Source organism: Ambystoma mexicanum, chromosome 3p, assembly GCF_040938575.1.
Source record: "Ambystoma mexicanum isolate Mex_15411 chromosome 3p, UKY_AmexF1_1, whole genome shotgun sequence".
Taxonomy (NCBI): Eukaryota; Metazoa; Chordata; class Amphibia; order Caudata; family Ambystomatidae; genus Ambystoma; species Ambystoma mexicanum.
The window spans coordinates 41,903,185-41,975,273 of record NC_090925.1 but is presented as its reverse complement, the minus strand read 5'-3'; positions in this window follow the sequence as shown (position 1 = coordinate 41,975,273).

The following is a 72,089-nucleotide window of genomic DNA, read 5'->3' as shown; positions in this document are numbered from 1 at the left end:
TCTTGGTATCAATTCCCTTAAAGTCAGACAAGTGCTGTCTCAGCTCAGGAGAGCAGGCATCATAAATAGATTCCAACATAAACACATTTCTCATCCCTTCATAAGTGTTAACTCTGTAACCCTTAACCCATCCATCTAAGTTTTTCAAACATTCAGTCACCCAGGTAGCCCAAGGGGTATCATCATGCTTTTTGAGGGTTCTAAACCTCTTAGGACACTGAGAATAGGGTCTTCCCAAATCTAGCTATCAAAGCTAGCTTCACAGTTTCATACTCCTTTCTGTCTATATCCCCCAACTCTATTACCACATCAGTTGCAACAGGGGGTAGCCTAGAAAAAAGCCACGGAATCATTTGATTCCCTGTAATGTCTTCAATCCCATGGTTATATTTAAAAGCTGCCCACCAATCCAAAATATCAAGCTTAACCTCAAACATACTTACTGCATCTTTGGGCATGCGAGGCGTCTTAGGATTGGAAGACCTAGAGGACTCTGGCAGAGAACCAGTTTCAAGAGACAACTTTTTCATTTCAAGGGCATGATTCAACTCCATTTCTCTGAGCTTAATTTCTTGATGTTTGCATTTAGTTAGAGCTTGGATTCTTTTAAATTCGAACTCAAGTCTCATTCTTTCCAAAGAGACAAATTCAGGACTTAGTGCTGGATCTGATCGGGTCCCTGTGGTCAAAGGTTGAGGCCTGTGAGCAGGTAGAGGTAAGACAGGGCCTACATTTGGAGACTCTTCTGCCTCATCTAACTCATCCAAAACATTAGAGCTGGGCTCTGACATATTATCATCCTCATCAACATTTTCCACATTTGCTGCAGGTGTGGGGGTTTCAGACCCACTCCTCAGACTTTGGTATTCCAACGACTTTTCTATCAATTCAACCTTTTGCCTTTTACAGTGAGATTCCTAGCTTTACACATATCTCTGAATTGATCAACTGTTAAAGTGACTAGGGTCTCCTGTCTGTAGCTTTCCATATCAGTCATGATAAAACAATTGCTTCTCTAGTGTTGCTTAGCCTTGTGAGGGTTATTTGAAAAAAGGTAAGAGTAGCACTCTAAATGTAACAAGTATACTTTATCCTCGCCACTGTACACCAGTGTTAGGCAGAATCACCTGCAGTACCCTTTGGGGACACTACATGCAATTAAGACTACAAGTGTCAGTACAATTCCACCTTTGGCACAAGTCTGTGCTACACATTTATGTGGTAGCAGTGGCTGAGCAGCCAGACTTATCGCAAGAGTTGAGTGAGCAGTAGAACAAGTTACAGAAAGGACCAACAAATTCAGTGGTAACTCAAGGTTTAGTGGTAAAAGAATATACATTTATTTACACAGTCAGTTTGAAAACATTACACTAGCAAGAGCAGCTCAATATCATATACTAATTTAGTACAAGTACACAACCAATAAGTTACTGAACAAGTTCAGCTCCCCTGAAGTGGGAGCAAATGGCACTTCAGATACTTTGAAAAAGGGGTAAAAAGACAAGGTTATAAGAATCAACAGCACAAATACTTTCATAGGCAGGGCAAAGGGTTTCAGTTCACTACAACCAGAAATTCAATTCAATAGGCCTGGGCCAAAGTCAATGGTTCAGTGTCTTGTATAGGATAGCACAGTTCTGGAAGTAAATGGTTAAGTCTTTGCCACGTATCTGATGAGAATTTGGCTAGGTGAAATGTTTGATGAATGTTTAGGGAAGGACAAGCCTTCGAAGTTGGAGAAGTTTCACAAACTTTCTCCGTGGCCGAAAAGTATTCCGGACCGCGTTTGCACAGTACCTTTAAAGTGAAGAAGAGCTGTAGCTAAGGCAGTTGTTCCTGGCAGTCCGAGCAGATCTCGCTGTTCCTGAGCTTCAGTCGTGGGGACAAGAAGGAGGACGTCGGGAGGTTCCTGCACTGCCCAGGGATGAGGCCACAAACTTGGCAAAAAGTCGGTTTAAGGTGTGAGTGCCTTAAAGTCGACAAGCTGGTTTCCTTCCCCCTGGCTATCCGGTTTTCAACAGCACTCATTAGAAAATTCGACTAGGATGGGGACAATGTCCAGGTGGCTTGCGAGTTGGTTGTTCCCACCAAACTCAAGGGAAAAAGTTAACCTTGAAGGGCTTCTCTGTCGATGGAGTTTCAGGCAATTCGGACCTGCAGCAGTGCTTCACCGGTCGTCCAGGAGTTGCAGCAGTCCTCTTCCTTCCGCTCGTCTTCGGTTCTTTCGTTCCAGTGGTCGACTCTGCTTTCCAAGTCCCAGAGACCTGCTTTTAAACAGTTTTCCCAAATTGATTCCAGCCTGGCTGTCACTCACAAAGCAGGGTGGCTGTCCTTGCCGGACAGCCAGCCGGCCAATCACGCCAGAGTGCATTCTGGTCTCCTAGGAGACTAAGCACAGGGAGTTTCGGGCACCTCCCTCACATCCTATCCATCCCAGACACTCAGGCACCAGAGGAGGGCTTCAGCACTGAATCCCGCCAAAGGCCAACGAAGAAAGGGACCAAACCTAGTTTGACACGCAGAGACAAACACAAGAAGGACTTTTCCTAAAAGAAATGGCAGAAAAAGTTGACCGGAGTCTGTTTTTACAGATAGGTCTTGGGCGCCATATTGAAAAACATAGCTGACACGATTTTTAGCTACCGTTATTCGCGGTCGGGAAAAATCATGGTAGTTTGATCTAAACCACTGCCACCAGCCATTTAAAGTAGGAAAGGGTAACATTTGACTGTTGCATCAGTGTTTTGACTCAGGGGAAGCTAGTCAACCCCTCCAGCACTCTATAGGAAGATAGTGTGTGCTGGGTCTGTACATTTAAAGAGACTATTAAAGTCAATTTAACTTTAGATGCTCTGGGAGACAGTAGTCAGTCCCAGAGAAGTTATTTAAACCTTGGGAAGTCAAAAAAGACATCCCTGTGCCACTGCACTCATGGTGCTGTGTGACACACAGAAAAAGATGATGCCTATGGAGTTGGGTTACAACTCCATAACCAAAGAACACCAAAGTAAAACACACATCAAAATACATGGAAGAGTGGGAAAAAAAGGCTCACACTCTTCCCAGGTAAAAAATCAAATCCTAGAAATCCAGCAAAGTTGCCGGGGGTCTCAAAAGGTAAGGGAAATTAGCACATTCTTGAGAATTCTCCCTAACAGGCACTCTCCCTCTATCTCCCTCTATCTCCCTCTATCTCCTGTTTTGGTCTTATTCATGAGCTGAAATAGTTATTAACATCAAACTTCACAAACCGCACATTCATTTTACTTTCTATCAGCTCACCAATTTTGGATTTCTCAGATTTATCAGAGTGTCACAAGCCCATTTTCATTTATAACTCAAATCACACTCACTGCATATTGTTAATATTTACATATAACTGACAGTCTGCTGGTGATCTTCAATCTGAGTCCTGAATGAGCCCATCACGATGCATGGTTCCCCTATTATTAATGACAAGGTGTCCCATGTTATTTGAATGGCAAGACAATAATATAGAAGCCTTCAGTTTCACCTTCAGACCACCCCTTGGCCCTCTTCCTGCTCCCACCTGAAAGGCTAAAAACCTAGGGGTCATATTCGACTCCACACTCTCCTTCTCGTCTCACATCTCCGACATCTCTAAGAAGTCGCACTACCAGCTGCACCTCCTCAGAGGTATCCTTCCTTTCCTCTCTTTCCCCCAGAAGCTCACTGTCTCCAGAGCTCTGGTTCTCTCTAGGCTGGACTATTGCAACAGCCTCTTTCTAAATCTGCCTGCTTCTACTCTCCGCCCTTTGCAATTTATCCAGAACAGGACTGCAAGACTTGTCCTTGGCCTCAAGCCCAGGGATCATATCTCTCCAGGACTGAAATCTCTGCACTGGCTCCCAGTGGCTGCGAGGATTAAGTTCAAAACCCTCTGCATTGTCCACAAGGCCTTCTGGGGCCTGGGGCCTCAATGCCTTCAACTCTCTCTTCCTAAATACCTTCCTTCTCAAGCTCTTTGCTCATCTGCCTCCAACTCCCTCAGGGTCAGTCGCTTCTCCAAGCAACGAGTTAGGGGTAGATCTCTTTCCTCAGCTGGGGCCTCCCTCTGGAACAGCTTCCCTGCCTCCCTGAAACTTGAGGAGAATCATCTTCGGTTCCGGAAGCACCTAAAAACCTTTCTCTTTGCTTCTGCTTTTTCTCCTCCTCTCCCCTGCTGACTTCCTGGCTGACTCCTGATAATGCACTGGTTACCTGGCCACACTCTGATCTCGGGCCAAGGTCACCTCCCCTGCCAGTCGCACTCCTGCACTGCCTTCCTGGCAACCCCTGCAAATGGGGATTGTTTCTGTATCCCTACAGTCCCACTACCAGCACTTGACACCTGTTGTCTGCACTTACCCTTGCTATTGCAACCTGCTGGCCATACCTTTACCTATTGTTATTTATTCTTGTCCCATGTACTGCACTGACCTCTCCCCTTCCCCCGCACTTCTTCTCCTCCCGCCCCTTCCCATGCACTTGCATGATCTGAATGACACCTGGCCTAGTAGGATCATTGTCTGTCTTCCCTCTGTTCCCCCTCCCTTGCCTCGTCATGCCTTGAAACAGTTGTGTATAGGTGCGTTATAAATGCCATATCATATCAGTTCTGTTGGCTGCCTTATATGGGCCTTCCACAATTATGATCTAAAAACTGTTGTATTTCTTTGGATTGAACTGAAACAGACTAGTTTTCCTGGTGGGCCTCAGCCAAAGGTCTCTGAGTTCAGAAATCCAGATACACAGCGCGGCCGTGCAGTGGGGGAAGCTGCAGTTGCATCATTCAGAGAAAAATAGCATTCTTAAATCGAAAAAGAGCTGTTTTACATATAACATTTTATATTGCCTCTGGGCCCTCTGTCCATTTGTAATGTACTGTTTTAATATAATAGTTGAAAAGACACGAGTCCCTTCTGTATTGTACACACATAGGCAGCAGTTTAACATGGGAAACCGATGTCCATTTTAAAACTCAAAATAAGCCTAGTGTTTTTATTCGTGTCAACGGTATTTCACGTGGCTTCCCTTAGATTTCCAGATCAGAGTCTTGCATTGCATACATTCAATGTAACATGCTTCTATCTGTTTTTCTCAGCCAAATTGTGCCTTTTCCCAGTCTATGGAGTCCAGATTTGCAGCAACACATGTATATTGGAATGCATTGGGCTCATTCAGCAGTTTTCAGTTCAAAGGCACACTCTCCTTCAGCTGAGTGCCTTTCCATCTTGGTTTATTCACTAGACCTCATGTTGGAAAACAATGTTTAGAACTGTCCTGCGTGTTCCAATGGGTCTCACCCATCAGCCGGCTTTACTCTCACAATAGGGGCTTGGCATGGCCTTTTCATTTCTGTCAATCTGGGGTTGAATTTTCACCCCACAGATTTGGGGGCCGGGCGTTTCCTATTACAGCTGGTAAACTGTGGAACCTTCTGCCCCGTGACTTCGTGCCACTGAAAACCATCTTTTCCAGTTGCTTGTTGGATATTTCCTGCATAGTCGTCCTGCTCTGAACTCTTAGCACCAAAAAGCCTTTGGTGTACACTGTGCTGTAAAAGTCACTACATATTAGCGCTCCACCCATTTTAGGGTGCTTTCTATGATGCCCGACTGCCAGGTCAATCGATTTGGTCCATATAATCATCTCCAGCTCGGTCTTGGCGGTCGTTGCTTGGATTGGATAGGGTTCGTACCACCGGAAGGTGGTATGGTCGAGTGGCTGGGTACCGTTCGGGGTACGTGCTTATGTTTGGAGCGGTGGGCATTGTGCAACCTTGCATGGTCGATGGTCATTCTGCCGGGAGTGCGTCTTCCGGTTGGGGGCCCCATCGGGAGGGAAGGGACACTCAGATTTACCCTCTTCAGTCCTCCCTCTGGTCGACTTGTCGACCACAAAATTATTGCTACTTTTGTCATCTCTCAGTGGCCACACCTTTGTGATCCCAGCTAGATGTCCGTAGTGGTTTACATGATCTTCAAATGACCAGTACATATACACACATCCTCCTCCAGGTTTGCAGTAAACCCATTTTCCGACATAAATCTTGGGATTCCTTGGAGTCTCTAATTTCATTGATGGTGGATATATGTCTGACTCCATTAGCTGTTGGCGTAGTCTCTTTCGTCCCATACGTATGATGTCTGTATGTTGGTCATCCTCTGCAGGCAGGAGTAACTTCATTCTGATCATTTCATCTGCCTTCGTCTTAGATCTTGCCATGCATGCCTTCACCCCCAGTAGTGAGGCCAACCCCAGGATAAGGCTTCCTGCCAGTATTTTCAAGCCATCTGATAGCCAGAATGGCATCCAGGACCAGAGGTATGTAAACCAGCTTCTGTCTTTCTTTGTGCCTTTGAATTCTTCTTCTATTTTAGCGTGCATTTTTGCCAATTGTGATACTGCTTCTGATAAGGTCCCATTATCTTCGTTGTTAGCTGGTATGAACGTGAAACAGGAACTTCTTATCTTTGCGCATACTCTTCCTTCCATAGATGTGAGCAGATCCAGGACATACCTATTCTGTAAGGCCAGCAATCGTATAGCTTGTAGCTCTTCCTTTATTGTGCTGAATCCGTTCATTGTTGAGTTTATTGTCATCATTAGCTCCCATCTTGTTATTTGGAGCCATTTTGCATTTGTGTACGTTTGGAACCCGGGATGTATTATCGACGAGAAGAACATTGCAGTCCTGCTGAACAGCCGATGTGATGATGGTACTTCGTTAAGGGCAGTTTCTGATTTGCTCCATAGGTAATTTCCTTGTCGTTTCACATAGTTTGGAATCTTTGGTGGTGTTGGGACCCGGTGGTAATCCAGTTGGGGATAACGATCTCTTCCTTTGTTTGTTGCCTTCATCCATTTTCGTGAAATCGTATATTTTGACATGTTTCTTATGCAATACCAGCAAGGGTACGTTGATATGTGCCAGGGAGCAAATCCCTCCCCAGTTAGGTGGTAGGTTGTCAAATGTCTTTGACCCACAGGCCCAATAATGGTCCATCAGTACCGCTGTGCCTGATCCATTGTCCCTTATCTTCTCTATCGGCCTACATCCCTCGTTTGTCCCTACTTCAATAACCCTGTCGTGTTGGTAGCATAAAGTTGGTGTTGTTAGAGGGATGATTGTTAGTGGCCCATCTTCTTTATCCAGCCATGTCAGCAATCTTGCACTCCTGGCCCACTCTTTGAGGCATTTGTCATTTTCTTCCTGTACCTTGTTTACTGCAGCTTTTGTCAGCGTTAACGGCTTGCTTCCCACCACGCCATCCACCCATCCTTCTTTTGTGTATACTTTTCCGAACACCAACATCTGGGGACGTTCCCAGCAACTGGACTCTCCGCCTGTTTCCCTGGCGTTCCATTTGCACGGCAGGTAATTCAAGGTCACTTCCTTTGTTTCTCCTTTTTCTGCTCCGTCAGTTATATACCATAGTGCTTGGGTGTGCTGCCAGTAATTATCGAACATGGGCAATGTTTTACTGAAGCTGTCCTCGTACAGGTATGTGGCCTTTGATCTCCACCAGACGGTTGCTGTTTTCCTCTGGAATCTCCCTCATGTCTGAAACAATGCGAGATATAATAGACATTGGGCTGTCATTGCTGGAACTTTCATTGCTATGAAGGTCCTGGAGGCATTCATGGCATATGGGATCAATGAGCAGACATAGCAGCTATCCCGTGCTGTATCCTTACGACTTTTGACATATGTTTATACCACATGTTGTTTGTTATGTGTGCCGTACCAGTGAGATGTGTGTCAACCCCATTAACATCAGTACCATCACTACGCTTACCTTTCCTTACCTTTCTATCTGTACTGGTCGTACTACCTGACACATTGCTCCTTGCAGCTTGGGTAGGGGGAATGTTAGTATTTGGGGTTCCAGAAACAAGCAGGGCTGAATACAATTGCCAGATAACAGCGGCTAGTAGTCCGGTGGATAACATGAGCCACAAGGTTGTCAGAACCAGTTTTAACAAAGCCATTATTATATAAATATATATACATACACTTCTTACCACCTTTTCCAGTTGTTGATGAAATGATAAAGTTGCCCGTCTGAAAATTGCTATAAGAAGCGTTATTATTTTAGTATTTATAAGTATTTCAAGCCCGGTTTACTAAATAGTCATTTAATGCCCATGCAAATAATCCTTTTCAGATCTTGCATATGGATCTGTTTCTAAGTATGGGTAGGGCGTCATGGAGTTGTGGGTCCTTTTGAACTGTATAATCTAAAAAAGCATTATAGTACACACAGCGTGGTCTTTGGTCTGGAGTGTGCTGGTCTTCGTATCGCATGAATATATTGATAAGACAACGCTTCAGGGTGTTCAATGGGGGGAATCAACTTTTGAACTTACTCCTCACATTCATTCATACACATTTACTAGACGCAGAACCCTGCATGTGTGTATAAAATGATAATATGCTAAGACATTGTTAACACAGTGCATTCCTAATGAGTGTCTGGCATATCTAGATCATGACATCATCATCATCTTCTACGTGGGTATTTCCTGTAGAATTTTGTATTGTTTAATAGTGTTATTCAGTTTATTAATTCAGTTAAGAGGGCCAAGTGCTTGTGAGCATATAGTCATAGGGTGATTAACACATTCTTGATCACTTGTGTTTATGGAGTATCTACACTTGAAGTTATTGCTAGTGGGGTACTACTGTTATCTGGTGTGTCTGTCGTTGCTGTAGCGTTGGCCCTGTCTATGGCGTGCTGGGATGAGGTTGATGCTTTATAGGGCTTGATGTCATGGCGGTGATACCAAACCGTTTTATCTTCCAGCTTAATGGCCCTATCTACTAGTGCCTCAACTACATGTGACCCTGTAAATCTGGCTGATCTGAGTTCCATTTCCTCAGATATTTCCTCAGGAGCACTTGGTCTCCTTTTTTAATGGGTCGCTCTGGTGTGTGATCTTTAGTGCTGTCTGTTTCTTCTATATCGTTCTCCGACCTCCCCTGTGCACGTCGGATCTGTTGAGAGAAAAAAAAACGCTAGAAATAAGTGAATTGACATATTCATACATTTCATTACTGAGAACTGTGGCGGTCCCTTCGCAGTCTTGGATGGCCCTTGTGGGTGGAGCTTAAGGGGGTGCATTTGACACCAGTCACCACCTCGTGGGGTGTTAGGTGGTGATTCAACCCGGGTTTGTTCCATACCTCAAACAGAGCCAGGTGTAGGCAGTGAAGCCAATTTCTTTTGGTACTTTGCTGTGTTTTGGCTATGCACTCTTTGAGAAGTCCATTGAGGCGTTTACAGATGCCATTGACCTGGGGGTGGTATGCACACAAGAACTTGTGCTTGATCCCTAACAATGTGGTAATGTGTTGGAATAGTGTGTTTACAAAATGGAGACCGTTGTCAGATTGAAGGACCTGGCAGACGCGCCTTTTGGAAATATCTCCCTGACCAGGAATGTGGCCGCCCTTAGGGCATCCGTGTGTGAACATGGCCCCGCCTCTATCCACCTTGAGAAGGGAGAAACCACCACAATCATGTAGCGGTAACCTTGACATACGTTGATCATATCGACATAGTCTGGGTGGAGGTGTAGGAAGGGACCTTCGGGCCGGAGTATTAGTCCTTTGATCACCTTAAGTGTGTTGCCAGCAGTAAACTGTTGGCAGGAGAGGCAATTACTGATAAAATTTGACACATGGGCATTTCATTCAGGGCAGACCCATGATTCCCCAATGCGTGCTGTGATCACCTCTTTCCCTGTGTGTGCAGGATGGTATAGTTGTGTTAATGCTATTTCTAATAATGCAAGGGGTATAACTACCTTCCCTGTATTGTTTTGTCTCCATTGGGCATCTGTAGGGAAAATTGAGCACTCTCTTTTCACCCAACGTTCTTTTTCCATCATTAGGGCTGCTGTCTGCAGCTCCATTACCCGTGTCTGTGGTAGATGGCCATAACCTTCTTTAGCATTTGTCTTGCCCCTCCCCTCTGTATTTGTGTTTCTTTGGAGGTCCCATACTTCTCCAAAATACAAGGCGTCCTTTGCATAGAAGTCTGATGCTTTATTCCCTTTTGATATCGGGTCTTCCCCATTAGTATCTGCTTGGCACTTCACTAATGCGAGCTCTGTTGGATATGTTACGACCACTATTAGTTCCCCTAAGAGGAGAGCTTGCTGTACTGGTGTGCCATCTGTCTGTCTGAACCCTCTTCTCGACCATCTTGCTAGTCTAGAATGTACTGTGGATGTGACGTAGGCACTGTCTGAATAGATAGTAACTTGTTTCCCTTCACTCTCTCTGAGGGCTAATATCAGGGCCACTAGTTCTGCTGCTTGAGCCGAATATTGGGGAGGAAGTTTAACACACCTTACTGCTTCGCTTGTCCAATCATCCCTTAATCTTACCACTGCCACTCCTGTCCTTCTCACCCCATCACCTTGATCAATTGTGGAAGACCCGTCAATGTACAGTACCTCTCCCCCCTCAAGTGCATCTTCCTCTACTTTGCGTGTCTCTGAGTAGTATTCAATAGCTTTAGTACAATCATGGACGTATTCCCCTTCTTCAACTTCTTCTGCCAGGAAGTGAGCTGTGTTGACATTCTTGCATCTCACTATCTTTAGTTCAGGTCGTGAGAGGATCATTTTGTATCCTGTTGCTCTCTGTGTTGTCAGTGTGCTCTTTGGCTTGTGCAGAATCGCGAAAAGGGCATGCTCCACATAAAGTGTTGTGGAACATCCCATGGTTATTGATGATGCTTTTTCTACAGTGAAGGCTGCAGCAGCCAAATGTTGTTCACAAGGGAAATGCCCTGTCATTACTGGGTCTAAATGCCCGCTGTAGTATGCAATTGGTTTGTGGCCTATACTTGTCTTTTGTGTGAGCACTGCTTTCATTACCACTCCATCAGAGTGTGAGAAAATAAAACATTATTTTTTATAATCAGGGGTACCCAGGACTGGTGCGGTTGATATTGCTTCCGTCATTTCCTGTGTCCACCCCAACTTCCTCTCTCCCCTTTGGGCTTCATTGAGGGCTGTAAGCAGAGGTCCTGTGTAGGTGCTGCGGTCAAACACCCATGCTCTGCAATAGTTGCATAGACAGAGGAACTGATGTAATTCTCTTATAGTCTGTGTTTGTGGTGTGTTTAGTATTGTCTGTGACGTCTGTGGTGCTATGTGCCTGCCCTTTTGAGATATTAGTTGGCCTATGTGCCTGCCCTTTTGAGATATTAGTTGGCCTATGTACAGAACCTCCTCCTGGCAGTATTGCAATTTTGCCTTGTCTACCTTGTATCCTGTTTCTGCTAATACTGTGAGCATTTTAACCGAGTCCTTCCTGCACTCAGCTTCTGTGGTGCTGCAGATGAGGATATCATCCACATATTGCAAAATCGTACTCTCTCTCTCAACGTTGCATAGATCCATCTGGATTACTCTGTTAAAAATAGATGGTGACTCGCAGTACCCTTGCAGCAATCTGGTGTGTTTCCACTTTGTGTTGTGGTACATGAAACTTGTTAGGTCTTGCGAATCTGGCTGCAGTGGTATCAGGAAAAGGCGATTTTGAGGTCAATCACGGTGAACCGTGTAGCCTCAGCTGGAATGGCGCAGATTATTCTGGCCGGGTTAGCCACTACTGGGTATTCTGCTTCCACAATGTGGTTGAGGGGTCTCAAATCTTGTATGAAACGCCATGAACACCCGTTTGCCTTGTGGACGGTGTACACAGCATTGCAAGTGGATTCTGATGGGACCAGGATGCTTCTTTCAATGAGGCACTTATCGTCGCAAAAATGCCCTCATTTGCTTTTTTTGACAGTGGATATTGTCTAACTCTGGGCAGGATTGCTCCTTTCTTCAGTTTTATCTTCACTCCCCCTATGCTTTTAATGCACCCTACATCATAGGGGCTTGTTGTTGAGGTGGGTACTTTTCCTAAGTCTTCCTCACAGAAAAGGGGTGGTGCCGGGAGGGGTGCTTCCAATGCCATTGCCATCTTTTGAGCCACCACTCTGTATGTTAATCGTAGCCAGAAGTACAAACTCATACCCAACATCATCTCACTTGTTCCCTTTTCTTGTGAGAAGAGTTCCTCGTCTGATACTTGAGTCAATCAACACCCTTCTGATAGCACTATAACTGCCCTCCACGCCTTACCTTCGTCGTCTAAAGCGTGTACTGCAATCCAATCCTCCCTTGCCACTATTCCTTCTATGTCTATTGACACAAACGTTCCCTCTTGCTCATTTGGTGGTGTCTCTGGCCTAAAGAGGTACTCACCTGGTCTTCTCCACACTTTCCCTGCAATCTCTGGTAGCTATGCCAATACCATGTCTGTCCCGTACTGAATACAAGATCCCCCCTCTGTACACTTTTGCCCCAGTATGCCTGGAGTATTTGCCTTGCTGTGAGCATGTGTATGCCTGGTGTGGAGCATACTATACCTACGTCTGTGACGGAGATGGTCATGTTCAGTCCACTCATTATGTCATGTCCCAAAATGTTTACAGGCGCGTGCTTAGAGTACAGTAGGGGTAGTGATAAGTCATGATCTCCTATAGATAGGGAGATGTTATCAGTAAATGGAACCACTTCTCGAGCCCCGGAAAATCCTTGAGTGTTCATGGCATTGCCTGATAATGTTTATTTTACCTCCTGTATGCATGACCTAGTCGCCCCAGTGTGACCAGAATGGAAAAAGTTTTGTACCTTTATGCGAGGTTCCTCCGCAGGGTTTGGTGTTACCGATAGGATGGGACACAACACGGTAGTCTGTGGGCTGTCCTATTGTGGGTATAGGGAGTGCCCGTTCCCAGTGTAAGGGTTGTGCCCCATTATTGTAACCCCTCCCATTTTGATCACTGGCACCACCGCCGTTGTGTCCATTGGTTGCTGTAAGTCATCCTGTAGTTGTGTCAGTTGCTGTACCTTTTTGTACGTTCTGCTGTTGTTTTTGCTGTGTTTGCTGCTGTTATGGTTGGAATGTCCCTGATACTGTTTGAGTTTGTACCTGTGGCGGGGGTGTGCTTTATGGACCATTGGCTGTTGTCCCGCTTGTTGGTAGTACCCATTCTGGCCACCCTGATAGGTCTGTTGCCCTTGCTCACCCCACCCTTGTTGCTCTGTATTTGCACGTGCAAGAAATATGGCCTAACTGTCTGCACGTCCAGCACTGTGGTGGTTCTCGCGCCTGCCATGGGAATCCTCCTCCTCCCTCCCCTTGGCCTTGCAATCCCTGTTGTGGATAGCCCCGGAACCCCCCTCCAGGATGGTGTGCTTGTGGCCCAAAGCCCCACCCCCTTGTATATCCTCCCCTTCGTCTAAAATGTTGCTGGTACCCGTCCATACCCATGTATCCCCCCATCGGTGGTTGGTACTGCTGGGATGTGTTATATTGTGGCAGCTGCTGCTGGAGCGGTGGTTGGGACACTGCTATCTGGGTTGGCGGTGCAGGGCTGGATATTATTGCCCCCTCTAAAGCGTATTTTGACAATTTCTTCTGCACTAATTTAGCTTTGTCTGTTTTTCTATCCTCCACCTTTTGTTTCATCTTCTCCTGCCATAACCTAGAATGGTGCACTATTGTTAGCTGTATTTCTGACCATGTTTTTGCATCCATTGCCACTAATTTCTTCAGTTGTCTTTGCACTGGCTCTGGCAACCCTTGTATTAAGATGTGATAGATAATAGCTATTGTTTTGTCCCACGGCTCTCAAGTTTCAAGGCGCCAAAGCGCTTGAATCTCTTGAATGTAGCTAACGGGATCCTCATCGTCACGCATCTTGTGTGATGTAATTGCCCCTATGTCTGAAGTGTCAGGGTATTGTGTCCTTAGTGACTGCCATACCGCATGCCTGCAATTTGCAAATGGGAACCCGTCATGTGTTGTTTTTTGTGTCGTCACCCCTGGAAACCCCGCCCTCCTCCAGATGTCATCTGCTGCATCACCCAGTATTGATAGTAGCAACCCCTTGACGTCCCCCACTGCCAGCCTGTGCCGCACCATCAATCCACTTCCCTGCTCCTCCACTTAGGTATGGTAACCCGTACTTGTCCATAGGTTAGGGCATGTCATGGTCGGGTAGGTCGCCTGAGTGCTCCTGTCCGTCCATAGAGTTAATAGCATGTAGCGTCTGCAAGCCTATACACAAGCTCTTCTGGCATCTTGCGTTTCTGCGGTGCTGTAGCGGGCATATGTGGCAAAATAATAAATATGCAAACAGTATGTGTATGTCACTGTCCTCTAGCTCATAGAACTGTACGCATATGTTCTTCTAGTGGGTTGGTGTGTGAGTGTCCCGACTGTGCAGGTTGCATGTGTGCTTCCTGTCTAACGTAGCTATGTCGTCATGGCGTCTCTAACAACCTGCAGCATGGCTTGCGGGAACGTCAATCGATTTGGTCCATATAATCATCTCCAGCTCGGTCTTGGCAGTAGTTGCTTCGACTGGATAGGGTTCGTACCACCGCAGGGTGGTATGGCCAGGTGGCTGGGTACCGTGCATGGTGCGTGCTTATGTTTGGAGCGGTGGGACTTGGTGCAACCTTGCATGGTCGATGGTCATTCTGCCGGTGCTTCTTCCGGTTGGGGGCCCCTTTGGGAGGGAAGGGATACTGGGATTTTCCCTCTTCAAATTCATCATTACCACCACATCCACTGCTTATATTAACTTACTCTGCATTCAGAAAATATGTCCATTTCATACTCACCACTCCATGAAAACGTGAATGTCCGCCCTCATGCTAGCAAATATGACTACTGCTCTTATCCACTACTTAAATGTTAAGATGAGTATTGTGACTGTTAGGCAGAATCACATGCAGTACCCTTTGGCGACACTACACAGAATGAAGACTACAGGTGTAAGTATAATTTCACAATTTCACCATTGGTACAAGCCGGTACTACACAGTTATGTGGTAGCAGTGGCTGAGCAGCCAGACTTATCTCAAGAGGGAAGTGAGCAGTACAAGATGTTACACAAAGGACTTGCAATTACAGTGGTTCAAACTTACACTTACTCAAGGTTTCTTGGTAAAAGAATATACATTTATGTACAGTCAGTTGATAAACATTCCACTAGTAAGAAGCAGCTCAATATCACACAGTAATACACTACAATACTAAACCAATACGTTTCTGAACAAGTTAGGCTCCCCTGAAGTGGGAGCAAAATGGCACTTTAGTAACTTTCAAAAGGGGCAGAAAGACAGGGGTTATAAGAATCAAAGCACAATCTCTTTAATAGGCAGGGCAAATAGTTTCAGTTCACTACAACAGGCAATTCAATTCAAAAGGCCTGGGCCAAAGTCAATGGTTCAGTGTCTTGGATAGGATAGCACAGTTCGGGTAGTAAACAGTTAAGTCTGCCAGAATAAAAGGTATATGTCGGTTTAGGGGAGAACAAGCCTCCAAAGTTGGGAAAGTTTCACAAACTTTCACTGCGTCAGAGAGGATTTCTTTACCGCACATGCACTGTACCTTAGAATGAAGAAAAGCTTTAGCCGGCTCAGTTGTTCCTTGCAGTTCCTGCAGATCTCGCTGTTCCTGAGCTTCAGTCGTGGGGACAAGGAGGATGTCGGTAGGTTCCTGCACTGCCCAGGGAAGAGGCCACAAGCTTGGCAAAACGTCAGTTTAAGGTGTCAGTGCCTTAAAGTCCACGAACTGGTATCCTTCTCACTGGCTATCTGGTTTTCAACAGCACTCTGAAGAAAATTCGACCAGTATGGGGACAGTGTCCAGGTGGGTTGAGAGCTGGTTGTTCCCACCAGCTCAAGGAAAGAAGTCGTCCTTGAAGGGCTTCTCTGTCGAGGGAGTTTCAGGCAATTCGGACCTGCAGAAGGGCTTCACCGGTGGACTAGGAGTTGCAGCAGTCGTCTTCCTTCAGCTCGTCTTCGGTTCTTTTGTTCCAGTGGTCCAATCTACTTTCCAAGTCCCAGAGATCTGCTTTTAAACAGTTTTCGCCCATTCATTCCAGCATAGCTGTCACTCACCTAGCAGGGTGGCTGTCTTTGCCGGACAGCCAGCCAGCCAATCACACCAGAGTGCATTCAGGTCTCCTAGGAGACTAAGCACAGGGAGTTTCGAGCACCTCCCTCACATTCTGTCCATCCCAGACACTCAGGCGCCAGAAGAGGGCTTCAGCACTGAAGCCCGCCAAAGGCCAACGAACAAAGGGACCAAACCTGGTTTGGCATGCAGAGACAAACAGTAGAAGGACCTTTTCTAAAAGAAACGGTGAAAAAAGTTGACCGGAGTCTGTTTTTACACATAGGTCTTGGGCGCCATATTGGAAAACATGGCTGACCTGATTTTTAGCTACTGGTGTTCGCGGTCGGGAATAATCATGGTAGTTTGTTCTAAAACCACTGCCACCAGCCATTTCAAGAGGAAAGGGTAACATTTGACTGTTACATGAGTGTTTAGACATAGGGGATGCTAGGCAACCCCTCCAGAACTCTATAGGAAGATAGTGTGTGCTGGGTCTGTACATTTGAAAAGACTGGTAAAGTCAATTTAACTTTACATGCTCTGGAAGACAGTAGTCAGTCCCAGAGAAGGTATTTAAACCCGGGTCACTCCACTGAGGGTGCTGTGTGACACACAAGAAAAAGATGATGCCTATGGAGTTGTTTAAAACTCCATATCCAAAGAACACAAAAGTAAAACACACATCAAAATACATGAAAGAGTGGAAAAAAAGGCTCACACATCCTAGAAATCCAGCAAAGTTGCTGGGGGTCTCAAAAGGTAAGGCAAATTAGCACATTCTTGAGAATTCTCCCTAATAGTGAGAAATTAAATGAGCATCAAGTCCAGTCTGCATTGTGTGCTCAAAATAAATGCATACGTAAATCGCTATCACAGACTTATGTGTTAAATATAAAAATCTATGTCAATATTTATGTTCCCGAAATTCTGTTCGATTTTAAGCAAAGTTGCCAGATAAAGGCCTCACTACGAGTATGGTGCTAAGTGGTAAATGTGGCAGTAATTACGTTACAACCACTTTTACCATTCTGCAGTATTATGTGTTCCAGGAAATGGACACTAGTTCCAGCGGAATTAGCACCGTTGGAAATTACCAAATGGGTGGTAATTACGCTAAAAACACAGTGCAATTACCTGAACCTGGGTGGTGGTAAATGGATGCAGGTGATGGTAATCAAGCCAGAAGTGCCCCCGGCCCACTCAGGGGTGGTCCACACAGCTCACACCTGCCCCAAACACAATTTCCAATCACTTGCTGCCACTAGCAGTCACGAAGTGCGAGATGCACCCCCTCATGCTCCACATTGAGTTGCAGTGGCTGGAACAGAAGCACATGGTACATGGCAAAGAGGGGAGGAGGAGATGGCGTGCAAGGTGTGCACCCATTCCACGGATCAGGCCCTCACCCTGACCATTGATGGATGCCCAGCAAATTACACTGTACCGGCTGAACAGGGAGACAATAGCCGAGGTACTGGCCATGTTGCATGAAGACATACAGAGAAGGGTCAACATCAGGACTGCCCTGCCCCCTCTGCTGAAGCTAGTGTCCGTGATACATTTCCCGGCCAGTGGCACCTTTCAGCACACTGTGGGATGCTCCATGGCATGTCCCAGCCGACTTTCGGAGTTGTGCTTGGGCAGGTGCTGGAGGCTCTTCTGTACCGTGCATTTTGACACATCTCCCTGCCCACCACCAGGGCCCAGACCAATGCCACTAATGCACTTGACTGCACCCATGTGGCACTGGTTGCCCTCCAGGCATTGGAAGAGGCATTCTGCAACAGGAAGCACTTCCACCCCCTGAACGTGCAGGTTACTTGCAATGCTGACCTGACCATCACACACTGCTGCGCATGCTTCTCTGGATCCACGCATGACACCATGATCCTGTGCAATAGCACCCTGCCATCATACGTGACGAGGCAAAGAGGCCAACGCACATGGATTCTTACAAGTGCTGTTACACAATGCAATCTCGCAGCACAGGTTGAATGCATGGTCAGGATCATGCAGGCTGCATTGACTCTGCGAATGCTGATATGCCCTTGTCAGCTCTCTCGCCCTCTGCCCCACATCCGTCAGGGCAGCAGTTCACACAGATGATTGCCGTATCACACGGTCCAAGGGCCTTGCAATCCTCTGTGAGGCCCTCTGCACAGAGTCAGGGATTGCTTGCAGATGCTGCACTTGTGTATCCGCAACTGTCTGTAGGTTGATCTGCTGCTGCTCCATCATGTCCAGCCCCCTCCATATAGCACCAACAGAATGCTGTGCAATGGGCTGTGGGCTATGGGGAGGGCTGGGCCTGAAGCAGGGGTCTCAGAACCCCTGTTGTGTGGGCCACTAGCATCAGTGTCACCCTCCGATTCCGGGCCATGCTGTACATGTGCATGGTCATCTTGCTCAGGTGGCGAGGGGGTATGTGTCATAGGGCAGATGGGTGGGTGTGGCTGCAGATTGATGTACACGGGGTCCGCATCTGGGTCCTTGAACAAAAACACAGGGGCTGGCTGTGGAGTGGTTGTTGCAGCTGCTAGGGGTGCAGCACCTCCAGCTGCTTGTGTAGTGCTCTCATCAGGTGCACTGCCAGCAGTGGCATGTGTAATGCTGCTGGGTTGGAAACTTGGCTCACTGAAGCGGACTGTGGCAATGTCTCCACTTCTTGTGGATGGCATGGCGCTGCTGGGCCCTGGTGCCTCGCTCCTGCCCTTTTTCCTGTGTTTCCCATTGCTGGGCGGTGCAGGGGTAGAGGTTGTTGTGGTTGCACCGATGGCTCTGCCATGGGACATAGATGGGCCTGCATCCTCCTTCTGAGTTGACTGTGAACTTGTTGGGTAGACAATGACATGCTATAAGTCATCATGCATGGTCTAAGATCATCCTCCACACATGCGGTCTGATGTGCAGGGTTGAGTGCAGCCCAATCCAGATGACTAATGCAAGGTGGGGGAGGTGTCTGCTGAGGGTGCATAGGCTCTTTGCCTGTTGGGCTGGCAATGTGAGCTGTACATGTGGTTGTGCTGGGGGTTCACTTTGGCACTAGGGGTACTGTGCATGGTTGCATGGTCTCACATGCACATTTTAACTACAGTGCATGTGTATTTGCACAGTCGCCCATCTTCCCTTGCATACGCATGTGGCGGCATTGGCTTTGGATGCATTAGCATGTGGTTGCACATTCCCTTGTCCATTCGGCCCGTCTGTGCTGAGGAATACATGCATGGAATGGTCATGTGTCCAGTGCATTGTCATGGGAGGGGGACATTCATACTCACCAGCTTCACCTATGCTGCTGGCTCCTAACTCAGCACTCCCAACACTAGCCATTAGTCACCACGCACAAATGTCCCTCTACTTCTGTACCAGTGTACCTATCGCAGAAGCACAGAAAAGCGCAAACTGCAAGACCTACCAGCACTTCCAACATGCACCGTCTCCTCACCCCAATATTCAGGCATCAGAGATCAGTGGCATTAAGATTTCCAGTCCTTGCATCTAAGAACTGGAATGCTCTGTCTCTGAGAACCGAATAATCACATTGGACCTTCCCAACCACCTCAAGACTCTGCTTTTCTCACACAAGTTGAACAGAGGACCCTTGTTTCCTAAGATTGCATCACCATATCACTTGGGTCCGTTAACCACTGACCCATTAGATGACCAGGGGGTCTCTCCCCAGCTCCCGTCCTCCTGACACATACTCACTCAAGTCATTATTGCTAAATGTCATACCTACGTACCTATTTATTTGATGTATTTATTTATTTATTGGATATTTATAAAGTGCTTCATTATGAGTGTGCTAGTCCAGTAACAACAGTGCTGGTAAGCCTACCAACACCGTTGTTACCGGACCGGCACACTACGAGTCAGCGGGCGGGTGATGTTCCACCCGCAAGGGTCAGACCTGACGGACGGAAGGGCACTGCACTCGCCCGCAGAGTTCCACAGAAGCACCGGCAGCGTTATTAACGGTGCCGGTGCTTCAGTGGTCCCCAGTCCGACTCAAATGGGAATGGAGATTTACAATTACCGGCACCTGACTTCCCGGAACGCCGGCGTTGTAATGCCCCAGTGTTTCCAGCAAGCCAGGCACCGGTAAAACTTACAAGTCCGGCGGCAACCTGCTGGTTTTACCGACACGGTTACCGCTGGACTTATAATGCGGCCCAGTGTTTCAAAGCACTACAAGGCACAGGGAAGGGACCAAAGGAGCAAATAAACAATGGAAATAACAATTAATAAATAGAAAACAAACAGCGGTCCTACTAGGCCTTGTGACATTTGGAACGTGCAAGTGCAGTGAATAGAAAGGGAAAAAAGGGGATGGGGTGAGGGTAAATGCTATTAGCGTCCCCTAGGAGAGAACGTGGCACAGGTGCCCGTTGGGGAGACCACAGAAAAATGTATGGGCAGGGATTCCCCAGGCAAAGAGGGAGGTCTACTGCCAAACAGGCAAGTGTGGGTGGAGGCAAACCACCCAACACACGGGTGTGGGCCCGGTGGGGGTGAATGGGCAGAAGGCCAGGACCCTATTGTACTCTTGAAGGGACCAGGCTGCCAATCTCATTGACCGAGGGGATGGTTAGCATGGGAGGGGGAGAGGGAAGGAGAAGGAGAAGAGAAAAGGTCTTGAGTTGTTTGCAGAACTTGAGGTGGTCCAGTTCAAGATGGAGAGAGAGAGAGGGAGATTATTCCATAGGATGGAGCTAGCTGAGGAGAGAGATGTACCCCCATATCTCTGCTTGGAGTAGTGTTTGATCAGCAAAGAGTTGGAGCAAGAAGATCAGAGGGATCTGGAAGGAGAGTATTTAGTAAGAGAGAGTTGCAGGTAGTGTGGTCCCAGGCCCCAGACCTTACAGAGCCTTGTGGATGATGCAAAGCGTCTTGAATTTGATCCTTGCCGCAACCGGGAGCCAGTAGAGGGACTTTAGAGCTGGAGAGATACGGTCCCTGGGTTTGAGGCCAAGGATAAGTCATGCAGCCCTATTCTGGATTAGTTGAAGAGGATGGAGCAAAGACAGAGGCAGGTTGAGGAAGAGGCTGTTACAGTAATCTAGCCTGGAGAGGACCAGAGCTCTAGAGAAATTGAGCTTTCTGGGGTAATGGGAGGAAATGGAGAATGCCTCTAACAAGTTGAAGTTGAAAGTGGGCCTTCTTGGCAAGGTTCAAGATGTGAGAAATAAAGGAGAGAGAGAGAGGAGTCGAAGATTACAACAGATTCTTGTTTTAGATTTTTCTTTATATAAGCGAGAAATTATATAATTTGACCTCGAAGTACAGCTTTAAAACAATCCCAGTTATTAACAATGGACGTATCTTGAGTATTATTTTCAACAAAGAAATTGCTATGCGACTGAGTAATGAAGGGTGTACATAACTCATCCCCCAATAGAGCTGTTTTAAATCTCAATCTATTATATTTATGACTATCTTGTAAAAGTGTGAGTTGAATATGGACTGTAGCATGATCTGATAATGATATACAATCTACATGACCATTGAGGAGAAGATTTGACATGGATTCAGACAGGAGGAACATATCATCTATTTGAGAAAATAATTGTGGTGGTTAGAAAAGAAAGTGAACTCTAAATCCGACGTTATATGCCATGCATCAGTGATGTCTAATTCAGAAGGATCCGGGGAAGTGGGACCATAAACATTAAGGATGGTATATTCAACAGATTCCACCACAATTTTAACTAATACCCACCTTCCCAAATCATCAGAGTCTGTCCCAATAACGTTGCATTTGAGTGCTTTATTGATGAGAGTAATTACTCAAGACGTCTTGCCTTGTGCTGCTCTTGACTTGATCCACACAGAGGCGATTAGGTTTAGCGGCTTCAGCCTGTGAAAGATGTGTTTCCTGAATGCACGCAATCAATGGTTTTGTTCTTTTAAGATGGGGCAAAACCTTCTTTCTTTTAATATTAATAGGGTTGTATAATCCATTTGCATTCCAGAAGGTTATATTAAGTGAAATGTGTTAGACTTAGGTGCACACAAAAAAAGAACGCATTAAAAAAATCAAGATTCCTAATATTAAAGGCAGGCATATATGGTTATCTTGGATGCACTTATGACATTAGGCATAGAAATATAATTACACACATGTTTATCATATATAGGCAGATTTTCCTGCACAACTAGTAACACAGAAGGAAAGACACACAGGGAAGAGAGGAAGACAAAAAGAGTCAAAATGAAGAACTTCCATAAGAAAAAGCAAGCTCCAACTATAGATAAGAAGGTGGTTATCAGGAAACAGTCACACTAATTCATGTTGATTATAATATAGCCGGGGTGGAGAACCTAATGAGAGAAGGCCAACTGCACCTCCACTCCGACAGTAGTTATCAGTGATAGGTCATAAAGATATATATCATTGAATCTTATGAGTCTGTTCGGGTAATAGGTTATGATGTATCCTTTTCCTCTATTCTGTGAGTTTGAATAAAGTTTCTCAGGTCTGTTGGTTTTTCAAAGGTAGCAGAGTGACCATTAAGGGTAATGTTGAAGATTACTGGATGAATGCTACCATATCTTGCATTTAGTTGCCTTACAGCTGGTCTAAATGTGAGGGATATATAAATCTGTCTTCTAACCCATAAAAGTTGCTTAATTTGTTTCACCTTGTTCATTTTGAGCCCTCTAAATATTACATTTTATTGAAGCTCGAAGATCAACGAGCTTTGGGAGCATAGAATAAGGAAGAAAAGATTGATAGGTCTATCTTTTTCAATGCCCTCAGGAAAGCCCACATTGCACAGAGTATTTCTTCTATTTCTATTTTCAAGGTTTTCAGATTGCTTTTGTAGGGATTGGACTGTGGTTTCTAATATTGCAATCTTCAGGTAACATTGTCTGCATCGCTCACTCATAGCTCCACTTCTATCATCCTTGACACAAAGGGAGACCATTTATCGTCTAGCTGAGGTAATTTAGCATTAGTGGCCTCCATGAAGGGCTTCCGGGCCCTTATTTTCATTAAGATGGTTTGCATAGCCGGATCTAGAGTATCTTCATTTGGTGCAGGTTTGTTGCTTTTTTGCCGTTTAAAAGTATTAGATGGTGAAGAGGTCACCTCTTTGGCTTGGGCCTTTTTTGAAGACTCCATGATTAGCTGACCCTTAATAGCTTAGAAACTTTAAAGCTATAGGGCGACAGGAAGCGCGCAGGATCAATTGGTCATGAACATATGCAGGGCTCAATGCGCTATTGTATAACTGCCTTTATTAGTATATTATTCCACCTGTGTTAGCTGTAGAACGCCACACATTAACCACTGACTTCTGTAATATATACTGAATCAGCAAGCGTGCACAATAAGAACCATCTTTGATGCACATAACTTGGTTGCATATGAGTTTGAGGCTGTTTTATATTTTCTTATTTTATAAACACCAAAATACACATTGGGCCTCATTACAAGTATGGAGGTAGCCATGCCGCCTTTAGCAGCATGGCTACCCCCATACCGGGTACCAGGTCCGGGTTCCCTGAATGGGGAAATACCGGGCTATTCCGACATTGGAGGGCCCGGTATTTCCCCATTGAAGGAACCCGGACCCGGTACATCCCCCTTCCGATTTGAGCCCCCAAAGGGCTCAATGGGAATGGGGAGGATGCTAACAACGGGCCTGTTAATTACGGGCCCGTAGTTAGCATCCTGGTCTGCTCGCAGGACCCGCTAAGGATGCCTGGTTTTACCAGGCGTCCTTAGCGGGTCCTGCAAGCAGACCTCGTAATGAGGCGGTAGAGGGTTAACGGCGCCGGCAGCTCTACCGGCACCATTAACCCTCTACTGCCAGGGTCGTAATGAGGCCCATTGTCTTTATGGCACGGCAAATGGGGCCATGGGCCGACAATCTGGGGAGCTTGGGGGGCCACCTATCACCAAATCTGGGGGGATGGGAGGGGTCCAAATACTTGCCGTACACCATTGTGAAATGTAGTTGTCATTTGTTTGCCCAGTATCTTTAACAAAGCAGCAGATTTCCTCTTTCATTTTGAGCCTGTAGTCAGCACACATTAATTGGCGAGTCGGAATTCACTGGAGGGGCTCCCTGATGGAGCCTGGTTTATGGGCCTAACTTGTGCGCGCATTAGCTTGGCTTGCTTTACAGTTTGTAAGAAAGCACAGACCATAGATCTCCATGATTAGCTTGTTTTCTTTCTTTCCGGTCACTTTGGGCCAGGGGCCTGAGCTGGGATTGGGTGCTTGTCTTGGAAAGAGCAGGACATGGTAGACGCATACTTTGCAGAATCCTTTTTTGAGATTACGTTAGGTAAAAAAATAGTCTTTTTTGTAATTAGATCACTAAGGATACCTATATGTTGTTTGAAACAGAGTCCCCCAATCCACGGCAATATATGTCTGTGCCATTTATGAACACAGAACCTAGTTGTCTATAAGATAGCTCTGTGGGTTGAGCGGTTGCTGCTGCAATCTTTGTGTGATCGCGTCTGAACGTTGCAGGTTGCAGTCCAGGCAAGGCCAACTAGAACCCCTCCCCCCCACCCTCTGTCTTCTCCTTTCCTCTTTTCTCCCCTGATGAGGTCGTTAGACAAGTCCGATCTATGAAAGCCTCGTCAAAACAGATCCATCTAAAATCATTAAGGACCACATTGACACCCTTGCTCTGGCCCTTGCCAATTTTTGCAACTACTCCTTTGCCTCAGGAGCCTTCCCCTCCCCTCTGAAGCACTCCCTTGTGCATCCTCTTCTCAAGAAACCCACAGTTGATCCTTCCTGTCCGGCTAGCTATCACCCAAATTCCATTACTCCCGTTCTGGGCAAACTCCTGGAAAAGCTGACCTTCTCTCAGCTTAACCTTCATTCTGATTCTGTTGGCTCTCTACATGACCACCAGTCTGGCTTCAGAGTGGCCAGAAGTACGGAAACTGCTCTCCTGAACATCCGTGAAGATCTGCTCTCAAACCTTGACTCAAATATACCCTGTTTCATCATCCTACTTGATCTCTCTTCTGCCTTCGACACGGTCAACCATACCATCCTGCTCAACCGTTTCTGCGATAACCTGGGTATCACCGATCAGGCTCTGGCCTGGCTGACCTCTTTCCTTTCTGATCAACCCTCCCAGGTCCAAATGGGGTCCTTCCTATGATCTATCTTCCTCTCTACCTGTGGTGTTGCCCAGGGGTCTAACCTCTCTCCCAGGCTTTTCAACCAATACCTGGCAACTCTTGCCCACTGCATTGCCATTTTCTGCTAAAACTTCCAGTGCTACGCTGATGACACTCAGCTCGTTTGCAGGCTGCCCTCGGCCACCTCCTCTCCCTCTCTCATCTCGGATTGCCTAACTGCCATTCAAGGTCAGTGTGCCGCCAATGATCTTTGTCTGAATGCCAGCAAGACGGAGATCCTCCTCATCGGCACACCTTCACCTTCACCAATGCTTCCCCTCACTCTCTGGCCGGCCTCCCTTGGCCATCCTCCTACCCCCACCTGAGAGGCTAAGAACCTCAGGGTCATCTTTGACTCCACACTTTCCTTCTCCGCCCACATCTCTGAGGTCTCTAAAAAGTCAAACTTCCTACTGCACCTACTCAGAGGGACTCTGCCTTTCCTCTCGTTCCCCCAGGTTATCTCTAGGTTGTACTATTGTACTATTGTAACAGCCTCTTTCTAAAATCTACCTACCTCTACTCTCTTCCCCCTGCAACTAATTCAGAACAGGACTGCAATCTCTGAAATCTCTCCATTGGCTCCCAGTGGATGCAAGGATTACATTCAAAACCCTCTTCATTGTCCACAAGGCTTTCTGGGGCCTGGGTACAACATACTTTCAGCTATCCCTCTGCAAATACCTCCACTCTTGAGCTCTTCGCTCCTCTACCTCCAACTCCCTCAGGGCCAGTCGTTTTTCTAAGAAACCAGCTGGGGGTAGATCTCTGTCTTTGGATCGGGCCTCCCTCTGGAACAGCCTCCCTGCCACTCTAAAACTTGAGAAGAACCATCTCCGGTTCCGGAAGCACCTCAAGACCTTCCTCTTTGCTTCTGCCTTCACTCCCCCTCTCCCCTGTTGATCTGCTCTCTCTTGGCACTGTGCACCTGGCCACCCTCTGTCCCCTGTGCTCAGGTACCTGCTCACCCTGCCACCCACCTGCACTGCCTCCTGGCTACCCCTTGCACTGGGGACTTTATCTGTACCTATACAGTCCCCCCCTCCCCATTGTCTTCTTTTTCTGCACTTATCAGACTTACCCAGTCTGTTGCCTTAAACACAGCACTTGCCACTTGCTGGCTGCACTACCACTGTTTATTGCCTCCATTATCTATGTATTTTTTATTTATTATTATTTATTCTGTTCTCCTCTGCTCCGCAGTTTCCACTCTCCCCCTTTCCATGCACTTTTCTCCCTTTCCCTTTCCCATGCACTTGCGCGTTCTCAATGTCACTGGGCCTAGTAAGATCAGTGTTGTTGTTCTCCCCTGTTTCCCCTCCCTTGCCTTGTCGTGCTCTTAAACACTTGTGTCCGAGTGTGATACAAATAAAATATCATATCATAACTAAGCCGTTATCCTTCCGGGGTCGATAGGTTAGCACCAACTTCATTTGAATGATATCGTATGTACATATGTTCTATGTAAAGCGCTTTGTTGATAACGCTAAATGAATAACTCTTCATTAACCTTTGATTTTGGTGCAACGTTTGCTATTCTGTGTGCTCCTGGTAAATCCAGGAGTCTGGCGTGGATTTGCATTTCACACGGGTAACCTGGAAGCAGTGTCCCATTTGCCATGTTATCCTATTACAGAACACTGAAAGCGTATACATATTACAGTGAGGCTTGTATGTCCCTTTAAGTTTCTCCTCCTCTTTCACACTCCTTTTACACATTTCATATCTCTCAGCCCTCCACCTGCGCCCTCTGTGTTTCTCTCCTACTATGGCACGTCTCTTTTAGAAGCCCTGCACTTCTTTCTAGCTCTCCTTGTCCTCCCTCTCACTGGCCACCTTTCTTGTCCAGTTTACCGCTTTACTTGTCCTCTAGACTGTTACTCCTAGACATCCCTCGTGGACTAAAATGTGGTTTCTCTCACTACTCACTCTCTCACTAGGTTTAGCCTCTCCCTGCTCCCCCACACTTTCCTTATCCCTCACTCATTCCATCTTCTCTCACTTCTCTATACCTTGACTGTACTGTCTTTCCTCTACATGATACACTCATTTGTCACCCCTCCCTTGTTTCTCCCGCCACTGTCTCTCATCTCTCGTCCTGTTCCTCGCCCCCTTCTCAGTTCTGTCCCTCTCCTCAGTCACCTTCCTCACCTCTCCATTATTGACTCACCATCATTGAGCTTGCATCCCTTCCTTGTCTTTTCCATATGCTGTGTCCCTTCTCTCTCCTGACCCCTGATTTCCTTCTTTGACATTGCCTCCTGCCTCATTGCCTTTTTCTTATTGTGTGTATGTTCTCTCCCCCTCTTCTACCTCATTGTGTGTGACAGTCTCTGCTCTGTCCTTTCTTGCATCTTCCTACAATATCTCTGGGTTGTTACTCCTTTCTTAATTCTCTTCCTCACCCGTGGAACCTCTGCCCTCACTGTCGTCTGCCGCCTTCGACTGCCACTTCTGCTGCACGCGCTTTCTCTTGTCTTTGCCTCATTTCCACTGTTCCCTATTTTTCCTCACCCTCTGCTTGCCTCGCTCTTCCTGTGCATGTTCCTTGTCTCCCTTCACTGATCCCCTGATTCACCTTCATTATCTTTAACGTCTGTCTCCACTCTCTGTTGAGCCACACCTCTCTCTGCCTCTCTCACACTCCCTATTGCTCGCACTCTCTCCCTCTCTCCCTTTCATGCTTTTACTCACGCACTTGTTCACTCCCTCTCTTTCTCACACCCTTCCTCTCACTCACACTCACTCTCTACCTTGCTCTCTCCCACCTGCTCTTATTATGTCTTATCCTCCTTGCCCATCCTCCCAATCTCTGTTTATCTCTCTCCCTCTCTCTGCCAATGTTCCTCCCCTCTGCTGCTCGATGATCACCACTAGTGGTGTACCAGGTCGCCAGCGGAATGGCTGAAATCTGGTCAATCAGATGTTATTTGATTTCCATGCCTGCCCTCACGATAGTGTTTGCTGCTAGAAGATTAACTGGAAGGGTATAGATGGGAAAGGGAAAGCATGTGAGGATTGATAGTCAATGCCCTGGTGACATTGGGCCTCATTACACGTAGTGCGGTAAGGGTTTACCGGTACCGGTAAGGGCACCGGTACCGGTAAACCCTTACCCCCTTACTACGAGGTCCCTTTGCGGGTTGGTACTTTAACGCCTGCTGTTTAGCAGGCGTTAAAAAACAACCCGCAAAGGGACCAGGGTTTTAATTACGGTACCGCAATTTGCGGCACCGTAATTAGCGCCTTCCCCATTCCCATAGAGCCCTATGGGGCAAAAATGGGAATGGGGAAGGGCAATGGGGGAAGGGGGAATTACCACCCCGCCAACCTTGGAATAAGGCGGTAATTCCCCTTTCCTTCAAGGCGGTGCCGGTATTTTACCGGCATGGACCAAGGTGCTAATAGCTCCTTGGTCCTCTGCCTACCGTGTAATGATGCCCATTGACTTCTGACATTGGGCCTCATTCCGACCCAGGCGCTAATGGGTTAACGGCGCCGTAAAAGGCTGCAGCGCCGTTTTCCTATTAGCGCCTAATTACGAGGTCCCTTTGCGGGACCCGACCTTAACGGCTGGTGTAGACCAGCCGTTAAAGTAGGGACCCGCAAAGGGACCTTGGTGCTAATTACGGTGCCGCAATTTGCGGCACCGTACTTAGCGCCTTCCCCATTCCCATTGAGCCCTATGGGGCAAAAATGGCAATGGGGAAGGGCCATGGCGGCATGGGGAATTACCACCCAACCAACCTCGGAATGGGGTGGTAATTCCCCATTCCGCCATGGCGGACTCCGGCATAGACCATGGTGCTAGTAGCACCATGGTTTAGCGCCGGAGACCTAATGAGGCCCGTAACACTCTTCTTTGGTCTGTCTAAGTTGTTAATTATCTATGTTAAATTATGAGTGTGGCTTTTTCAAAAATCTAGGGACAATTTTAGCAGATATGGCCGGGTACGTGAAAATAATTTGCCCAAGGTCACACACTTTAGTTAACTAACAGTGATGGGATTTGAGCCCAATCTGCAATTTAGGCACTTGACCATACATCTACTCGGCATCGGTCTAATTTTTAAAATCATGTAATACAACAACCTGATCAAATATATAAATCCGTAGACAAAAAAGTTACAAATAAGATTCAGCAGAATCTGAGGAAAATGTGAAGTTCCTAAAGAGCAATCGGACATCACATAAATGCACTTGACAGTTTATAAAGGGGGCCAGAGATTTAATAGGCTTGAAAGAAGATACAGATTTTAGTAGCCATTTGGAGCTATGTGAGCGCTTTCAGATGCAAAAGCCAGGGTGCCTCCATCACATCCGTTCTCATCATTCAAACATTACTGCAGAAGTTGGAAATAGCTGCATGTTACTACTTGTTAAAGAGCTACTCATTGCAGTAGGCAAGGGGATGAACGTGTTAAAAAGTGTATTTGGAATCAATAATCCTAATGCCAAGGTCAGTGGCAGACACACTACTACCCACTTTTCGCACCAAGTATCGCTAGTTCATACATTTTTGTTTCTTATAAATATGTTAAAACAGAGTTTAGAAATGTGGTCTTTAATAGGCATTTTTAGCACTTCATTTTGAATTTCTGTGCACCTTAAAAATACAGGATTACAAGTACCAGCATGCAATGGTATGTGCATCTGGAAGCCAGCTCTGGGTTTTGCCACGACTGCCATGAGATCATTTGTGATCTCTACAAACTGTCATATGGATTGTACAACATTCAAGACTGACTTCAAGACCTGATTCTAGGCACTTGTGTAAAGTAGCCATCACTTTATTCCAGGTCCTTGTGGAATGCAGCCATTATATTATTTCCAGGTGAACTTAGAATGTAGCCTTTGCACTGAATGTAGGTCACCGCAGAATAGTCTTTATGGATTCTAAGCTATTTGAAGAATCTAGCATGGGTACTGATTCTAAGCCAAATGAAGAATGCACACCTGCACGCATCAGCCATCATACAAAACTTGAAGACACTTCACACAATACCTCTGCCATAAGAATGCAGGCTCTGCTCACGACAGAAATTCAATAAGTCGCTGCACACATCATTTATCAACCGCTCTCACATACCGCTCTAGACCACTTATCGCCACCAATCCACATGCCAGCTAGACATGGGTGACTTGCAGAGACTTGGCCACCCCTCATATCATCATACTGGCCAATATGCACACACGCATACTAGCACCTCCTCAAATTTCTTCCCAACCTTGGACTACGATCCACTCTGAGGGCATTCAACCTACACCACGTTCTTACTGTATTAATGGAGAAAGGCGCTATACAAATGACCCGTTACATTACATTATATACACAAATGAATGGTCATTGTCTCTTCACAAATACTGAGTTCACTCTGTGTAATGTCATCTTCTGTATTTTAATTTGCAGTGATGTCTATACATTTGCAAATAACTGCAACATTACCTATTTAGGCATTCTGTTGGCACACAGTTCTTTGCATAGTTCCAATCTGTTTCCCATCGTCCAACCCATTCATGTCTTTATTCTGGTTACTTGTGAGACGTAATTCTGCCTTAGTTCATAATAATAAGAAAACCTTTCTGGTAGCATACTTTTGTCATCTGGCAGCGTTGCTACGGAACAAAATTCCTCACATGAAAAGAAGTAATGGGTTTAATGTAGTTAGTCACCACATCATGAATGATATCCTCATAATCTTTGCAGAATCTTACTACAGGCCTAGTTCTGTTCCCTCTATGGCCTTTCTATTCATCACCCTTCACTGGTAGTTAGATTTTCTGCACACAGAAGGAAGTAGGTTATGTTGCATTCATGTTACAAGACTACAGGGACTGAAGAGGGGCGTGCATCTATTTCCTTCTCCCTGGACCATTATTAGTTCCAGTAAATTAAAATCTAGTTTTAGAAAGGAGTCGGCTGTGTAACTACTGTTCAATTTGACTTGAGGCACGTAATCTGGATAATTTAGTTGGTTGGGTTGGGGGATGGAATGGGCTATGGGAGGGGGCCCCAAAACTCTCTGTGACCCGGACCCCAAACATTTTTAGAATGGCCCTGCATTTGCAGAGTGACTCTTTACTACTTCCATACTTGTTATCATCCGATGATTAATGTTGTACCTTCTGAACATTGTCCTTCTTAGCCCAAAGCTTGCTGTGGCTTATGTTAAAAATTTGAACCTGCTTTTCCTCTGTGAGCCTTTAAATAATTGAAATTATATTCCCAGCCGCGAACATGATGTACCTTTTCCTCTTTACTTTCGTTTATAGGCTTTAATTTACATACACAGCCGGTGTGGTGTAAAAAATGTGCTTCCCAAAGCACGACCGCACCACACATCACGTTGGAGCCAGAGCAGCTGACAGGAATGTCGGGCCATGAATCACGGGACCTCGCTGCATGTGGCCCTGCCAGCGAGCCTCCTGGAAACACATCCCAGAGGCGGCATAGCACCTCCCAAGCTGCCGCTGTGCACCGCCAAGTACATCTACATTTCCAAATTAACACCTTTACAAGGTAGGCATAAAACGTATAAAAGAACTGCCGGAGCGGGAGTGCTATTCTTTGTGACCATCTTGCACGGTGCTAGACCACACCCCGCCTTTTTACTAACTTTAAAGGTACTTTGTGAACCTTTGGCCACGAGGCCTCAATCAACTTTGGGTTGGACTTATAAAAGTTAGGGCTTCTATTCCTGCGGACCTGTTGTACAATTGACTAACTACTTACCTTTCCTATCAGGCATTAACTGTATGCGTTGTGTTAAGTAGCTGTGACTGTATATATGTTTTATATTTAGTAGCATTATGTGATACTATTACCTGCTTGATTTGTTTTTTATAAAGTCTTTTCGGGCTTCCGATAAATAGAGTATTTTTGTACTTACCTGCCTAAGTCTAATGATTGTGTATTTCACTGTGTGGACTCATTGTGGACCCCTGAGCCCACTCACCTCTACTGAGACAAAGCCTCTACTGAGACAAACCCTTGACCACTTTCCACACTTATCTTGATTGTGTTTGGCTAAGATCCCAGGGTACCCTATAACTAGGATGGCCTCCTAAACTCTGTCCTCCAGGCCACAGCTTAGAAATCCATCTCAGCAAATATTCAGACTTGATGCACACAAGACCACCCGAGATTATGCTGAGTGACCCATAATGCATGTGTCAAGTGCCTCATGACTTGTATTATTATTATTACTATTATTATTATTATTATTATTATTATTATTATTATTATTATTATTATTATTATTATTATTATTATTATTATTATTATTATTATTATTAATAATAATATCACTATTATTATTTGTAGGGTATTGAATTAGCGTGGACATATTTTCGGGAAGTAAGTGGAAGGCAAGACCTTCAGACAAACAAACAATAAAAGCACTCCTCTGAGGAAAAAGGCTTGGTGCACCTCTTTGCAAGGAATACAAGATTTGTTTACAAAAAAAAAAAAGTGACAAAAGGTCCCATAGAAACAAACTGACATACACTTCTCAGTTAGTTCAAAGCAGACACAAGGTTTTTAAGGAAAGGAAGTGTCACTCGAAAACAGTTTACAGTGTTATCCCACCACCCTCATTGGCTACCACCTATATACATACTACACGTCCCATATAGTCCCTTGACCGATTGGCCAGACTGCCCCTGGGTGGCAGCGGTGTGCAGTGCAAATCAACATAAGATAACATAACATAACACATCCTAATGTACCCCTGCCCACTTTCACGTGGCCCCCCCTATGCCATCACCTTGGTTCCCATCTACTGGATTGGCGGGTTACCTGGGATGTTACCCGCCCCATCGGCATAGTCACATGGGGTGCACCTGGTAATTAGCATGAGCTCAGTGAACAACTGTGAGGACCTTTGAAATAATAGTATGCTTCTCTTGACATCAGACACGCAGGGGCCCCAGACATTCCTCCCTGGCGCGGGACTAGATTTGTTGGCAACACCTCTTGCTCCTCATATCACAAATCATGGGATGTTCTGCTCCTCGCTTTCCCCGTATCAGTTGCCCAACCCCAATATACCTACTGCCTCTCTCGAGGACCACATTAATTGGCCTAATTCTGATGGATGTATGTACTCTATTTTCCAGCCATCTAGCAGTTCAAATGGGGTGGATATTGTTCCGGGGGCACTAGTGCCATAAATCTGGACTGAGCGTTTTGGCAGCTCAAAACCTCTAACCTGGCTCCCATGCGTTTTTGTCCGTTGGGACGGGTGCAGCCCTAGCCTTGCTCTGCCGTTCACATTCCACTCTGGTTTCGCAGGTCTATGCCTTCATACAATTAAACCATTATCAGTTGAATACCACTATTCTCAGCTTCACTACTGGGGATTGGGGAAGGAAAAATGATTCTAACTCTTCGTTCTGCCATGCTGCTACACCTCCAAAAGGGAATTAAAAATGCTAGGCCTCACTTCCAGTCTTGCAAAGCTTCATTGCTCCCACATCTAGGCCCTGTGTCTACATCATCATCGTTACACATTATATTTCACTGCTGCTACACAATAGCACCCATGCCCTATTCATGGGCCTACCTACGCTTCTATAACCACAATATAAAACAATGCATTTGTGTTCCCAATTGCGCTCTCCACCCCCCTGCAGCCGCGTACCTTCACCTTCATGTGCTAACAGATTTTTCTGAGCCTGAATAGTTTGGGCGAGCATGGGAGCTGTACATGCATCCCAACACAATTGTGCACTTTACAAAACACAGAGGGAAGTATATGATGAGGGAAGCTTACAAGTAAGCCATACAGGGGAGTGGGGAGGAAACAACAAAGTAGAGGAAGGGTAGGACATTTTGCAGCAAGGGATCCACATGCAACCAGGGGAGGAAACAGGGGGGTGCAGAACAACCAGTCTCAGGTTTGGTATGGAGTTGACGGTGTGTGGCCCTAGGTATTAGAGAGACGCCATTTCATGAAGAGGACGCATCTGGCGGTCCTTCTTGAAATGTAGAAGCAAGGGGGCGAGTCTGTTGTTGACTGGAACGAGTTTCCAGAGTTTGGGTATGTAGGCAGAGAAGGCTTGTTTTCTGGTTCTTTCCTTCCTGCACCAGTGGATTTCAATTCCGCAAATGTCCTACGTAAGTGTGTGTTTGCATGATTTACAGTGACCACACTGGCAGTGATTGCGGAGGCAGCTTCACAAAGTGACTTACAGTGACTATGCAAACCTAGATTATGTTTGTAGCTTCAAAAAAGTTTTTTACAGCAATTATAATAGCGTAGATCGTGGCTACAATATCAAAGTGACCTGACCTAGGAATGCTGGTATTTATTATAGACTCAGCTTCATGAAATAATTGACACTGGCAATTCTAGGCTAATTCATGGTCACAGATGCATAAAATAACTTACAATGTCAAAGCTGGCAGATGTTGTGAACCCAGGCATCAAGAAAAAGTGGTCAAATGCTTCAGTGTATTGTCAATGACATGTCATCTGCTAGATTTTTCAAATGTGTTAACTTGACATTTTTTGACGTTTTAATACATTTTTCTCAATAGACATGCTGTAAAATGGACCATTTTAACAGTATTTTAAGGATGTTCTCATGGGAAACGCCCGATTTACCCTATATTACAGAGGGCTCTGTTGCTGTGTTTGCTCACTTGCGCTAATTAATGGAAGATGTTTGTGCCCCCGCACTAAAGATATTCACCTGCTGTCCCTGACTTTGAATCATTTACAAGGCCAGACCCCCCTCAGGAGCCACCCGGCCCCTTGACAACAAAAGCTGCCTCTGTTACTGTCATGCGCATAATAATGTTACATCTGGGTTCCAGGGGCAGGCGCCACCCCTTCTGTCTCTATGTTAGGTGTCAGATGTAAGTACAACCTTTACCTAGTGCAGCAAGCAGCACACCGCTGCAGCAGTGTGATCATCATAAGCATTAAGCATGAGTGATGGCACAGGCCAGCCCGAGATCCTGTCGCAGAGAAAGGGCTTCTTCAAGAACCTTGAAAGGGGGCCCCCTCAGCCGGGCGCGCAGTGGGCCCCCTTACTTTCTGTTATGCCGCTGTTTTAGATAGAACTAAAAATAATCGCTGACTATTGATATTTTGAGCCAAAATAATGAAATTGCTCTCAGAGGTGAGGTAACATTTCACAATGATCATACCAACTAGTAGCACTGGCCTGTGCCGAGTTGTTGATCCTATACCAGGGTGATGCACTCTCCCCACTGTTTTGCTGAGTTTTGGGGAGATTGCATGTGTCTCCTGTGTGCTGCAGGCTTCCCTCTATAACATTAGCAGATGCTCTAGATTGGGGTGAAGGGAAGGGATTTTTTACATTGGTTTGTGGGCTAAAAATATTTAAAAATGTCTTTGTGTTTTGCCTTGCAACATGGGATAGCCTGCTCCCTTAACAAAACAAAAATGAAAAGAATACATATGCATGCAGCACAGAGGTGGAAAATAGCAATGTAGTAGGCAGGTGCAACAAAACTAAGTCGCACAGGCAACATTCTTCAACTCTCCCCCAACTTGTACAGTAGCCTTGGCTTCTACAAAATGGCTGATCCTACAACCGAGCCTTCACCATGATACAGCCATTAGCCATTTTGCTCAATTTCAGGGAGATGTAATGCGTCCCTATTGCTTAGGCCTCTTTCCTTACCATTAGCAGGTGTTCTATCTTGAGGTGGAATTGGAGGGGGTTTTGCACCTTCTTTTGGCTGCAAATATTGTGTCAGTAGTTAGACACATATCACAGAGAGAGCAGGCACTGTGCTTTTCATAGGGAGATACTGGACCAATGGTTATGAAGGAGCTAAGTCAGAAATGTCCCTTCCCACTCAGGTGCACTTCCTGTTAATTCATTGCTTGATTGATGTTATGTTCTTACATAGAATCAATTACAATTGCCTCTAACAATTTATTTTTGCCTTTTCATCACAATCACAAATGTTTAAACAAATATGTATATATGGAAAAATTATTGTGCATCAGTGATATAGTTCTCAGGTGCATCTCATGTGCCCAAAACATATGTTCTGTTAAGCCCAAAAGTTGGAATTCAAACAAGGCACCACCATCGAAAAATGTGTAAGGCACAACAATCAAACATAATCATCAGTCACAAGTGGCATAAAACAAACACATATGCCTCTGGCACTTGTGAAACCCAAACAGCTGTTGCTGAAGTGAATGGCCTTGAGAAAGCATGAACATGTAGAAACACGTGTCGGTCAAGCTAAGTAGTGTGCACCCCACACAGGTATTGGAATTGTGACTTCTAATTGCAAACCGATTTACATAAATCAATTGCCCTTGACATGATTCATACATGCAGATAGGTCATGGAGATCAATGTCTTTTGAAATCAACAAATGTCTATCCAATGACTGGAGGTTTGTGGATTACGTACAGTGAGAGGGGGTCCATTCCACACTCTAAATTCTAATGAATCCACACGTTTGTTGGCAATGTGTATTCCACTGTTTCCACCGTAACAACATTACACACCATGTGGTGATAACTGCAATCCAGTGAAAGAAGCACATTGACTACCTCAGGCATGACTCAGGGCCACATCTCCAGGCTTTTTCCAATGTTACCTGATGATAGCTGTTTGGCATTAACCACCTCTGAAACTTTATCACTCACAAAACAGACAATCACACCGATGAACTCCAAACATCTCACAATTCCTCTCTAATGGCTGTAACAATCTTTAGGAGAAGTATAAAGTTGACCTCTTCACAATTATGTGTTGGCATTTTTCATCTATTTAGAGGTAATTATAATTGTAACCAATGTTTGGTGACAAGTCTGGGGGATGAAACTCAACTTTTTGTCTGGGTTACAGTCAAATTGCAAATACCTGTACTATTGTCATTATTTTTTGTGCTTTATGTAAATGTAGACATTTTAAAAACTCCACATTTTTCATGTCCTGTGTGCACTTTGTACATAACTGGATATTCCAAAAACCTGAATCCATGATTACTTCTACTCAATTCTATGACAAGGAAATAGAATTGTTTTAGGGCAGTTACTGTTACTCCGATGTGTGGTCTCTTTCCAAGGCAGATGCAGGACTCAACAAATCATTGCGGTTCCGACCAACCATAGTTTTCAGGCATATCTGCTTCGCCCATAATATGCTCACCCACAGTCTTGCTGTAGACTCAGGGTCTTAGACAGAAGGCCGGTGGCATCACACTGTATTTATTACATGGCACACTGCAAAAGAAAATGTGCCAATCAGTGCCTTCCGCAGCCGGGAGGCTCCCAAGATTAAGATTATTGCGCAGGTGGCTGGGGCGTAAGACACCACCAGGGCAGATATCTCATATAGTCGGTTTCCATGGGAAAACTTATCTGAGAATCGGAGGCAATGGAGCAAGTAGATTGAAGAATACAAAACAAGGAGGGAGGTTATGGTCCTCACTGCACCCAACGGAGCGTCTAGACTTGGGCTCCTGAAGCTGCCTTCATTTTGTCCCATCCGCTTCATGTGTCTGCAAAGGGTGATTATGGTCGCAATGGCTGAGACGGCAAACACTGCCAAAACTGCAAACACATGGACAATATACACAGTGTACGGTTTGGCTAACCTTTTCCCGTTCTTTGTGGACCCATTTACTGATGCATTAGAAGTTGAGGCAGCTGAAACATTTGAAAGTTCCTTGGCTACTGGTTGCATGTCAGAAGTTAAAATTGTAGGAAGCCATGTGACGATAGAAAAGAATATAGAAGCCAGTAGCACCCAGGGTACATGTTTTAGAAATATGGTAACCAATCGTACTAGGAACGGGTGTGTGAATCGCACAATCTTAACACAGCAGTACACACAGAACCAGGTGGCAAACCACAGGCAGCAGGAGCGGAGGAAATACACAGTGATGAAGAGCCCGGTCAGGGAAGGGTCCAATGTGGAGTAGGCTTGGGAGATAGTGGGACTTGTGTTAACTGAAAAGTAAACACACAGGAGGCAAAGGTTGGAGGCTGCGAGGCTGGAGAGGGTGAGGTCACAGGAACCAAGATCCCGGCCACTTCTGATCCATTCAACTAAGTTCACAGTGAGAATGAAGCCGTTTCCCAATACTCCAGCCAACAAGGAGATCACGTGAAGTGCAAACACGGCCGCACTCTCTGGAGACATCATGTCCCCCTCTCTGAAATCGAGACCCCTACTCCTTTCAGAATCTCCAGGGTGGATCTCTTCAACTGGTGACTGTCTCAGATGTGTTCCTCTGGTAATGCTACGGCATCACCTTGGAAGCATTGATTTGAATGATGCAAATGCTGTTGGGTGCCGCCTCTACACCTTGTGATGAAGTCTCATGTTCCCTCTTCTCCTCTTACCTGTCACCACCATACATTAGGAAAATGAACATTTGACATGGGTCACGAGCATCGCACGCTCATTTCCAAGATCAGCTCTTCTCCAATCTCTTTAGTTTGGTTGATAAATGTCATGACAAATGTGGAAGAGGATACTTGGCCTTTACTCAAGGAAAGAGAAGAAAATACATTCACTTTTTATTAAGTCTTGGGATTCAGAAGAGTGACATTTTATCGAATGATGGAGATTGTATCAGGCACTGAAGTAATAGTCCAGACATTTATAAAGGATGTTTTTGTGTTTCGGGAGAAGCCCAAGTCACGATGAGGTCTTTGGTTTATGGGCATAATAGGAGGAGGTTATCGGGGTGCACCTCAGGGATGTGGAATCTGGGACTTGTGCAATAGGTTTGTATATAAGCAAGATGAAGGCACACCATGCTGCAGTGGGCAGGAGAATGGTCTCTCATTCCATGGTGGGCTGTTCTCATTTCTCTGTATATGATGCTGGAACTATTCTTTCTCAATGCCAAACAGAATCCAGGTTATTAGGACCTGCCACAACACTTTGCCACTGCCATTAAGAGGCCATTTGTGCATGAATTCAGAGGCACCTGCACCTGCATTTATATTATTTCACCTTATTGGAGATTAGTTCAGCACCCATCTCATAGATGCTGCTTCGTAGTGCCAAGTGGAAAATGTAGAGGGTTGGTGGGTACAGGTCCAGGAGGACAGTGGGTGCATCACGATAAACAATTTTCAGTCCTTGCCATCACATTCCAGGTTATGTTCATGTTGAAGAATTGTCAATATATCAAAGTTAAACAAATATGCCAGTCGTGCGTGCAGGTGTGGGATCCGAGTGCTCGGAAATGAAGAGGTTGGACATCACTACTACGATCTAAATTCTACCCTTGTATCCGCTCTCGTTCACTACGTTCATCTGATGTTTGTCTTATCCAGATTCCTTGTTTTAAATATTTTTGGATTGCCACGTTTATTGGACAGTCACTCTCAACTCGGGGTGTTTCATGTCCCCCCACCCCCCAATTAAGGTGTCGCACAACAAAGTGTTTAGCAGATTCAAACTTGGTCAGGTTTCCAACCTTACTAATACCACTGCGCCTGTACCCCCTGCGTCACCAATAAGCCAGGAAGCAGGCCAGTCTGTGCAAATAATAATATGTATTTATTTAAATTTACACAATTGATAATAGCTTAACCGCAATCACCAGCTACCAACTCTGTGGCACAACACAATAATCATGTATGGAATGTACTTGCATTTATAGACTGACATGCATTTCTTAATAAACTTTCAATTGCAACAACAACACAGATTGAATTTAAAATCAGAACACATGTGGGATCTCTCTGAACATTAACACGTAGGAAAACACTACAAACACAACAGTCATAGGTTTATTTATCACAATGCTCTTTTCTCCGAGCACCCCTCCCCCATACATCAGTTAAACTCTCGCACCTAGAAACACATGTGTACAGGCGAGTTATTAAACCCATATCATATCATATCATATCTTATGTGACCCCTTTGGTTTTGAAGGCAAGGTAAAGGGAGTGGGAATATATTGGGAATTTCGTTTGGCTTTTATTTTGAAAGGTAGAGTTTGGAGTTCATTTTGTAACACATTCAAATGAAATTCAGGGCTTTGGGGATTCTTTTTTTGTAATCAAGGACACCCCTCTTCTATAAGGAAATCAGGGGTTATAGGAAAATAGGGCTACCCAATTATTTTATTGGCTATAGTGGCTATAACACACTGGCAATGAGATTTGTTAATTTCGAATGTTAATAAGACTCATCCCATGATCTTTTCTATAGGGGAATTCATTGAATTATTTTTAATTAAATATGCTAAGGGTCACCCCCCGACCCACAATTAATTGGAAAGGATTAAGGCGGGTAGTTCCCCACACAATGGATAGCTTTGGGAGATATCTACTTAGTTAGGAGATCTCTGTTCTTAGCTCAGGAGGCCAGCCAAAATGAGGACCCTCTTTTGGTAACAGGTAGGCAGCTCTCACCTCAAATCTCTATTCACAGCAAGGTCCCACCATCCACAATCCTCTCTCAGATAGGGCTCCCATTTTTTCAAGCAGCAGTCCCCAGCAAGTGTCTAGAGGTCTCCTTTTTTCTCTCTCTGTCCTTTTGTCCTTCTTCCTTTTTGTCTCTCTCTCTCTTGGTTTGGCTCTAGCCTCTATCTCCTGTTTTGGTCTCCTTACTTTCCCCTGGTTTTCCTGGGATGTCCTTTTGTCGATAGGAAACTGCTATTATATAGTCCTCATGACACATCCACATTATGAATATTCCCACTCTTTGGATTGGGCATTCATTTTCCTTTCCCTTCTACCAATCCAGCCCCTGCCAGTGGATAGGGCAAGGAGTTTAGGAGGTCTGCATTATTGATAATGAGAGGAGGAGAGAAATGCATCATTTCAAAATGACATTTAAGCTAATTTTTATTTTCTCAGAAAGTCACAACATGACAATTTTCTGCAATTTTCAGAGAACTACAACAAAGAATATATTTTTTGATTCTACGATTTATGACCGATCTGGGCAAACTAAATTGATTGTGGCATGACCTTCCTGAGGGGAGACATCATTTGTCATGGTTTATTCATGAGCTGAAATAGTTATTGACATCAAACACACATTAATTGTATTTTCTATCAGGTCACCGAGTTTTGGATTTCTCTGATTTATATGAGTGTCACAAACCCATTTTCATCTCCAACTCAAATGACACACATTGCATATTGTTACTATTTACATAAAACTGACATGATGTGGTGATCTTCTGAATGAGTCCTGAATGAGCCTATTACAACACACGGTTCTCCAATTATTGATGAAAAGGTATCCCATGTTATTTGAATGGCAAGACATTAATAAAGAAGCCTCCAGTTTCACATTCAGATCACCCCCTAAATGTTTTATTTTTTCCATAGTCACATGACTTGGCCATCTGCTTATCGATGTTGCCTGTTTATACATAGTCATGCAGTTCCATTAGGATTCTCTGCGAGGCAGTTTATTGGGGCCATGACAGTCATGAAAAAACAGATCTGTTGGCTGCCTTATCTGACCCTTCTCCAATTTTGATCTTAAAACTGTTGCATTTCTTTGGATTCAACTGAAACAGACCTGTTATCATGGTGGGCCTCAGCCAAAGGTCTCTGAGGTCAGAAAACCTGATGCACAGCCGCCGGGCAGTTCAGTGGGGTCAGCTGCAGGAGCAAGCTGCATGCATGCTTCTGAGAAAAATAGCATTTTAAATCAAAAGGATGTGTTTTATATGTAACATCTTACATTTCCTCTGGGCATTCTGTGCATGTATAAGGTAATTCTTGAATATAATAGTTGAAAAGACATGAGTCCTATCTGTATTGTTCACACATAGGCCACAGTTTAACATGGGAAACCGATGTCCATTTTAAAACTCCAAATAAGCTTTTCCATTTAATGTCAGTTTCTTTGTTGGACAGTAAGTGTATTTGTGCCAATGAAATGTCACGTGGCTTTTCTTAGATTTCCTTAGCACAGTCTTGCATTGCATAACTTAAACGCAACATGCTGATATTTGTCTATCTGTCTTTCTCAGACAAATTGTGCCTTTTCCCAGTCCATGGAGTCAAGATTTGCAGCAACACATGTCTTTTTGAATGCATTGCGCGCATTCAGCAGTTTTCAGTTCTAAGGCACGCTCTCCTTCAGCTGAGTGCCTTTCCATTTTGGTAAAGCTGAGGGAGGCCCCTTTTCGTTCATTAACTAGCCCTCATGTTGGAAAACAATGTTTTGGACTGGCCTGCATGTTCCAATGAGTCTAACCCACCAGCCAGTATTACTCACACAATAGGGGCCTTGCATGGTCTTTTGAGTTCTCTCACTCTGTGGCTGAATTTGCACCCCACAGACGCCCCACTGGCTCGAGTGGGGATTTCCTTTTGTCTCGTTCTATTTATTTATCCGCTGGAGCCTGTTCACTCCTTTTAGTATCCTGTGGGAGTGGGTGAGCTGGCCTGCATCCCTCTATTTGGATTTTGGGGTATGGTCCTGGAACCCCTCCCTTTTGGGACCTCCTACACCCAGGCTGTCAAGGTAAAGGAGTTATTGAGTCTGCAGAGAGTAGTAAAAAGAGGTTAAGTATATTATACAGTACCCCTTTCCCCGGGAAATAGGCATACAATTTGAATACAAACAAACCACACATTGACATGTATTAGACTTACAGAAAAATCTTCCACATACACATTATTATTTTCAATACTGAAGAGTATTAATTACTTTACTCCCTTTCTATATGTGATCTTCTCCATCTGGGTTTCCATTCTTTACTTTCATCCTTCAAATGGTTCCTGAGCTCTACCCTCACTGGGCTCCTTAGTCGGTTGTAAAGCTTGTCTTGGGTGTCAGCACTTTAACTGTTTGATATGGACCCATTTCTCTTCCGTATGTTCTCCTTTAGAGATGTGGATGTTATAGGCAAAAGGTGAGATACTATCAACAAGTTCCAAGCACTGCGCCAAGAGGAAAGGAATTGCAGCTGCTTGGTTGGATTCCTCTGAAAATTGTACAGGTAGACCCTGTCCCCTACTTCATTCTCCTTCTTGGTGTGCTGAAGGTGTTTCCTTTAATTTTCAATGTACTCATGGGCAGTGGACGCATTTATCAGTGTCTGCTCTTGAGTTCGGTAGAGCAGATGAAGAGGTAGCACCATCTTCCATCTAGTCATGAGCTCAATTGGAGACATTTTTGTTGCAGAAGATGGTGTGGACCTAATAGCCATGAAACAAGCAGTATTTGGACGTCCCAACTGCCACAAACTTCTTCAAAATGCCCACAATTGTCTTATTGTCCCTCTCAACGGCCCTCTTGCCCCCCGCTCGAGGCATGTGGTAAGCAATGTGGAGTTTTCTTTTTACCCCTAGAATCTCCCACATCTTGGTCCTCACCTCGCTGGTAAAATGACTTCCTCTGTCGGACTCAATCCTTTGTGGGAGGCCGAAATGAGAGAACATGTGGTTTATCATTAGTGTGGCAGCTGTCTCTGCCTTACAATTTGGGGCCAGAAGACATTCTACCCACTTGGTAAACAAGCATGTTACCGTCAGCATGTATTTGTTTCCTCTAGACGAGCGAATAACTGGCCAGATGAAATTGACTTGCAAATCTGACCAAGACAGTGTCATTCCCCTTTTCTATAGGGGAGCTCTGTGTGTGAGAGAACGTGGCTGAAATTGAACACACCCCTTTAAGTAAATTTCAAGTTCCTGACCCATGTTCTGCCAGTATGCAACCTTGCACAACATTTCTAATGTCATATGAAACACCCTATGACCGGCAGTGGATGAATCATGGGAGTGACTCAACATCAGGCTTCGGAATGAGGTAGGTATCAACCACTGGTCACATCCAGTTAGGGATCTACATAGCAACAAACCATCTTGGATTCAGAATATTTTGGAAAACTTCCTCAACAGCCAGAGATCCTCTTTCTTGATATAATCAGTTTTGGTCAGAGGAAAATTCACAGGGTCTTCGATATGTTGATAAAATGTCCAAATAATTGGGTCCACTTTTTGTGCAGTAATCAAATCTGCATCGGGGGTTTCTTTACTCCACTGGGCAGTTGAGAGTTCATTGTTGGCATGGGTTTGGAACCTGGTGACCGCAGTGATTTGGATTTTACCCAACAGGGATTTGGTTTCTATGAAATCCCTGTGAAGGGCTCTGGTTTTATCCAGGTGATCAGCCAGGTCACTTCCAGTCTTGTCTTGGTGTGACCTCTGATCTTTTTTCAATAGATGGTCACCTCATCAGAGGTTACCAGGTCATCAATTGATTGGATTACTGTCCAATGCTTTAGCAGTTTATTGTTCGCACACAGCATTCCTTGATTTTTCCAGTTAATCAGGTGTTCCCCAAACCCATTCCTGGCATAATCAGAGTAAGTGATTATGGCCAGTTCTTTGAGCTGGTTGTGTGCTCAAGTGAGGATGGCTTGATGTACTGCCATCAACTCTGCCACCTGACTACTTTCGGGGACCTATTTTGTAACCAGCAGAGGGCTCTGGGGTATCATTCACCCGGGCATTCCCAATGTCAGCCATTAGTTCATTTTCCCTGTTATTTTCAATGGGGTAGGAGCACCCATCCACATGAACTGTGGGTGTCCCCTGATACATGTCTTATTCATAGACTTTGTGCAGGGAAGTAAGGTATGCCTTCATATTGTCGTTGGTCCTTAGACTTTCATCCTCAAGACAGTTTTCGTGAGCACAGTCATGCAGTCAGCCAATCCTTGCACACAAGGACTCTTCTTGTTTTGGCCATATCTGACCTCCACAGAAAGCCTTGCATGGACAGAATCTAGGAAGTAATTCTGGAATTACTTGCATTCCCTGCTCGATTTCGGTCACTTTGTAAGTAATGCAAGGGTTGGTGAGGAGTCTCCACAATGATCTGCTCTTCGTGGATAAACGGGGGGTAATTTTTCAATGCCCACACCGTTGCTATGAGTGCCTTTTCACAATCATTGAATTTTTCCTTCACAGAGGACAAACATTTGCTCGCATATGAGATTACTTTGTTGACCTTGTCTTGCTTTTGATACAATACCGATGTTAAGCAGGTATCTGAACACCCCATCTTCAAGAAGATCTCCTTATTCTTGATGGGGTAAGATGAACAACGAGCTTGGGAAAGGCTTCTTTTCAGTTGTTTAACTGCCTTGGTTTGTTCCGGACCCCACTCCCACTTGACTCTGGCCTTTGATAAATGGACCAAAGGTCGAGTGACCTCTGCATATGTCATCAATTAACTTTCTAATATAATTAGTGAATCCAAGAAGGCTTCTTAAGTCTCGCAGATTAGTAGGGTCTTGAAACTTCAATAAGGCTTCCACCTTTTTTGCCTGGGGACTAAGAACCTCAGGGGTGATCTCGTGCCCTAAGAAGTTCACACAGGTCTTACACCACTGTGCCTTCTGAAAGGACAGTTTTGCTCTGACTTTCTGCAACTGGGTCAGAACATAGCGTATCTCTGCTGTGCTCCTCCACAGTTGAGCTCTTGATTAAGAGATCACTTACATAGGCCAAGTTTCACCTTTCTCCCAAATCGGGCAGGGCCCTTTGCAGAAAGATGTTGAATTGAGTTAATATATACAAAGGGGGTTCGGGTCCACGTTTACTGCTGCCCCCCGAAGGTAAAGGCAAGCTTGTATTGGTCTTCCGTACTCACGTGTAGAGTCCAGTAACCGTTGGTCAAATCAATGGGTGTGTACACCTTTGATCCTTGGATCTGTGGCAGCCCTTAATCGATCTAGCGAAGTGGCCATCTTGACATTTGGACCCATTTTTTTCAACTCCCTCAGGTCCGCACATAGTCTCCATTGGCCGTTGAGTTTGAGTATCCCCAGTATCGGGTTTTTAACGTTACTGTGGATTGGACAAATTATCCCACAGGATTCTAGATTTGAAATAATCTCTGTGGGTGACTCTGTGGATACGAGAGGTAACCAGTATTGTTTCACAAAGCCATCTCAGGGTCTGTGGGTATGGTGGTTGAATGTATATCTGTGCGTCCACAGTCATATGAGTACACTGAAAAGATATTCTGGAAATTTAGAGACACCTGTTTTAGCTTCTGTCTTTGCTCCTCGGTCTCGCAGGCATCAGCAAGATTGATCTGTTTTTTGACCATCTGCTTGAAGCCTGGGAAGACCTCAGGCTTAGCGATGTCGGTGGCATCATACAGTTGGGTGGAGAGATCTCGTGTTACAGTGTTAGGAAAGATTTCCCTAAGGTGCAATGTTCCATCCATTTATGGACCCCGCAAAGTTTTTGCTTTTGTTTGACTTACCTAACCTGACTTTTTCCAGTGGATCACAGCCTCGAGCTGCACTCCTCTGTGTTTTTGCTCATTTGTTTTGCGGTAACTGACACGTCCTTCAGGCTGTCAGTACTGGTAAACTGTGTTTCCCTTATTCTTTGACTATGTTGCCATTTCTGGTTGTTTTATGGTCCTACCCACCCTCTAAGGATTTTTTGGTGATTGTACAAGTGTGCTTAGGATGAACTGGTGGCAGCAGTTTACAGTTTAAGTTTTTATGGACCATACCACGTTTACCGTGTTTGATCCAAGACTGTGGACTGTGCTGAAAATGCATTTTGGCCCTTTGTCTTCCCCCAGGTCGAGAGACACGGGTATTCCTTATTTAGGCATGCTGCCTCCTGCGAAAAACCGCATCTTTCATGAGCTCCTGCATGTCACATGTGCTAGTGCCCAGGAAGAAGATTGGGAGTTTCTGGTCCCAATCCACACTACTTGTGCCAGTATGTCTGGTATGCCTGAATGACTGGAACCACCATGGGCCAGGATTGGCCCACGCCTGGCGTGAATACAAGAGAGCAGATTGTCCATTGGCTATCCTATATTTTTGCGCAATCGAATCTTGGATAAGAGAAGGGGTTCAACATCCATTCAAGGTCGATCAACTGAAGTTCACACTGAACTACAGAAGTAGCCAAGTATCCTGAAAGAAAGAGCAGACCGGTGGAACATCTGGAGTCGTCCTGGAGGGTCTGGCACCCTGATCCTGCTGCTTTTGCATCGAACCAAGAAGGCCTGTAAGAGTGCTTAAACCCTTTGGAGTAGTGGGACTAACTACTCTTTGCACCTCCTGCTACCCTCGTAAAGAGCCACTACGGAAGGGATTCCTAGGCCATCCAGTGAACTGACCAGGGCAAACCCGGGGTATCGTATAGGAGTACCGCTGTCATCAGTTGAGACTCAAGACTTTGAATTGCTTTCTCTTGCTCCTGGACCATCTCCCCCTAAAATGCCATAGCTCCTCTGGGTCGCAATTCATGAGAGTGCACCACGCCAGAAGCATTTGCGGTCCCTGTGTCGCCCCGCTGTGGCGACTGTCCCTGTAAGTTCCTGCAGACCTGCCCCCCTGTGCTCTGAGATTTAATGCACCAGAACTATCCTTCTTCTTTCTTCAAGAGCTGAGAAAAGGCTACTGTCCCGCTACGGGCGATCGTCCCATCCCGCCGCCACTGACAGGCCGAGCGATGTGCAACTGCAGGGGTTAAACCTAAAAGTGATCTGCCAAAGTTTGGCCCAGACTGTGTCGAGGTTCGGTGATTACTTGCACCACTTACTGGTGGCCCCTTGGCCCATCCATTTGTTTTACAGACGAGAATCACTGAAAAGATAGTCACCTTAGCTGGGTTAGCCTGCGCTCCTCAGCTATTCCTGAACTCTGAAAGTTGCTCTACCTGCATGGGTAGACCCTCCTCGAGGAATAGGACTTTTTTCTTCATCACCTCAACCCCCTTCCTGAACAGCTACAGCTCCCTGAAGAGAACCCGCATTTCGCTTTACGCATGACAGCACATTGTTAACACACTACTGTACTTTTGGCAATATGGCTCCTCACTTCTTAGGGCAGGACTTCATAGGTGAGGGATTGACTTGAAGAACTGCCTAATGTAATATCTGTGTTGGGAAACACACAGTTTGACAGAACAAGTCAAAGTCCACAGCGCTTGTACTCTGAAGAAATTAGGGAAGCACTAAAGCTGCAGGTGGCTGAGGGGTGTGGGAGCACTGCCAGATGCCACCCACAGTTAAGAACCTAAATGAACACAGACAGTTCTCAGTCTCACTGCGCTGAACAGTGCAATAGTGACAGGTGTTCCAAGTAATTCAAAGAAGGAGGGATTTCTCATGAGTCCAATGAGTTTAATAACGAAGTAGCCTGACACGTGTTTCGAGTCATCACCGACTCTTCATCTGAGGCTGAAAGTTTCAAGAGCTAGCCTAACCAATTAAGTATATCGTGGCCAGTGCCAGATGCACTCTCTCACTGCTTCGCAATTGCGGAACTCTGTACAATGCTGCTGAACTGAATGAAATGAAAGTAAACCCAGACAATATCTGTGTTGCACCTACCACTTCTATGGCAGGTTGTGGTTATTTTCTCCCCCTTCATCCGCATTAGGCTAAACACATTTTGTATATATGTTACACAGCGAAAGGCGTATTTAGTAACTGTTTAATTATTACTGTTGTTTATTGTGTATAGTTATAAAGGCCTATAATAAATGTATAGACATCTGTCTAAGAGTATTCTGTGGAGTTTTACTGTGTGTGCTCATTGTGGGCTTTCGATCACACAACCCCTCCTGAGACTTAGTCTTGACCGCCTGCCAAGCTACCGTAGATTGGTCTGGTTTGTCCAGAGGGTTCCCTTGTTCCACTAAACTACAGTGACCTCCTAATCTTCTGCCCACCAGGTCAGAGTGTAGAAATTCATCTTAACAACCATGACTGAAGATTCCATGGATGTGAGGTTGTCATTGTTCACTCACAATACCACCTCGTCCTTTCTGATGTCACAGGTCACCTCTCCCACCCCATAAGGGCTGGAAGAGTAGACCAAGAAATTGCCCCCTTGTCTGGTGAAAATATTTTCCCGAAGGGATACCGTTGTTGATACAGAAGCAGTCATTTGGAATTGGTCCCATGAATAATTACATAAATCAATAGAATATTGTTGGGTATCAATGTCAGGATTTCTGGTGCTAGTAAGCCTGGTTCACGTCATAAGCACAATATTGTTGTGCACAACGTACAGTCAAGTGTTACTCCCATTCACAGGGACATCCGACGTTGTTATCTCTTGCATCACAGTCACAAGCTCCCTCATTACAGACTTCGGAAAGCTGTCAGAAACAAAGGTAGAACCTGCTACGTTACGAGCTGGAGGTTGCCATGGAAACTGTGGAATCCTCCTCACGCTCAAAGTCATGCTTCCCGTCTGGGGTTCCCTCTAGCTCGGAGTCATGTGACCGGGAGTACTTAGGCACCTCCCATACCTCACTCCGGTGCTTCTGATTGCCGAAGTACGTTTTGTATTCTTGCCCGTTCCTGAACACTTTGTTGAATTCCTCGTTGCTGACTCCTTGGCTTGTTTTCCTCGACCTCGCTTTAGTCCTGTCTTTGCCTGCTTCCACATTGTCTTGAGAAACCTCATTGTCCCTACCTTGTCCTTTGATCACGCCGACTCGGAACGTATTATCGTACAGTTTTGGATCACCTTCTGTTATTATCACCGCCAGCCTGTTGCCAATCTGGACTCCAAATTGTGGATTGATAAGAAGACAGTATCCGCTTGTTGTCTATTCACCCGCGCATGGACTAGAGACTTTCTGGTTGCGCTTCTTGAGGTCTCGTTTGGCGTCCTCGTGCCGTCGGGCAAGATGGCATTTCTGGGAATAGAAACATTTAGCCACTCTGTGTATTAGGTGTCCTCATGCAGTCGGGACAGTCTGTTTTCAGGATTGGTTCTTCAGCATCACATCTCTTCCTTTGGAACTGCTCTTTCTTGTGGGTCATCCAGAAACACCACAAACGGTAAACGGTAAGCCTTGGTTTACTCTCTGTTGCATTGGTAGACCTCTCATTTCTTCTGAAAACCATAATTTCCACCTGGCTGAGCGGGAGACCGCTGCTGCTGCCGCCCCCCCCTGCACTGGTGAGCCCTGCATGGGGATTTTGTTATCTTTTGGGCAGATTGCCTTGTTTTCAGGTGCCCCAGGCCCCGCTTCCTACTCTCCCCTGCCGACCCTCTGTTGTGTTTCCCCGCCCTCCCTCCCTCCCTCTGCCCCCCCTCCTCCTCTGTGATTGGCCTGTGCGTGGCCTTGCTGCCTGTAGCTGTTGCTGATTGCCTCGATTGCCTTGATTTACAAGTTCCCCAGCCCGCTTCCTTCTCTCCCCTCTCCGATCCTCTGTTGTTGTTCCCTGCCCTCCTTCGTCATTGGCCAGTGCCTTATTCTTCCTGAACCCCCTGGGCAGCCCTCTGCCCGGTAGCCCCCTACAGTAGAGGCTCCAGTTGTGTCTGCTGGTGTCCGCAGGAGACCCCAGTTGTCAGTCTATCTACCAGGACAGCTCACAAGCTTCCCTGCCTATCCCCCCCTTCCAACTTCAGTCTCTTAATCCCAGCCCCCCCTACTTGTATTTGTATAATATTCACCTATCAATATTATATTGCATTGTGAAACCTAGGCCTTTCCTCCCTCTTTTCAGGATTCCTAATCTTATGTGTGTTTTTTGCCGCAGTTTTTATAATATGCACTGTATCACTGTTTAAAATTGCATTGTGAAACCTAGGCCTTTTCACCCTCCCTCAAAACTTTCAAACTGTGGTGTGTTTTCCCGCTGTTTTTATAATATGCACTGTATCACTATTTAACATTGTTGCGTTGTGAAATCTAGGCCTTTCTCCCTCCATTCAGGATTCTCAAACTGGGGTGTGTTTCCTGCCGTTGGTCTTCTAATATGCACTGTATCAGTATTTGAAACCTAGGCCTTTTTCTCCCTCTCTAGGATTCCCAAATTTAGGTTTGTCTTCTTTCCTGTCTTAGAACGCCCTGTGCCTTTCTTGTGCTTGCCTCCTAAGTGCCGTCGTCTTGTCCCACTCTCCTGCGCACTTGCCTCTGTTGTCTTGTCTATCTACCCCTGGGACCCACTCCTCTCCCACCTACTCTATGGTGCTCTCTGTCTCCCATATCTTTTTAAACTGTTTCTCTATTGACTATCCTGCTCTCCTCACTAAGTCTGGTAGAAAAAAGTTTAAAAAGGACATCCGGTCTCCAACCCAGGCCTCCCTATCGCCGACACCTACATCAGTGCCTCCTCCAAGGAAACTGTCACCGACATCCTCTTTTCCTTCACCAGATCTATGGACCCCTCATATGGTCTCTGCTCTCTTTCCTTTCCCATCTTTTCCCATTAATGGTGGTACCCGTTGGGACGCCCTCCTGGCCTCCTTCCTATCCTCTAAGGTCATCATTAATGTCTACTCTAATGGTACCGTCTTGGTCCAAGGCCCTCAGGCCAACCTTTGTCTCTTTGATAGACGCTTTCTGCACCTCATCAACTTCCTTTCTTCTCCTGCTGTCCCCTCCCCCCTTTCCTTGGCTACCTTGCCTTTCCCCTCCCTCTCTGCCCCCTCTCGGGCGCTTTCTACACTTCCGCAGGGCATACCTCTGATCTGTACCCCTCCCCGGAAGTCCTTCAAGGAGGGCAACCTTCTCCACATTGCCACTCTTAACCCCCGCTGCGCTGTCAAACACTCCTCTGATATCAGCCACCTTCTTGAAGAACTTGAACTCAATGTCCTCGGTCTCACTGAGACATCGTTTATGGCCAGTTCTGTCACCAGCTTTGACACGCTCCTACGTGATGGCTACAAGATCCACTCCGTGCCCAGGCCCAACCGCTCTGGTGGGGGCGTAGCCCTTATCTTCCCTGAGTGGATTCCTGCCTCTGTCATTCCTACGCAGGCCTACTCCTCTTTTGAATGCCTCGTCTGCAGGCTCTCTCTCTCGCCTAGCCATTCCCTTACTGTGGCTACTATCCATCGGCCACCTGGTCAGGTTTCTTCCTTCCTCTCTGAGTGGGCGGACCTCTCCTCCTCACTCCTGGCCTCAACCACTCAACTCCTCCTTCTTGGAGACTTCAACATCCACCTGGATGCCTCCTGTCCCCCCTCTGAACTCTTTTGCCACCTCTGCAATTCTCTCTCACTCGCCATTCTTCCCTCTGGCCCGACTCATTCTGCAGAGCAACCTCTCGATGTTCTGATCTCTTCAGACCTTCCCCTCTCTGTCCCTCTCTCCACTCCTCTCTCCTGGAGTGACCACTTTCTCCTATCCTCCTACCTCACCCTCCCTACCCCGCAGGTCAAGCCACCTTTGTCACTGCCACCCACCTTCTCGGTCACCCGACCCATGAAGCGTGTGTCAGTTGAGGCTTTCGCCGCCACCTTCTCACCCCCTCCCTCCCGGCTGACTCTCACTCTGACACAGCCCTCTCTGTGCTCCACTCTTCTGTATCTGATACTCTGGATATCCTTGCCCCTGTCATGAGAATCCGCCTGAAGCCCAAAGCCAAGTGTAACTCCTGGTATGACTCAGACCTCGTCACCCTAAAATGCATGTGTAGGGTTGCCGAGAGGAAATGGCGTGCTTCAAGTTCATCCTCTGACAAACTGGCCTGCCGCCCGCTGCAAAGGCAATACCGGCTATCCGTCCTCACCAAGAAGAGAGCTCATATCCAACCCTGCGTCTCTGTGGCATCAAACAACTCGGCTGAACTCTTTAAAATCTGCAAGGAACTGGCCAATCTTGCTGCAGTTTCTACCTCTCCTGTCCCTTCCCAGGCCATCTGCACGGCACTGGCTTCTCACTTCATTTCAAAAACACAGGACATCCTGTCCTCACTCTCCTCCTCTCATCCCCCTCCCGCTTTTCCCTGCTCTTCCTCTGGCCCTTCTGCAGCCATCCCTCCTCCCTCCTTCTCTGCCTTTCCCCTTTTCTCTCCAAACAAGGTTTCTAGACAAGTCTGATCTATGAACGTCTCGTCGAAACAGGTTCACCCCTGTTCCTCCAAAACTATCAAGGATCACATAGACTCCCTGGCTCCTTCCCTGGTGGATTTCTGCAATCACTCCTTCGCCACTGGAGTCTTCCCTTGCCCCCTGAAAAACTCCCTTGTGCACCCTCTTCTTAAGAAACCCTCTGCCGACCCCTCCTGCCCGGCTAACTATCACCCAATCTCCATCACTCCCTTCCTGGGCAAGCTCCTGGAGAAACTGCCCATCTCCCAGCTCAATCTCCACACTGAATCTGTTGGTTGTCTTCATGACCATCAGTCTGGCTTCAGAGCTGCCAGAAGCACAGAAACTGCTCTCCTGAACATCCGTGAAGACCTGCTCACCAACCTCGACTCTAACACCCCTTGCGTTCTTATCTTGCTTGATCTCTCTTCTGCCTTTGATGCGGTCAACCATGCCATCCTGCTCAACCGTCTCCGTGATAACCTCGGTATCACTGGTCAGGCTCTGGCGTGGCTGACTTCTTTCCTCTCTGACTGACCCTCCCAGGTCCAACTTGGGTACTTCCTCTCCGACAAATTTTTCTCTACCTGTGGTGTCCCCCAGGGAACTAACCTCTCTCCCTGGCTGTTCAATCAATACCTGGCACTCCTTGCCCACCGCATCGCCGCTCTCTGTACCAACTCAGTGCTATGCGGATGATACCCAGCTCATTTTCAGGCTACCCTCTGCCTCCTCCTCCTCTCCTTCCCTCATCTCTGACTGTCTGTCTGCCATCCAGGAATGGTGTGCCGCCAACGACCTCTGCTTTAATGCCAGTAAGACTGAGATTCTACTCATCGGCACACCCACTCCCTCCTTCCCTGCAGCTCTCTGGCCAGCCTCTCATGGTCATCTTCGACTCTGCACTCTCCTTCTCCCCTCACATCTCTGACGTCTCTAAGAAGTCACACTACCAGCTGCACCTCCTTAGAGGTATTCTTCCTTTCCTCTCCTTCCCCCAGAAGCTCACTGTCTCCAGAGCCCTGGTCCTCTCTAAGCTGGATTACTGTAACAGCCTCTATCTAAATCTGCCTGCCTCCACTCTCCACCCTCTGCAACTTATCCAGAACAGGACTTCGAGACTTGTCCTTGGCCTTAAGCCCAGGGATCGTATCTCTCCAGGACTGAAATCTCTGCACTGGCTCCCAGTGGCTGCGAGGATTAAGTTCAAAACCCTCTGCATGGTACACAAGGCCTTCTGGGGTCTGGGGCCGCAATACCTTCAACTCTCTCTTCCTTAATATTTTCCTTCTCGAGCTCTTCACTCATCTACCTCCAACTCCCTCAGGGTCAGTCGCTTCTCCAAGCAACGAGTTGGTGGAAGATCACTCTCTTCGGCAGGGGCCTCTCTCTGGAACAGCCTTCCTGCCTCCCTGAAACTCGAGGAGAACCATCTCCGGTTCCGGAAACACCTCTAAACCTTCCTCTTTGCTTCTGCGTTCTCTCCTCCCCTCCCTTGCTGAATTCCTGACTGAAATTGCACTGGTTACCTGGCCAACCTTTTTCTGATCTCTGGCCCAGGCCCCGTCAATTGCCCACCTGCATTGCCTCCCTGGCAACCCCTGCACTTGGGGACCGTTTCTCTGTATCCCTTCAGTCCCCCTACTAGCACTTATGTTTGCACTTCCTTGCACTTGCCACTAACTGGCTGTTTTATTTGTCTTATTTTATCTCATTTATTCCACTTTCCCATGCACTGCACTTTCTCCTCTCACTTCCCCCGTGCACATTTCCTTTTCCCCCTTCCCAGGAACTTGCGCGATTTGAATGACACCTGGCCTAGTAGGATCGTTGTCTGTCCTCCCTTGTTCCCCCCTTGCCTCGTCGCGCCTTGAAGCACTTGTGTATAGGCACGTTATAAATGCATATCATATCAAATCATATCATATCATATTATATCATATCATAATACCTGAACAGATCTGTGTACTTTGCAGGGACAACCGTAATTCCAGAAGAGGGACTCACACGGAGGAAACACACTCCTAGAATCCTGCCATATTTACACCTAGGTTAGCTCTCCATTGGTGTAGTCAGTGTTGCTACTTTATCTGGTTTTTTTGCAATATTGATGATCTTCATCTTGTTTCTTTACAGTCTATGGTGTTCTTGTCGTGTCCATTCTTCCAGGGAATAGATTCCTCTGTATGTGTTTATTACATTCAGACGGGTACATTGTTAGGAAGAATTTGTCTCCTACACTACAGGTTCAAGAAACTGAGGACCTGTTCCAACAATACAAGGTGGGTTCTGACAATCAACCGCCATTCCAATAAAGGTGTCTGTGCCCAAAAGGATACTGTGAGGGTCACTGTTATCCATTAATATTCGAATGGTGTGGAGTACAGGGGTGTTGGATGTAAATACAAACCTTGATATTGGAGATCATTTAAATGTATATAGATGGCCTGATTTTTGAGGCTCCTTCCTCGCTTAATTTTGAGGAGAATCGTAAATTGTCACACCTGTCCTGGGATGGTGACCTCTTCTCTTACTTGAACCACAACCACTTAAGGCAGCAAATGATGCTTTATCAGTGTTCGCAAAGCCCATGGGGTTACCCCCCAGTCGTGACTAGGCTATATTAATATTCAGGTCCAAATTTATTGTGAATTGGTTTAGAATGTCACTACCTAAATAAAAGGAAGAAGGGTAATCACTCGCGACCAAGCAATTATGTTCTATGCTTTTGTCGCCAATGGACATTTTTAGCATACACCTGATAGGCAGGAGATGTTTGGAATTAGGGGTTTCCAGACCTACTTCCCATTTATCAATCAACTTAAATTTGGGAATGACCTGATCTTTTGGGAGTTTCCTGAATAATGCTTCACTGATGAAGCTTCTTCCGTTATTCAGGCTACTCTGACGAGAACAGGATTTTCGCCCTCATTTACCTGAATGGGGAAAAACAACTGCTCACCCTTTTTCTGAATGTCGGTCAGACTTTGAGCCGGTTTTTCATCATCCCTTCTTATGGGACGCAGGTTTTCTTCTGGTTTTGGAACTAGTATAACATTTCAGAGTATTCCCTTCCCATGTGGAATGCCACTTAATACTGGGAGGAAGGTTGATTTTCAAGAATTTAGAAGAGTCCTCATTAACAGATTGTTCTGGAAATAAAATGCCACTTTTTTGGAATGTTGTTCAATCTCATGGCATATGCCATTCAAACTCACATAATTTGTGCTTTGTTTTAGTTTGATGGTCCGGTTAGTCTGGGTCCAGAGGACCTTGTTCACACAGTCCATCAGGGGTGATATCCTCCGAAGGAGGTCATTTCCCAATAGACAAGGTGTGCCCTCTGGAGTCAGGACTATCGCCATGTGTTTCACCTTATGTCGCCCAATTTGTATTTCTAGATCCTTAGTCCCTTCAACGGAAATATCATTCCAATCAACGTTTTGGAGTTGTCCGGAGAGAGGTGTGAGGGGAATTTGGTGACTCTCCCCTCTTCTTGAATTTAGTTGGTTGAAGGCCTTTTTGGAAAGGAGCATGGCTTTGGATACAGTTTCCACCAGTGCTGATAATACACACGGACCCTGTACCTTGACCAGAGCATAAAATCTTTCTTTGCTCTCCTCAAAGGGGCAAGGAAAATGTACATTATGTGCCAGCATGGCGGTTAACTTTTTTTATATTGAACTCCGACACTGCAAGTTTGGGAATCTGTAAGAAAAATGTGGCATCCAGACAAACATGGAGTTGGGGGATCCTCTTTCTCCTCTGATTCTTTGCTGCCCTCCTTTTCCTGGTGGCATTTCCCTGAACCTGTTTGGGGGAGGATACCTCTTTGATTTTATGGTCATCTGTATGACATTTTAGGGCTATAAGAACGTCCTGCTCTGGGTCTGGTCGTCATACTTACCCAGTCAAAATCAGGGTCTTTTGGGACCCAAGTTTCTTTTCAGGGATCCCTCCATCCCTGAAAGGGAAGATTTACTTTCCTGAATCCTCTAGGGATTTTTCTTCTTCAAAGGGGATGATTGTTAGTTCCTCCAGAAAGTGGATTCTCTTGTGACGTCTCCTACTTACCCTCGGTTCTTTAGGTTGCAGCTGTTCAGGGGTAGCAGATTCATATTCAGGCACAGACGTTTCCTGGGGTTTTGTTCCAGTGGTAAAGGAAGCTTTCTCTTGGGCTGTGCATGTCCCCTCCATGCGGGCCTCCTGCTCAGGAACCTGTTGGTTATCAGAATTTTCTTCCAGTCATTTCCCCTCTGGGGCATCAGACTCGGGTGTTGAGTTATTCTGGGAAGCAGGTTCCAGTTGAGGGGTTGAGTGAGCCCTCAGAATGCAACCCAGGTCTTGGGTTAGTTATTGGACCTGTCGCTCCAGTTCTGAAACTTTTTCTAGTTGTTAGGGAGGTCTTGATTCATACCATTGCTGCTCCAGGAAAGGGTAACTGTTCCTTATCCCGGAGTAGCTCGAGTATTGGACATTTCCCTGATTACTTTCCATCCTAGGTCTCCCTTCTCACAGGTTCAGGAATCTATTGTTGATTGAGCTAGTTCTGAGGGTCTCCTCTGCCTTTCTTTCTGCTTGTTGGCAGGAGTATCTTTAGGCCCTCCTGTATCGACGTCCAATCTAGGGGTATTTTTCATCTCCGCCACCTTCGCAGTAACAGTTGTGTTGGATGGTTTGGGGGGGTTGTACGTTTTTTTTTTATTTTCAAAGTGCTTTTGGGCCTCATAGATCCTGGTGGCCTGTTCAATCACCCAATCCAGATCCTACGCTCATGAAAGTCTCTCACTAATTGAGCCATTATATATTTAGGGTGCGCATGAAATTATGTAGTGATGAAATCCCTACTATTGGTGTTCACCCACCTAGAAGTCTTGGCAAAAGTTTGTTTCTAATCCTACACAAACTCTCTAGGCGCCTGGTCTTCCCCACACTGCAGCTTGTATGCTGCCTTGCGGGCATCCTGTGGTTTTCTGTGAGTAGAAAAATGTTTCAAGATGACCACCTTGTAGGTTGACCATTTATAGTGATCTTGATCCTCCAGCCCTGCAAAGAAGTTAGAATATTCATGGGAGAATGTCCACTTGACAAACTCCACACAATTCCCATCATTTTTAATTCCAAATGATGTCATCATTTGTTCATAAAGCTCTAAGTGCTCCCATACCGAATATTTTGCATTCTTGTGGTAGGGAATCATGAAGCTCTTTATGGTCTTTATCTGTCGAATTGGGTCTTTCACAAGACCTTTCTTCTGTTTGGCAGCCTTCCTTTTCTGTTGCACCCGAGTCCACTCATCCTCTGACTCAGAGCTTCTTCTGTTTGTGGTGCATTCCCTGTCCTCTAGGCGCTCTCTGCCTCTTTGAGACTGGGACGCCTCTCTCCTGTGGTGCTGTGACCTCTCAGGATAATTTCCCTTGTAATCCCTATTTTGCACAGGAGAGTACTCATCCTCCTCATCCCTCTTTCCAAGTATGGTGGGGAAAACCCCACATCTCCCTGAAGGTTTGGGGGTTTTCAAAATTCTCTTTCTAGGCCAAAACTCTGGCTCTTCTCTTTCTGCAAAGCAGACTAAGTGGTCACTTTGTAGTTTCATTTTCTGCCAGTCCAACTCCCTCATCTTTTCATCATAGGAGTCCTCATGGTCAGAAGTACTCGCTAGGGTATTTTTGATTTCCCAGGACCCACTGGCTCAGTTTGACTGGGCCTTGGTGAGTCCAGTTGTCTCATGTTTCCCTGTTCTTGATAAGTGGTATGCATGAGGTCAGCTGCACTCTGGACATATGAAGTGGTTAATTGGCTTGAGGTCTCTGGTAGAGAGATCACTGCTCTGTGATTGGAGGGTGCTTTTCCATACCCTGACTGATCATGGTGCCTCAAAGCCTGTTTGTATCTCAGTATTTCATCTGCCAACCTCTCACACCTGTTTTTCTCGGTCCCTATCTCTTGCTGGGATGCAGAGACCTAAGTTTTTAATTCTGACACAAGTGCTTGAGTGGCTTCAAGCACTTTACTTTTACTCCATTTTGTCAACAAAACTGTTAAGAACACTGAGAACTCTCAACTACTTCTTCTGACCTCTCCCGCCAAATTAACACCCATCCTTTGCAGCACCAACCCACCTTGTGCTCCAACTGATCTGTTTGCTCATCAAACAGTCAAGGAATAATTGCCAATCACCTACCCTCATCTCTGTGAGCTCTTCAACCCCTCTCTGCAGGACTCTTCCCTGCCTTCTTGAAATCTGAAAATATCCTAGCACTTTTGAAGAAACCCTCTGCCATCCCACATGTCCCAGTGAACTAGGGCCTGGTTTACCTTCTACCACATTATTCAAAGGTACTTAAGCAAGTATTCTTCAAATGGATAGCTAACTACCTTGAGGATAATGGTCTTCTAGAGCAACTACTGTAGTAAGCACTCCATCGAAACTGTACTCAATCATGTCTCCAACTTTCTCTCTAAAGCTCACCATGCAAAACTCTTGCCCACACTAATGTTTTTGGAACTCTCTGCCACGTTTAACACTGTCAGCTGATCCTCACTCTCCAAGAACTTAGGCAATATGCCCTAGCCTGGGTTGCCTCCTACATAAAGAGTCACACCTTTAAAATCACTTGGAACTCACAAACCTCTGACCCCACCCCTCTCTGTCAGCATTCTCCATGTATCATTCAGGACCTCGAAACTTCACCCTCAATACCTCTTCTCCATGATGACATAGTCCATCCTTTGGCTTTCACTACCAGCTCTTTGCTGACAATAACATTATTTTTATCCTTTCGCTCCCCCACCCCCACCTTCTCAGAATGGATTACCATCTGTCTCTGCTGCTTCATGCTGAGCTTCAAAGATTCAAGTCATTGTTCTCCTGACTTCCAATGCCATCCCTATTCTCCACTCGTCTGACTCCATCCTGTCTTGACGGCTTCGGTTCCTCATGCAAGTCTTGCAACCTGGGGATTCTCTTTGATAGCGACCTCCGACTGTAATAATTCATCATTACCACCACATCTGCTGCTTATATTAAACTTCTGTCAGAGGTTGCCTGGAATATTGCCCACGTAGTGTAGCTGATGATTTCTACCCAATAATATAACCCTGTGTATGGTACGAAAACCCGATGCCAAGGGATATATTAATTGGAAGAATGGACCCAAACACGTGCAGAAGACCTCCTAGAACCAGAAAGGAATTCGTAATTAGTAACAATCCTTTCTCAGTAAACAGAATGCCAGAAAATACAAAATCAAACCCTACCTGAAATGGGTTAAAGAAGAACACTATTCTGTTGTAGGCAATGGAGTGCGTTTCAACAGGTGTCAGGAGAATTCTGAAGCATCTAGTGACAAACAAGAAGGCATAGATTCAAGATCAATGAAAGAGTAAGGCCCACTAAAGATAACAAAGAGTGCAGTCAGAGTAATCTTACTGGGTGCTGATATGAGGCAATCTCCCAGATGCTGCAGTGCTGTAGAATGCTATGTGTAAGTTCAGAAAGCACCCTGGAGATGACTGGACTATATCCGATGGAACACGTATGCCTAATTGGTCTGGAAGTCCAGTGACAAACCCGACAGAACGAGTACGCTCCTCACACAGTCCTTCCAGGTACGTAGGAAGTCTCTAGTCCGTACCAGGCTGTTTGCAAGGAGAGGGGCTTCCGAACTTACTACGTAGCATATTACTGTGGGAGAACTGCAAGACTGCAATGCGCTGGAAGGTAATGATCCAAGTGGGAAAAACCAGTCCTTGAGACAGTCCGGCTCGGCAACAGTTCTTACAGAAAATATCCAAGGAGGAGACAAGGCAATCGGTAAAGCGTTCCGCGTCAGCAACAGGAGGACTTGATAATCACCAGGGTAAATGAAAATGATCCGAGGAGGAAATTAAACTAAAGCGGCGGGCAGGTAGGGCAGAAACACAAGGAACAAAATCGAAGCACAGGAAACAGTTCACAAAGGCGAACACAGCAATGAATCCAAGCAACTCGTAACACGCAGGGATTAGACAGAAGGAAGTCCAGAGAGCGTGCTAGAGTCAAGAATACCAGGAAGTTAACTAAAGCAAGGTCAAGACGTAACACACTTCAGCAAAATCAGAAGCACTGAACCAAGAGCAAGGAGGAGCTAAAAAGGCCGTGAGTCACATGACTTGAACGTGCGTGTGACGTGGGACGCACTAATGTTTATGCCCCAGTTTTCAAAGCAACTTCCAACGGGTATGGAAAGGCATTGGTGTCTTCCTTGTTAATACCGTAGTATAGCGAATACCTTGCCGTGATGAACCATACTTTTGTTGTTTAGCAAGGGACCATACACGTGAACGTGTGGTTGAACTTGGAGCACAGGAATCCCAATCTTGGGGAAAACGTGAAGTAACACAGGAGTTACCGCCTGGATTCCTGACAGTACCCCTCCTCAAAGAAAGCTTCCCCCGACGGGATGACCAGAAATCACGTAACAAGGCGGGAGCATGGATGTTGACCAATGGTTCCCAGGTCCGATCCTTCGGACCATAACCTTTCCAATCAACCAAAAAGAGCTGTCGGCCCCTCTGCACCTTGGTATCAAGGATCTGCTTGACCTCGTATTCATCAGACCCGACCACAGGTAGGGGATGATCATAGATCAAGAGCCAGGTATCCCCATACAAAGGCTTGAGAAGAGAAACGTGAAACACAGAATGCACGTTCCAAGAAGCAGGAAGTCGCAGACGAACGGCCACAGGATTGACCACCTCAGTAATCACAAAGAGACCGGTGAAGTGAGGCAAGAGGGACTTAAGACCAGGCAGATGCAAGTGTCTGGTAGATAACCAGACTTTCATACCTTTCTTGTACAAAGGCGATTTCAATCGATGAGCATCAGCATAGGACTTGGTCCGACGCTGAGCTTCCAATAAATGTTGCCTGATACCATGCAAGGGACTGAACACACAACTGAGCAGCTGGATTACTAGAAGGAGACATGAGTGGCAGTGGCAGATCCATACAGAGCAAAGAAAGGCATGGAACCGGTGGCAGGTTGCAATGAGTTATTATAGGCGAGCTCTGCCATGGCCAACAACGAGATCCAAGAATCTTGATGTTGAAGCAAGACACACTGCAAGTACTGCTCCAAAGTAGCATTGACTCGTTCCGTTTTCCCGTCAGTCTGTGGGTGATAAGCACTTGAATTCCGGTCATCAATCCACAAAGAACCAGTAACTGCCCTCCAGAAACGTGAAGTAAATTGAGACCCGCAGTCGGTTACAATGATGCTGGGCAAGTTGAAATGCCTGAAAACATGGGAGATGAACAAATCAGCTAACACAGGAGCTGTTGGCAAGCCTCAACAAGGAACAAATAAAGCATATTTAGTCAGATAGTCCAGAAGGACCAATATAGTGTTATAACCCTGTGAGTCGGGGGCAGCTCCACCATGAAGTCCATAGATAACATGTATCAAGGAATCTTAGGTACAGGTAGTGGCTGCAAAAGTCCCTAAGGTTTAGCATGAGAGGCCTTATCCTGCGCACATACCGCACAGGATGAAATGTACTGTTTAGTGTCTGTAGTCATCTTCGGCCACCAACACCACCTGCGCAACAATTCCAGGGTATTTCTATTACCAGGATGTGCTGAGACTTTAGAATCGTGACACCACTGTAATGCCATGGTACGAGTAGTATCATTTGGCAAATAGATCTGATCCTGAACATAAGGTGAGGACTGATTGACTTGAATACCTTCGTCCTTGATGGTGTGTCTATACTGTTCCACCCAGGTAAGCAACTGCGTCCTCAAGGACTGATTCACCGGGCAACTACAGACTACCTGATGCGGACGTAACATAGTTTCCTGACTGAAACTCGAAGACCATCTGCCGGTATGCGTGACAAGGCGTCTGCCTTAGTGTTCCTAGATCCAGGACGATACGTGATAACAAAATTGAATGCAGAAAATAATTCATGCCAACGTGCAAGCCTGGCTGTAGTACATTGTGCAGATTGTAAGGCTACTAAATTGCGGTGATCGGTGTATACCTGGATTGGAGCCATAGCACCAAGTAAATAGTGTCTCCAGACCAAAAGGAATCCCGAACGGCCAACAAGGACCTCTTGGTGATAGTGTAATTCTGTTCGTTTGGGTTGAGTTTGCGTGAATGATAAGCCACCAGATGTAAAGCATGCAAGTCTTTACAGTATTGTGATAGTACTGCACCTAGAGCGGTATCAGAAGCATCAGCCTCAACCACAAAAGATTGTGTCGGATCTGGATGTTGCAATACCGGAGCTGTTGTGAAGGGCAATTTGAGTTCCACAAAAGCATGATTTGCTGCAGGATCCCAATGATAAGCATTCTTGCTACTGGCAAGAGCAGTGAGAGGAACCGCAATTTCAGAAAAAGACCTCACATTAACGCCTGTAGAAATTAGCGAATCTGAGGAAGGACTGTAAAGACTTTAGATTCTGTGGAACAGGCCAATCGAGGACAGCCTTGACCTTGCTGGTACTCATTCGTATTCCTTGGTCTGTGATTTTGTATCCAAGGAATTCAACAGAGGTAACATGGAATTCACACTTTTCTAGCTTTGCGTATAATGATTAATCACCCAACCGCTGCAAAACTTGACGGACATGACGGACATGGCTCTCATATGAATCAGAGTAGATCAGTATGTCATCCAAATAAATTACGAGAAAGCGACCCATCATGTCCCTGAAAATATCGTTCACAAAGTGTTGAAATGTTGCAGGAGCATTACAAAGGTGAAATGGCATAACACAATATTCAAAGAGGCCATACTTTGTTTTGAACCCTGTTTTCCACTCGTCCTCCTCTCTAATTCTCACCAGATTGTAGGCACCTCATAAATCCAGCTTGGTGAATATCTTGGAGGAGCCTAACTGATCCAGTAAGACAGATATTAACAGAATTGGGTACTGATTGTGAATGGTGATGGCATTCAAAGCACGATAATCAATGCCAGGCCGCAAATCTCCTTCTTTCTTTGGTACGAAAAACAGCAGAGAGGCTGCCGTAGAACGGGAAGCATGGATAAAACCAGATTGCAAGGATTTATCTATGTATTCCTCTAGGATAGCATCCTCCTTTAGCATAAGCAAGTAAATATGACCCACTGGAATCTTAGCTCCAGGAACCAAGTCAATGGGGCAGTTGTATGATCTGTGCGGGGGAAAATTCTCCACACCTTTTGCATCAAAAACGTCTTGGAAATCAGTGTATTCCTTTGGTAAAGGAATGCACATGATGGCCCTGCAGAGGATGAGACCTGCAACAGTGGTCGACATGGAGTACGTGGATCAGTGTTAGTGGATGAACAAATCGCCTCACAGTAAGCAGACACAAATTCAACCTCACCTGACCTCCAGTCTACTACCGGGTTGTGACGTCTTAACCAGGGTAACCCTAATATCAGCCAGTATTGAGGAGCGGCGATAAGGTCAAAGCATATGGTTTCGGTATGACCGGAACTGGTGATTAAAGTGGGGTCGACTGTTTGTTCGGTGACTAAGCCAGAGAGTAACGTGGTACCATCAACGCTATTGACCACCTCTGGTTGAGACTTAGGTATCACTGGAATGCCCAGCTTCCAGGTGAAAGTATCATCAATGTAATTGCCGGTAGCTCCTGAATCGAGCACCGCGTCTACGAACCACTCATGGTCTGGCTTACATAAACATCGAGAGGGAATGACAAAAGGTCTAGAAATTAGACTAGGGAGTCCAAAGGTACTGTGCTTGACGGTTCGACTCCCTCTACTGCCGAGTTTTGGCATTACCCTGACGCGTTGGCTTCTTATTGCAAGCCTTCAACAGATGTTCCGAGGAACCACAATAGAAACATACATTATTCTTTTTTTCTGGTTTCCCTTTCTTCATTGGTTACAGGACCCCATACAGCACCTATCTGCATAGGTTCCGGATCACCCGCAGTAGGAGTGGGTGACGTCTCTTTTCTCACCTTTCCTCTCCATTCTCCGAGCGTCTATCTGAAGCACCATGTCTAGGAATTCAGGAAAGGTAGTGGGTACAATAGGCACTGTGGCTAAGGTGTCCTTCAAGGAATCTGATAATCCCTTATAGAACAAAGCAGTTTTCTTGTCTTCAGGCCACCCCGCCTCGGCCACAAGTTGGTTAAATTTAGCCAAATATGCCAATAGAGGAGTTGTGCCATGATGTAACCCCAAATGTTCTAGATCCGTTGCTTGAGTTTTGTACCTAGTATCAAAGACTTCACTCATGGCCACGATAAGGGCATCACAGTCAAATAACAATGGACTACCCTGTTCCAGCAACGGATTGGTCCAAGATGCTGCAGTACCCCCTAGATGAGACAGTACAATAGCAGCCTTAGTCTTAGAATCCAGAAATGAGGAGGGTCTGCATAAGAAATGCAGACGATACTGGTTCAAAAAGGTACGATAGGTGAGAGGATCCCCACTGAACCTCTCTGGTTGGGCCAGAGGAAATTGGGCTGTCATATAAACAGGTCCTGAATCCTGTCGTGGTAATGCCATACCAGAACCAGAAGCCTGAGCTGGGTCAGGGACTGATGGGGCAGGAGGTTGCATGCCAGCCTGCAGGTCATTAATACCCTGCTGAGTAGAGGCATGAGCAGTAGCCATATCGGTGCGTAGTTCTAAAACCATTTGCACAATCTGGGCCAATGTCTCGTTTGGGTCCATAGCGGTTTCTGATTATGTGAGAGGTTGCCTGGAATATTGCCCACGTACTGTAACTGATGATTTCTACCCAATAATATAACCCTGTGTATGGTACAAAAACCCGATACCAAGGGATCTATTACTTGGAAGAATGGACCCAAACACATGCAGCAGACCTCCTAGAACCGGAAAGGAATTTGTAATTAATAACAATCCTTTCTCAGTAAACAGAATGCCCGAAAATACAAAATCAACCCCCACCTGAATTTGGTTAAAGAAGAACACTATTCTGTTGTAGGCAATGGAGTGCGTTTCAACAGGTGTCAGGAGAATTCGAAAGCATCTTGTGACAAACAAGAAGGCATAGATTCAAGATCAATGAAAGAGTAAGGCCCACTAAAGAGTGCAGTCAGAGTAATCTTACCGTGTGCTGATATGAGGTGATCTCCCAGACGCTGCAGTGCCGTAGAATGCTACATGTAACTTCAGAAAGCACCGGGGAGATGACTGGACTATAGCCGACGGAACGCGTACGCCTAATTGGTCTGGAAGTCCAGTGACAAACCCGACGGAAAGAGGACGCTTTTCACACAGCCCTTTCCAGTTACGTAGGAAGTCTCTAATCCGTACCGGGCTGTTTGCAAGGAGAGGGGCTTCCGAACTTACTATGTAGCGTATTACTGTGGGAAAACTGCAAGACTGCAATGCGCTGGAAGGTAAGGATCCAAGTGGAAAAAAGCAGTCCGTGAGACAGTCCGGGTCGGCAACAGTTCTTGCAGAAAATATCCAAGGAGGAGACAAGGCAATCCGTAAAGCGTTCCGCGTCAGCAACAGGAGGACTTGATAATCACCAGGGTAAACGAAAACGATCCGAAGAGGAAATGAAAATAAAGCGGCGGGCAGGTAGAGCAGAAACACAAAGAACAAAATCAAAGCACAGGAACCAGTTCACAAAGGCAAACGTAGCAATGAATCCAAGCAACTCGTAACAGACAGGGATTAGACAGAAGGAAGTCCAGAGAGCAGGCTAGAGTCAAGAATACCAGGAAGTTAACTAAAGCAAGGTCAAAACGTAACACACTTCAGCAAAATGAGAAGCACTGAACCAAGAGCAAGGAGGAGCTAAAAGGCTGTCAGTCACATGACTTGAACATGCGTGTGACGTGGGACGCACTAATGTTTATGCCCCAGTTTCCAAGGCAACTTCCACCGGGTATGGAAAGGCATTGGCGTCTTCCTTGTTAATACTACAGTATAGCAAACGCCTTGCCGTGATGAACCATACTTGTGCTGTTTAGCAAGGGACCGTACACGTGAACGTGTGGTTGAACTTGGAGGACAGGAATCCCTACCTAGGGGAAAACGCGAAGTAACACATGAGTTACCGCCTGGATTCCTGACAGCTTCTCAGCATTCATAAAATATGTCCATTCCATACTCACCACTCTATGAAACTCTAAAGCTCACCCTCATGCTAGCAAACTTGACTAATGCTCATGCCTACTCCTTGGCCATCATCTTCTACTCCTTCCTCCCTCTAGAGAAAGTCCTCCTCAACTTCACTACACGCATACTCTACATCCTGGCTCTCCTTGCAGAAGTGCTGGCTTTTCATTTTTCTCTCCCAGTCGGAAAAGATTTGAATGGTCTTGCGCCTCATTATCTGTATCTCTGTCTACTTACCATCTCTCAGGTCCTCCTCTGCATTCAACCTCACTTTTCCACGTCCCCCTCTGTCCTTCATCACTTCTGCTGCCTACACTCACTGCTCATCACAATCAAATCCAGTCCCCCGTGGGTCGCTTTAAAGTTCCCTGCCTGACTCGACCACTCACTCCAGTGCTGCGTAGTCGTTTTGTATATTTGTGTAGTAGAACTCTTTAGTTTACAACATTGTCAGTATATAGTTTTTTTTTTGTTTTGTCCCAGGTCTGTGCCCCCCTTTTTTCACACCCTCATGAAATGGCTCAGGACATCTTCTCTTTTTGTGCTAATGTACAGCAACTAATGTGCTCTTGTAAGTCATTTCTGATCAAAATGTCCATTCTGTTTCTTCAAATAAATATAAATACAAAAAACACAGTATTCTGTATTTTCATCATATTCTAAATAAAGGTATCCTAACTATAATAATAATAATAATGTATTGTGATATACTCCAACATTTGGACTTTAAACAACATAAAACATAAAATACGCAGAATACAGAAACAAAAATACAAATATGCAGGAATACAAACACAAACAAGTAAGAATGCAAATAAAATAGAGCATCACTACATAGCATGTAACACCCTATATCATGTCCTTCTGTGAAGCTGGGCTCTTACAGGCATATAGTGGGTATTTCATTCAGCAAGCCAAACCAAAGAAATACAACAAAAAAGAAAAATAGAAACCAGAGTTACAATAAGATCCTAACTATATAGTTTGTAGTTATTTCCAATGCACAATGTTATTATAAAAATAAATCTTTACTGAAATATTGTGTGGGTCTACCCTTATCTTTTAAATACTCAAAAGTATTTACTACACTATTAAACCAGAGCACATCTTCTGGAGAGCCACATTGTCATTCTAACACCTGAACTCAAAGGATTCCCATTTTAAGTCAAGTAGGGCGATACATCTGGGCCCTAGAAGCAATGACTAAGAAACAAATGTCCAACACTGAAGATGGGGCAATAGGGGAAAGAAAGGGGGATAGAGAGAGAAAGAGAGAGAGAGATAGAGAGAGAGAGAGAAAGAGAGAGAGAGAGCGAGAGTGTGTGTGTTTGTGTGAGAGAGCAAGGGGGAGAGAGAAAAAGACACAGAGCTGCTTTGTGAAGAACCTTGGCCAGTTGCGTTTTACTCATGCAAAGGGTTTCCCATTTCATCCTATTTTCCCTGGAGAAAATCGGGTCCTTCCACTCCTTCAGGGAATTTGCATGATGGAGCAACCACAACCTTGGCCTATTTCAGGAGGCTTGCATCAGTAGATATCAGATGTTTTGTTTTTATGTTTTCTTTTGTGTAAAAAGTCAAGTTTTTGTTTTGGCTATATCACAATAAAAAAAAAAAAAAAATTTCAGATGGTCTAAACCCACCTAACCCAATCAAAAACTGCTTGCCCACAAAAACAGAGAAGATGTCTTACTCAGAAGGAAGTGCACGTTATTTTCCCTGAAACCTCCAATTTAGTGTACTCACTAACTGGTATGCATTGTGGAGGTTCTACTCTCCACCACAACATCAGTGACAATGCAATCTGGAGCACCAGCTTAGTGGTATGGTCCGTAACTATTTCCATGAGCCTAAGATCGATGTCCAAATCACACTGCCGTGTTTTATAATCACAGAAAAAGAAATGTGGGGGATATGCAAATGTTGCACTCCCATCTCAGCCAGGCACAATACTATAAACAGCTTGCATGGGACCACAATTCTACTGACCTATAAGAGAACACCAAGTTCTGCATCCCAGCAGTGTAACAAAAACCCTGAGATCCTCCTTGTGAGCCATGCTCAGGGCCCCCCAACCTCCTAAAAAAAGTACAGGCCATGCCACAGGCAACTGGGCCAGCCTGAGCCAAGAGGCATGCGCAATGGGCATGAATCTACTGTAGGGGCACGCCACACACTGCACCAGCTGAATGAGGAGATGGTACCTGGCCCTTGCCACCAAAATGTACCGTGACTACTGATTAATTTTTTTCACCGAAACGAGGTGGATGCAACACTTTGTTTCTTTGCTGCGGGTAGTGCGTTACCCATGCGGCTGGTGGCCATTTTGGTTAACAAGCTGTGCGACTTCACGAGGCACCGGTTTCAGCTCGGAAGCGGCCCCAGGCTTAATTTTTGGAACTCCTGTTAGCAGGAAGGCATACCTGCAGGACTATATGCCTAATTTCAATTTTGGCTTTTCCTTGGGTTTCCTACGTCGAGTGAAAGCAAGAAAGAAGGCTTAGGGCCTAGGATCTACATGACCCACGCATCCTCTTCTTCTAATTTTTGGGAACAATTGAAAGCTGAATAGTTCATCCTCATCTTTTTCATCATCAGGCTGGTGGACACACTCCGTTTTCATCCCCTTCATCATCACGGTGGTGCATCTTCATCAACAGGTTGGTGGCCACACTGATCTTCACCCTCTTCATCATCACAAGGTGTTGCAGTGACTGCAGAGTTTGAGTTGCGGCCCCTGTGTTCCATGTTGGGGTGCCTGTGCGCTCAGACTCATGAGTGACATTGAGGACCAAGGTGGTGCAGCAGCAGTACAGCGGCCCCCTCTGCCACGTCACGTGCGCTACCTCAAGTGCAGCTTGTGCAGAAACCTCCGATTGTTCAAGCGGCTCCTCAAGGTCCTCCACCTCTCGTGCAGCCAGTGGCAGGGCCCGCTGCTCCACAGATCCTTCCTGTCATGGCTCATGTGCGTACCCAGGCAGCTCTGCAGCCCATCCCCGAGTTTGATGTTTCGGGTCCACCTTCTAGCTTAGGGCCCAGATGGAGGAGGTGGGTGGACCGTTTGGACATGTACTTTCGAGCGGCCCAGGTGGTGGATGACACCAGGCTGCCAACCATGCTGTATTCGGCGGGACCGTCTGTTCAGGAGATTTTTGAATCATTGCCGCCTGGGGATGGATCGTATGGTCAGGCGAAGGCCACCCTGCAAGCTTACTTTCTGCCTCTTGCTAATGCGGACTATGAGCGTTTTGTGATGCTATCGGCCAAACAGAAGGACGATGAAACCCTGGACTCCTTCTATGGACGCCTGAGGCGTCTCTCCTTAACCTTCGCCTGGGGAGATGCAGAGGACATGATTAGGACGATGCTTATTCAGGCGTGTTCATCGGGCAAGCTCAGGCGCCAGGTGCTACGAGAACCAGGCATCACGCTTCAGCGCATCCTGGAATTGGGGAGGTGCCATGAGGTGTCAGAGGCGAGAGCAACCAAAATGGAGGCAGGGTCGCGCTCCATCAAGACTGAGGAGGTATGTGCGATGTGGCGCGGCAGCAGGGGTGTCAGAAGACCTGGAGGTGGTCCCCGAGAGAGGGCCAGAAGGGCAGGGGAAATATGCATAAAGTGTGGATATGTCCTACCCCACCCAGCAGAGTGCCCGGCGGCCGGAAAGACGTGTGGACGGTGTGGGTTGCCGGACCATTTCTCAAGGGTATGCAAGGCGGCCACGCCTGTGCTGGTACCGAGAGGCTGAGGGCGGCCAAGCTTCGTCCGCCAAGGTCGACCACCCAACTTCGCTCAGGTGGATCAGAGCGAGGAGGATGCCCAGGTGGAGGAAGTAAAGGAGGACGAGGAAGATAATGTGTTCTTTGTCTCAAGTGTGGGGATCCTGAAGAGTAAGAACAGGAGACAGCCCAGGTGTGTGATCGAGGTGAATCAGTCTCCCGTTCCGGTCCTCGTGGACACTGGGGCATCCGTCAACGTAATGGCACGGGGACATTATGATGCCATGAACCAACCCCCCAAGTTGGCCGCGCCAAGGGCCCGCATCTTTGCTTTTGGTGGTCTTGACCCTATCCCCCTGGATGGTGCATTTGTGGCCAAGGTGGAGCATGATGGCTCTCAAATCAAAGCACGGTTCTATGTGACACCTGTGAGCACCAACACTTTGCTGAGCTGTGCTGCAGCGGAGGCCCTTGGCATCATCACGTTCGCATATTCTGTCTATTTGGAGGACATAAATGACTTGTTGGAGAAATATGCGGCACTGTTTAAGGGGATTGGACAGATGGTTGGGGAACCAGTGAGACTACATATTGATGAGTCGGTACAGCCCATTGCCCTGAAGCATCGAGGGTGCCGTTTCACCTTCGAGAACATGTCGATAAGGAGCTGGACAGCCTGGTAAATCTGGACATAATAGAGAAGTTGGATGACCCCACCCCCTGGGTGTCCCCTATAGTGGTGGCACGAAAACCCAAACAACCCGACGCTGTCAGGATTTATGTTGACATGAGGCTCCCAAACAAGGCCATCAGGAGAGAAAGGCACCTCACTCCGACGATAGATGACATCATTGCAGAGGTACAAGGTGCTTGCTTCTTTTTGAAACTGGACCTCAGGGCGGGATATCACCAGGTTGTACTCCACCCCGAGTCGAGATATATTACGACCTTCACCACACATTGAGGGCTCTACCGTTACAAGAGACTTAGTTTTGGTGTCTCCTCAGCGGCGGAGGTATTCCAGAATATCATCCGGGGTGCCCTAGCTGATCTGGAGGGCGTCTTGAACATAAGCGACGATATTCTGGTGTTCGCGAGAACGGAAGTCGATCATCTGCAGCGTTTGGCAAAGACATTTGAGAGACTGCAGTCCTTGGGCCTCACCCTACACAAAGAAAAGTGTGAATTCCTGCGACCATCAAAAGAATTCTTTGGCATTGTGTTCAAGGATGCGGGGGTGTCTCCTGATCCGAAGAAGGTGCAGGACATAAAGAAGGCGCAGCCTCCAGAGTCTGTGTCTGAGGTACGGAGCTTCCTGGGCATGGTTACATACTGTGGACGGTTTA